This window comes from Carex rostrata, chromosome 3, assembly GCF_964058835.1.
Source record: "Carex rostrata chromosome 3, lpCarRost1.2, whole genome shotgun sequence".
In the NCBI taxonomy this organism is placed as follows: Eukaryota; Viridiplantae; Streptophyta; class Magnoliopsida; order Poales; family Cyperaceae; genus Carex; species Carex rostrata.
Window position 1 is genome coordinate 15,362,220 of NC_135920.1, and position 71,385 is coordinate 15,433,604.

General features: G+C 35.2%; 6 protein-coding genes and 2 long non-coding RNA genes across 10 annotated transcripts; 3 read left to right on the forward strand and 5 right to left on the reverse strand.

The window, feature by feature from the left end:
• Window positions 1–5,579: 5,579 nt before the first annotated feature.
• On the reverse strand, window positions 5,580–6,157 carry LOC144551652 (uncharacterized). Its single transcript, XR_013510852.1, has 3 exons — window positions 6,007–6,157; window positions 5,799–5,898; window positions 5,580–5,697 (listed from the first exon to the last, which is right to left on the reverse strand). It is a non-coding gene; the product is annotated as an uncharacterized LOC144551652 (long non-coding RNA).
• Window positions 6,158–6,707: 550 nt separating this feature from the next.
• LOC144551747 (CST complex subunit TEN1-like) lies at window positions 6,708–8,280 on the reverse strand. Its single transcript, XM_078299836.1, has 3 exons — window positions 7,799–8,280; window positions 7,188–7,382; window positions 6,708–7,094 (listed from the first exon to the last, which is right to left on the reverse strand). The coding sequence occupies exons 1-2, from the start codon at window positions 7,900–7,902 to the stop codon at window positions 7,220–7,222; spliced, it is 267 nt and encodes an 88-aa protein (XP_078155962.1). The 5' UTR covers window positions 7,903–8,280; the 3' UTR covers window positions 6,708–7,094; window positions 7,188–7,219.
• Window positions 8,281–8,415: 135 nt separating this feature from the next.
• NARA5 (pfkB-like carbohydrate kinase family protein) lies at window positions 8,416–13,065 on the reverse strand. Of its 2 annotated transcripts, XM_078299835.1 has the most exons (7): window positions 12,520–13,065; window positions 11,512–11,774; window positions 10,909–11,026; window positions 10,410–10,618; window positions 9,972–10,219; window positions 8,844–9,041; window positions 8,416–8,679 (listed from the first exon to the last, which is right to left on the reverse strand). In XM_078299835.1, the coding sequence occupies exons 1-6, from the start codon at window positions 12,841–12,843 to the stop codon at window positions 8,848–8,850; spliced, it is 1,356 nt and encodes a 451-aa protein (XP_078155961.1). In that variant the 5' UTR covers window positions 12,844–13,065; the 3' UTR covers window positions 8,416–8,679; window positions 8,844–8,847. The 2 variants fall into 2 exon arrangements, with proteins under 2 accessions (XP_078155961.1, XP_078155960.1); XM_078299834.1 differs by lacking the exon at window positions 8,416–8,679 and having other exon boundaries at window positions 8,694–9,041; window positions 12,520–12,976.
• On the forward strand, window positions 10,111–10,523 carry LOC144551748 (uncharacterized). The gene is made up of 2 exons (XR_013510865.1): window positions 10,111–10,252; window positions 10,337–10,523. It is a non-coding gene; the product is annotated as an uncharacterized LOC144551748 (long non-coding RNA).
• Window positions 13,066–21,627: 8,562 nt separating the features above from the next.
• LOC144551985 (protein TORNADO 2-like) lies at window positions 21,628–22,999 on the forward strand. Its single transcript, XM_078300096.1, has 2 exons — window positions 21,628–22,278; window positions 22,508–22,999. Exons 1-2 carry the CDS (start codon window positions 21,778–21,780, stop codon window positions 22,817–22,819), a joined length of 813 nt encoding a protein of 270 aa, XP_078156222.1. The 5' UTR covers window positions 21,628–21,777; the 3' UTR covers window positions 22,820–22,999.
• A 15,624-nt stretch (window positions 23,000–38,623) lies between these two features.
• LOC144551885 (uncharacterized) lies at window positions 38,624–41,212 on the forward strand. Its single transcript, XM_078299984.1, has 7 exons — window positions 38,624–38,730; window positions 39,058–39,212; window positions 39,289–39,447; window positions 39,617–39,793; window positions 39,858–40,219; window positions 40,315–40,843; window positions 41,142–41,212. The coding sequence occupies exons 1-7, from the start codon at window positions 38,624–38,626 to the stop codon at window positions 41,210–41,212; spliced, it is 1,560 nt and encodes a 519-aa protein (XP_078156110.1).
• Window positions 41,213–43,505: 2,293 nt separating this feature from the next.
• LOC144551766 (DNA-binding protein MNB1B-like) lies at window positions 43,506–45,460 on the reverse strand. Of its 2 annotated transcripts, none has more exons than XM_078299867.1 (8): window positions 45,235–45,460; window positions 45,098–45,146; window positions 44,882–44,995; window positions 44,693–44,750; window positions 44,555–44,599; window positions 44,364–44,444; window positions 44,168–44,275; window positions 43,506–43,825 (listed from the first exon to the last, which is right to left on the reverse strand). In XM_078299867.1, the coding sequence occupies exons 2-8, from the start codon at window positions 45,139–45,141 to the stop codon at window positions 43,805–43,807; spliced, it is 471 nt and encodes a 156-aa protein (XP_078155993.1). In that variant the 5' UTR covers window positions 45,142–45,146; window positions 45,235–45,460; the 3' UTR covers window positions 43,506–43,804. The 2 variants fall into 2 exon arrangements, with proteins under 2 accessions (XP_078155993.1, XP_078155992.1); XM_078299866.1 differs by having other exon boundaries at window positions 45,098–45,150; window positions 45,235–45,376.
• A 14,175-nt stretch (window positions 45,461–59,635) lies between these two features.
• On the reverse strand, window positions 59,636–62,136 carry LOC144551767 (protein RGF1 INDUCIBLE TRANSCRIPTION FACTOR 1-like). Its single transcript, XM_078299868.1, has 4 exons — window positions 61,887–62,136; window positions 61,616–61,798; window positions 60,977–61,192; window positions 59,636–60,322 (listed from the first exon to the last, which is right to left on the reverse strand). Exons 1-4 carry the CDS (start codon window positions 61,920–61,922, stop codon window positions 60,086–60,088), a joined length of 672 nt encoding a protein of 223 aa, XP_078155994.1. The 5' UTR covers window positions 61,923–62,136; the 3' UTR covers window positions 59,636–60,085.
• Between the last annotated feature and the right edge of the window lie 9,249 nt (window positions 62,137–71,385).

Below are 71,385 nucleotides of genomic sequence, written 5' to 3' on the forward strand. Positions count from 1 at the left end.
TACGTAATTTTAAAGTTTTGAGGGGTATGCTACAATTCCCCAAAAATAAAGAGGTGGAAATGTATATCGGACAGTTGGTGGACACTTAAATATTTAAAAAAAAAAATTGAAATGCAACAATTCCTTATCTTTTGGAGCATTTATGCTAATTTCTATGCGAACGTATCGGTTTTCGTTCTTTTTCAATGCGATTTCTTTTTTTTTCATATTTTCTATATTACAATGTGGTTTGCGGAGCAACATGTTAAGTTGGATCATAATTTATTTTCTTTTAGCGTGAAATAAAGAGTTAAAGTCTTAAACCTCATCTTCATAATGGATATCGAATTTTAAATCTACCTCTTACACAAAAATAATATATATATATATATATAGAGAGAGAGAGAGAGAGAGATGGGCTACGGTGAGTTGCGAAGTAAAGCGACTATTTTACTTCACGCTCATATTTTGCGATTTTTAAGTTCAAAACGTTAATCCGAACCGTTCATCTTGTTCTCCATATTGAAATGTGCTTGGAGACCAAATTTTATATTTTTTGGAATTTTTTTACTATTTATTAAGCAATTTTGAAAGTCGCTGATCTGATGGTCCAGAAAATTTTACTATTTTTTACTGTTCACAGCAAAACATCAATTTTCAAAAATGCTTAATAAATAGTAAAAAAAATTCCAAAAAATGTAAAATTTGGTCTCCAAGCACATTTCAATATGGATTAAACATCTAACAGTTCGGATCGGTCGTTTGGACTTTCAAAATAAAAATACGGTGTGAAGTAGAAATGCGTTTTACTTCGCAACTCACCGTAGCCCACGTCTATATATATATATATATATATATATATATTAACCACTACATTAGATATGATTCTCTAAATCATAATGTTTGTTAAATCATATTTGATTACAAGTGTGATTTGCCTTTTCTTAATAAGAGACATTCTAAAAATTAATAATTTCAACCGATGGATATAACGTTAAGGATGCATTTTTCCACCAACAAATTTGCATTCTTATCTCAAGCAAGTGTTTGTATATATAGTTGTAGCAAAGCAAGTGTTTGTATATATAGTTGTAGCAAGTACTTAGTATATATTAGTGGCGAAGTCACATGTAATGAACGGACTCAATTGATCCTCATTTATTTTTTATATTGTATAATTTTAAAAATATATTTTAGAGAAAAATGCAGAAAAAATATTATAGATTTGTAAATTGATTCCATTTTTTTTTTATGAACAACCTCTCAATCTTTATAATTCGAAAGTAGTCTACATCACAGTGGTAATGTCATTTGAAAGAGATATGGTGGCCTCAATATTTTGTCCTTATGCTCTAATCATACAAGAGGATTGATGGTCTAATATAATTTTCTAAAGGTTGCGTAAGCAGCTTAAAGGCTTTTCGTTCCTTTTTTTTTCTTTTTCTTTTTCTTTTTTCACTCCAATGAAAATTAAAGCTCAAAGATTTGCAAGTACATCATTTTATTTTAAGATTTGATGTAAACAGAAGATTTTTCAATACCTAAAAAAAGAGCTGTCAGATGTGACGTCAGCAGAAATACGACCTCAAGATTTGCTAAATTAAATTGCTACGATATATTCTGCCTCTTAGTATTGTAATACACTCCAATTTACCCTAAATTAATAGAAAATCATATATAAATACAAAAATTTGTAAAAAAATAATGGGAGTCAATTGATCCCATACTGTATGGGCCATACATACAACCTACGTACTCCTGTGATTGAAACGTAAAATGCATAATGTGTGGTAACTAAAATTTGAATTCAAGTCTATACAATTACAAACTAAAATCTTAACAACTAAGTTATACACACATTTAATATTTTACGAGAGAAATTGACTTAATAAAAAAGTTTAGTTGAATTTTAGTATACATAATTAAAATTATTAAAATTATAAAAATAATTAAGCACTTCTGACTTGACTGTAAACTCGATTCTTAAAGCATATGAAATTTTCTCTTCGAATATTGTCTCATACACAACTCAAAATTCGATATGTCTCTCAAAGATATGAATTAAAGAACTGACTTCAGATTAATTAGAGAACTAAATGAGTAATATAATGTTTACGGACTTGTACACTAAAAAAAATAAACAAAAATTTAAACGCACTTGGATACGTCAGAAAATCTTTCTAGAAAATAAGACTATATTTTCTAGGCCTGAATTTTAGGGTGTTAATCGATTTCTCTAATCGGAGGTCCGTGTCCAAACTAAAACTGTGAGTTACTTTAGACAATCGGAATTTATATTTTTTTTGGGGCAACAGTAGAAAGAATAAGAATAAAAATAAAAATAAAAGATTCGGAAGGTGCAAATCTCACGCGACTGGCGGTGGCGGGTGGCCTTGACCTATCATTTTTTTTTCTAAAATTATAAAAAGAAAAGAAAAAGATCTCTATTTGAGAAAGGAATATTCTAGTCGCACTGGCCACGGTTAGGTTTTTACTTTTATATATATATATATATTTACGGACGCTTTAGTCTTCTCTTTTTGGCCTTTTTGGTGTAGTGTTCACTTTTCAATTTTCAATTTTCATCGACGATGCCATCACCATCACTAGCTCCAGAAATATATGAACACTAGTCAGTAGGTAGGTCGGTATGGTAGGCATCAGGCATGGCAGACCCATTTTTAGCGCATGGATTCTCTACTTTCCTCAAGAGAATAGCAGATTATATGGACCGTTTGTCTGGATCACTGATCTAAAACAACGGTCTGGATTTGTTGAAGAGGACAGGACAGTTCCTTGCTTTAGCAGTATAGTACTAACTACTAATTACTAATTACTAATTAGTGACTGAAAGCAACCATTGAAGAAAAGTGCACGCTTCATTCTGCTTTCAACCAATCATCACACATCTCTCTGTGTATGAGATTTCAAGGTCCTTTCCATTTTTTAGTTTGACTCTACTTCTTTACTATTCACCTAATTCAATTGTATATCCATTTATTTCTTAAAACTGCATTTTTTTAAGGAGTCATATATATTAGTCAGGATTAGCAGCAAATTTAGCAGAAACTAAGTGTAATTGTCGTAATCTAGAGAAAGAGACGAGTGCCGTAATCACTCGATTATTCCTTTTTGCCTAAATTTTTCTTTTTTTAAGATTCGCCTAAAATCACCTTAAAAATCGCCTGGAGAGAGAGAGAAAGAGAGAGTATATGATCGTGACCATCAACTTATAACTAAACATGATATGGAAATCATGTTGAGCCGTTCGAAACAACTATTTGGATTTTGAAAATAAATTTAAGAATGTGAGTATGATTAGGACACGAAATTAATGAAGTATTTTAACCCTATTCATTGAAGGAAATAAATTTGCTGCAATTCTTTGGAATCACAGAGCAGGCCCGGCCCTGACCCAGGGTACCCAGGGCGATGGCCCTGGGCCCCAAAATACAACAGGGCCCCCAAATACAAAAAAAATGCTTGTACATGTTAAATTTGTCTGGGCCGAACTTTATTCAAACAAAAAAGCTATTCTTGGTTGATCTTTACAATTTTTTTTTTGTCTTGGCCCAAACAAAAAAGACATTTCTTTATTCTTTGTGACACGGTAAACTAGAAGAAACAGAAAAGGCGGCCGAACTATGTGAAATGACAAACGAGAAGAACAAAAAAAAGTAAAAAAACCTAGATCAGGGAATTCCGCCGTTTCTTCATTCTTTGTAAATCAATTTAAAGACAAACGAGGAATTGAGAGAAATTAAAAAACTTAGTTCTTTTCATGAGTCACGATCTCGTTCTGCGGCAGTGAGTGCGAGGTAAAGTCTTGACTGAGTGAGGCGGAGGCGACGTTTGGTTAGAGCAAGGTCGACACAACAATACATCGACACAGTATCTAGACTGGGTGAGGCATGGTGGCAATTGCAGCCTCTGGATTGGACTGTCGACGGCTCAACGATGCATCTGTCTCATTATCTAGGTTTTATCATTCTATTATTTTATTTTATTTTTAATTTAAAATAATATTTCCTAAAAAACATGCATCAAATAGCAAAAAAGAAACAAAAAAAGAGAGGGAGAAGAGAAAATAAAACTTCAAAAAGGTTATATTCAAAAGCTTTGGAAGAAAATCAAACCACAAAATGAGTCTTTGAAAAACCAATTTGAAAGTGAGGTACACGAAGAAACAAGAAATATATTTGAAAACCAAAATGAGGTAAATAAAAATGAGCTAAATCAAGAAACAATAGATGTGTATGAAAATGAAAATGGGGTAAATGAAGAAATAACAAATGTGCTTAAAAAATAAACTAGTGAAAATAATGAAGGAATTTATCATTTGTCTGAGTACTTAGATTCTTCGTTATCTATAAATATATATGATCCTAGAGTGTGGGATGACTTAGATTCAAAACTGAGAAATTTACTTGTTGAGAATAGTCATATTAGAGATTCTGATATTAATTTTTCTAAGGATAATTACAATAGGGAGTTCTCCACATATTATTTTAATCAAAAATTAAAAAATGGAGAACTTATTAATAGAAAATTGTTTGTTTACTCAAAAGATTTAAATAAAGTGTTTCATTTTTGTTGTAAGACGTGTTCATTCTAAAAGTCAAATAGCAACTAAAGTTGTAAGACATTTTCGTTTTAATAAAAAAAATTATATAAAGGGTCCAAATTTTTCTCCCGTCCTGGGCCTCAAAATCTTCAGGACCGGCCCTGTCACAGAGAGCGTGTTATTCCAAATCCACCCCTTTATTTACTTTGAGATTCGTGCATTTGGAATAACAGGTCCTGTTTCAAAGTATCACAACAGATTTATTTCCTTCATTGAATTAACTCACGTTTTCATTGATTTATGGAGGCAATAACTGTGCAAAGTTTCAGACTATTTCCAATTACTTGGCATGTCCATTTTTCATACAACGATTCAACGAACGAACATCTCTGTTTTCATTTGGAAAATAACTTGTTCAATATAGACATATAGTGCCTTCGGGTTTATACTAAAAATATAATTTTGAAATATAACTATACCTTCCTCACAAGTCACAAGACATGCCTTTTTTACGAAAGGTCCAACATAGTTCCTTCCTTGATATAAAAAGTTTTTTCGAGGTGCCAATGTTGATGATCTACATTAATGGTCTACAGTTACACAATCATCGACACAAATTGCAAAGGAGATTTGACATATATTTAAACTAGTAATCGTGCCCGTGCACAGCAACGGGAACAAATTATGTAGTAGAAAACCTAATTTACTAAAATTTTTTTTTCATAAAAAAATAGAGAAAATAAATATCGCTGAATGTAAACCAAAGATATTATTTCTGAATTGAATATAGAAATAAAAAAACATAACATTCTCTAATAAAAACCATAAACATACAAAGCTAAAACAAAACAAACAACCTAAAAGTACTAAAGTAAGTAATTTCAATACGCTGACATCTGGGGATTAAAATGGACAGTGGAAATATCCGTGACAAGCAAATGATTATCTGTAAAATATTCTTATTTATTTAGTTTAAATTTAGTTTTTAAAATTTCAAATAAACATAAAAGATATAAATTTGTTACATACATGGTGTATCAACAAGTACTTTCACCCGAGTGACGAAAATAATAGACTTTTGTTCAATAGCTTGGAGGACTCCCGGGTTGTTCTCGAAGGGTTTGCCTACCATCAACAATGGAATGACAGTTCCTCTAAACATTGAAAACATTGTAAGCAATTATGTGAACCTTTAATGTTTGATTTGAAATATTCAAATTATAATTAGTAAGTATTGTTTATTATTATTACTCACGTCGGATGAAATAGATATATCTTAACGGAAGGCACAAGTTCTCGACCTCTCCATTCGACGAAATTCACTTGGTGAGCATAACTCACTTGACCGAGAACATCTAAAACAAAGTCAATATATGTTGCCAATTATATAGTTTAGTAATGATAGTTAAGATTAAGATTAAGATTAAGATATTTAATTAAATAGGTAGTCACAAGTTAATTACCTGTGAGATATTTGCCGCGTGGTATCGCCTTAATTTGATCTATGGGTTATGGCGTTGGGTAAATTGCAAAATTTGGATGAATTTTTATGGCTCAGGGACTATGATGAACAGGTGGTTTTGTAACTGACAAATTTCAGGAACCAGCAGTTCTCTATTCTGACAGTCTGATTTGTGATTTTTTATGAGAGCAATTGGCTGGGCCAAATTTGGAGTTCTTTATATGAAAATGACCATCAATACTTGAACTTTATGCCTAATTAATTTCAGAATTTTTATGGCTCAGGGACTATGATGAACAGGTGGTTTTGTAACTGACAAATTTCAGGCTGGTAGCAATTTTCCTGAACCAGTCCCAATTTCAAAAGATGAACTTCTAAAATCGATTATAAATCACAGAAAATTCCAAATAGAGAAATTCCTTTTTCATTATATTCATATGAATGTCCTCTACATGTAGATGTAGCAGTTTGAACATATTTGAATTAGATCTATGTTTTTCTATTTGTTTTCTATTTAGTGGCTGTTTTGATCATATGCTACACCAGTATGTGTGGGGCTTGATTTCACTTACGTATGTGGCTGGTACAATCATTGATTTCAAAAGCCTGGTTTGTAGCAAGTATCAGTAGTTTTGCAACATATTGGTGTCATTTTATTTTTTTTCTGAAATTTCTAATTAGTAAATTTTCTGGTCTGTACAACGAAAATATTGATCCATAGTATGGACCAATCTGTGCTATGCATAGTTGTAAAAGATCAAAAGAGAAGTTACAAGGCAAAGTTAGGAAATACCCAACTGGTACCAAAATCCCCATAAAAGCATTAAAATCACACAGAACATAAAAAAAAAGAAAAAAAAAGGAATTGAAGTTGATCACCAGAATTTTCTGTCAACAAGCTAAAACTATGTTTTTGTACCAGCAAGCATACAAGCTCGTACCAGGAAGGATACAGGTAAACCAGACAAGAGGAGGCTCAACTTCGTTTTATTAAAATGTTTCATGATGGGATAACAATCGTACCTTCACATCGATCAGTGATGACAGGTGCAACAAATTCTTCACACAAATCCATTATGTTGATTTCCTCTATATTTGTAAGATTCTTATTTGTTAGTAAGAATAATACTCTAAATTAATAATTCTTGTAAAATAATGTTATGGAATGCTATAAACATATACCTTCAGTAATATTATCAAATTCATTTGTACTGTCATACATCTTGGGTATCAAAGTCAATAACCAGTTCACCAATGAACTGGTACAAAGAGCCAGCACAGAAAATGAGGTTGATCAAATGCTGGGTGACGATTTTCAAACTGACATTTCCATCGCTAATCTCAGCAATTCCAGTCTCAGCTTGATAAGATTCAAGCCTAGACAAAATAATAAAAAACAATTAACAGTATTATTACCTTAATATACCAATATTGGTGCATCAATGCCTCGGATCCCCGACAGTAATCCAAATTTTGAGTTTGAATCTGGGCCCCCATTTCACCAAGGACCGGATTTGCCCAAATTTCCAATCAGACTGAGGATGGAACAAAAGGAATCAAACGGTACCAATCAATACATAACTGTGATTCACTTTACAATATCAGTGATGGTGCAAGGTGGTATGTTAATAAAACAACTAATAGTATTATTACTATAATATATCAATACTGGTACATCAATGCCACATCCGCCCGGTCAGTATGGTACCAATGCTGGTACAAGGTGATATGTTGATACATGAAAAGGGAAATGAAATGAAGAAAGATTAAATGGGATGAGTGTTCTAACTCACCTTCCTGTAACTCTAAGGGATTGACCATGCTTGAAAATTGGAGATGAAGGTTCCAATTCTTGCAAAATTACAGGAAAACCAGGCTTGATTCCAGAAGCAGCCATGTGAAGCTATTGCTATGGTGTGAAAAGTAAGAAGAGATTTCGTTAATTTAGGGCAAATTTCACTGGAGTTGGTTTTTAAAATTGAAGTTGAATACTTCATCATGCTAAACAAATATCATATGTAAGTGCGATTCGAAATGAGGACACTAACCTTGTGATTGCAATTTTGCGAGTGCGAATGTAGAAAGAGAGAGAGGAGGAGGCGAAGTTGCGACAGAATACGAACTGTAGAGATCGCGAGAGAGAGAGAGAGAGAGAGAGAGAGAGAGAAGGGCGGAGTGGGGTGAAGAGACGGAGCGCCAGAATTATTTTTTAGCGGAGTGAAGAGATGGAGCGCCAGAATTGTTTTAGGTTTTTAGGGATCCTATGTGGCGCGAACAGTGGGGTCTTAAGTGTTGAAGAGTAAAATTTAGAAAATTCTGCTGTATGTGATCTGAAAATTGAATGGCTGATATTAATTCCGAAAATTTAACTTTTAATCACAACCCTTGCAGGATCTAGACATTAAGCTCCTTAATAAGGTAGGGAGATAATCCTAGACTTATTGTTTTCATTTACAATAAACAACATGCTATGAAACACAAGAAACTCCAATTCAAATTTAATTCAAAAAGCAATAAAATAAAATAAAATGATAAATGAAAAGCAATTGCTACCTATTCTCTGACAAATACTAAGGATGTGCTCCTCAATTGGAGTAATGACACCATGACGGTAAATGGAGAGGAGGGGAACAGATGTGAGAAAGAAGATATTCATCTTGCTCCTGAGATTAAACTGTAGGAGGTGAATGGAGGCAAATTGAGGGAATCCCTCCATTCATTTTTTCAACATTTTTGTTCCCTTCCAATTAGGACTGTAACAAATAAAAAAAAAAAAAGAAAAAACCTTTTCTTTCCTTTTCTTTCCAATTAGGAAACATACCCTAAAAATAACTCAACTGAATCACAAGCTAGATTTCTGATCACTGCCAAGCCTTGACCTCGCCAAATCCCACTCAAAGGACTCAGCCAATCTTGCTGCATCATTGACTCGCAAGCGGGTCCCCTGCTGACCTACCACAATGGCCGCCACACGGGATGCCAAAGCACCCATCCCTTTCAAATCCGGTGCACCTCTCAAAACCCCATACAAAACACCTATCAAACATTAAAAAGGGTAAAGGAAGAATAAGTAATTATCACCCCAAGGGGCAAAAGTGTGAAATTTCAGCAAAATGGATGGTTAGAACTTAGAAATTAGCTGTTTGATCTTTGCACTGACACCTCTATATCAGTACATGATAAATTAGCTGACAAAAGGGAGTAAATACAGTTTAAAAAACACTTAACTAGTATTATATTGTAAATAAAATTGCAACAGATAATTAGGTCCCAAATTACCTCCTTGAAACATGATAATATCAAATGGACGTAGGATAGTGGTTGTAAAATTACGACTTAATTCTTATACACCTGATTAGATTATAGATGTGTCAGAATTTAGGATAGTCGTCTGTTATATATTAAGGTTATTGTGATGAAGCATTGCAGGGTCAAATGATATTTAAATGCCTGAAGATTTGGACATGATCCAAATTCAAGATATATGTTTTTTTTTTTTTTTTTTTTGCCAGAGGACATTTGTTTTTGGTTGACTGTTGAATATTATATTGCTTGCCATGTAAAGTGATGTCTTTGTAATAACAATTAGTTTTAGCTTGGTGTCAGTTTTCTGGTATTATCTCCAGGTGCACTGGGCGCCCATACCGGTAGTGGAGAAGGCTGTTTAGTTCCTTTGAGCACTCTATAGTAACAATGATTGATGTGCTGGAAATATCGAGCCAGATCTCTCCACTAATTAGTGCCTCATGTTAGGGTATCTGTGCTGGGACAGGTACTAACAGCAGGATAGTATACACTCAAAAGGTCACCGAGACCTTATTTAGTGGTAAAAACTGACCTGAGACTAGAAACTCATGGGGAATTAGATGGAAGGGCTTTAGATTTTAGTAGTTTGTGTTTTGACGCAAACTGGTAGCAAACAACTATCATGTAACTTAATTATACACATTTATTTGGTAAAAGTACCTGAAGCATATGCATCACCAGCCCCACATGTATCCACCGGTCTACAAGGGTAAGGAGGGATATAAACTGCTTCGCCTTTTACACTGAGGTAGGAGCCATCTGCACCGTCAGTAACAGAGACTAGTGGAATCGCGTGGCTGAGTTGTCTTGCAATTGACATGGGTGCATCATTTTGGGGTAGATTACAAAATTCACGAGCCTCGTTGCTGTTCGCAAAGAGGATGTCTGTGTGGTTGTTAATAATATCCCTGTAAAAGAATAAATTTTCTTCTTTCAACCAGGTGCCCTTTCAAGTTTCTTATAATTACTGCACCAGCAATTTGTGATATAACACATCATATGTTTGAATTTTATTGGTATGGCAGTTATTAACAGTAGAAGACAAGCAGCCAGTACCATAATAAAGAAATATATCAGTGTGTTGTGCTGTTGACTTACCAGAAGTCATCATAGCATCTCTTGATGCATGACACATCAGATGCTGTGACTGCAACAAGGGCCCCGCTTGCACGTGCATCTTGACAAGCTCTCTTAATGGTTTCAATTGTATGAGGGAATTCAAAAAGGTAACCCTCTATAATTAGTATGTTTGTTTTTGACACTAAACTAGCCAAGTATGGATCGTAACTGACTGTAGATGATGTACCCTGCATAGATCAACCAAGAATAAGAATCCCTTATAACATCTGCATAGATATGTCTACGATATGGTACTGGATCTGATTGCCTTAAAACATTTTTCTTAAAAGACTCTATTAATATATCTCAAAAAGAAGTTAGTAAAAGGGGAACAGAACCTAAGAACTTGGGCCAGGTACCAGATAAGTATAATTGATGATGACCTGACCAGTACAGCATGGACCCACCTTCTTTGTCAAAAGGTAGAAGTAAAACCACAAAATTTCTTTGGGAAAAGTGATACAAACATTTAATTTACCTGATATGCCAGCATAGTACGCTGAGCATCAGGAGTGGTGAGAACAATGACTGTACCAGTTGTCCCATCTTTCACCGGCTCTGAAAGGAAATGCACATCGGCCCGGCGTAGCTTAGCTCTGTGCAAAGAAAAAATAAGTCAAAAGCTTTGAATTTTTTAATATGAAAATCATGTAGAGCAGTAAATTTCCTGGGGGAAATTTACTAGCCAAGGATTCACATTCCAGTTCCCACATGAAAAAAAAAAAGGATGACATTTCGGCTGTAGGTGGCATTGGGTCAGGTCCAGTACCTATTTACAGTCAGTTTTCTTCAAGCTTGCTTGTGATGTAATTCTTTAGTAAACTGAGTAATTTTGATTAAGTTGAAGCATAAGTGCAAAGGTGCAAGGTACCCTTTTGACAGAATTCAAGTCACTTAAGGCATGATTAATGGGTAATAGCACAGGTGAAGTTAGCTCGAGGCCAAATTAGTGCGTAATTGAATAGGCATGCTTCTTGAGCCTAAAGACACCCATTTTGGGCATAAAACTTTGGTGCCTCTGCCGCACAGTTAACCTGGTACCAGTAAAATATAAACAACATGCTAATTTTTTTACTTTTACCTGTAGAAACTGCCTAATGGGTCACTACCAACACTACCAGCCATGGCAATGTTCAATGGAGGTCCACCTAAAGAGCGGCTCCCGAGGCGGGCCAATGCAACCAGTGTGTTGGAAAGAGAGCCCCCTGCTGCAGCTTTGTAGGTACAGCCATCCATGGCACGTAGGATCCGCCCCCTTTCTTCATGGTGTACCATTTTTCTTGTGCCTTTCTCTAATCCCAATTTCTCCAAGAATTCAACCTCTACCATCCCTGAGAAATCCACCTATTGTAGATGTGTACCATTAAAAAATAGAGATTTCCTATGCAATGAAATGATAAGGGAGAGAGCTCAAGAACTCAACGATGAACTTTCTTTTCTCATACGGGACCTGAATCTTTTGAATTTTTGTTCAAATAAGGCATTTCCACCAGATAAAAAAAATTAAAAGAGGAGAATAGATAGCTCTCCTGCTAAGCTCCAAACTTTCGAAGAGTTTGACAAGCTACAGAAAGGAATGGTGTAAGAAAATCAAGGTAGGTTTTCCACAAAAACAATAAGAACTAAAATATATACTTTGTGAGGCTTCTACACTTAATTAGACAAGTCATTTGCTGAATTTAGAGCATAAACCATTTAATTATGTGAAAATTACAGATATCATAGCTTTATCCCACACAGTGAACAGTAAATAATGGTGAGAGGGATTGAGGGGACAATTTTGGAGTTGTGTTAAATTTTACAATTAACGAGCTACAACAGAATCAATATGCCTTCTCTACTATCCGAATTTTAAATAAATTATCATGTTTTTTGGATAATTTGAAATTTCTCAAGTGATGAACAGCTTGAAAACCCCATATATTAAAATTCTCACAGTATGCTTAATGCTTGTATGCAATCAACAGAGAGTGTAAAATTAGTGCCTTCCATGGAAACACAAAACTCGCCCCTCTTTTACCAATTACCACACAGCACAGGAATGGATAAAGGCAAATTCAATTCATTTGAATTAAAGCAGAAGTAATACCATGGCTTGACCGAGGCCAAGTACATCCCATCTCTCTGGTGAACTAGAAGCCCCCACCTCTTCTTCCCCTTTGTAATCTTTTATCTCTCCTTCCTCTTCTTCTACTTCTTCTTCGCTCTCATCGCCACCTTGCAATATTGCAAACACCTTAACGCTACTTCTATTGGACTCCGTTACTCTAATGGGTTTTGACCCTGCCCATCGACGTGGCACGAGAGAATTGGATTGGAGAGGGAGAGGGAGAGGGAGAGGGAGAGGAGAGAGGAGCTTGGGAAGGAGAGAAGGGAAGCGGGAAGAAGGGAGGAGATAAGAGAGGCACGCCATTGAAGAACAGAACACTTGATGTTCGTTTTTGGCCTTCTGTTTTGGAAGCTAAACAGAAGTTTCTAGGATTGATTACTCAGAGGATACCATCGTCGTCGTCGGAGGAAGAGGAAGAGGAAGAGCTACCGAGAAATAGAAAAGAGCGAGAGCGAGAGCGAGATTGAGAGCGCTTCGTGGATAATATACGACCTATCAAGTTTTCTGTGGAACGATAACGCAAGCGCTAACCGCCTAACCGGGTAATGATTTTAACAGACAAGTTTTCGCGTCATGCAGCGCACAAACGTATCCTCTGCGGAGGTTTTACATGCGGTGGTTTTGATCTGGCCGTTCGTTTCGGATCGGACGGACCACATCAGATCTTGCTCGAATTTTAAAAAAACTCAAAATTTGGTGAACCCTTAATCCAGTCCGTCCGATCCGAAACGAACGGACCAGATCAAAACCACCGCACAGCACCCAGGTAAAACCTCCGAGAGGATAGCGTTCCGCGCACAAACAGCATGAAGCATGAAGCATGAAGCCAAAACTGCTCTGTTAAAATCTTTACCCCGCTATTCGGCTCTCTTATTAATTAATGCCCATTTGTGGATGTACCCTCACAATTTATATTAATCTAATCCTTTCTTCTTGTTAATGAAAGAACGATTAAAAATAAAATTAGGTCATCTTTATTAATGAAGAAGATAAAAAATTTATATATAAGCAGAATACTTCAAGATTTATAAAATATATATATATATATATAGAGGTAGGCTAATATCAAATCGATTGTTCCTGAGCCATGGAGCAATCAAGTTTTAAACCGTCTGATCTGATTGAAGATTTGTGCATATCGGATTGATCTGATCTAACAAGTTTCGCTGGAACAATCAAATTTCGCTATCCAGTAACTGGACCCGTCCAGTGCAGTAACCCTCCCCCAAAACCCCGACCCCTTCTCTCTCACAGGCGATCTCTCTTCTCTCTTATACTCTCTCTCCCCGACCTGAAATTGGTACTAATATTACTATTATCGCACCAGTCCATCAAAACGCTACCTCAAAATTGGTATCTCCGTTCGAATGGAGAAATCAGAAATCGCACCAATCCGAAGTAGCAGGTTTAGGGTTTTTAGCGTAATCAAATTTTCTAAGTTTTTATCTTCGCACCAGTCTAGGATTATTGAATGACTTATTTCAATTTTTGAAGCACCTTATTTGCACCATGCATGAATTATAATTTTCTATTATCAAGGTGTCTATGCAGTGACAAAATATCTTTGATTTAATTTCTTAAGTAGTTTGTCTAATAGCAAAACCTAATTGATATATTGAAGGATTGATTGTATTGTGGATCTATATTTCAGGATAAAAGCAGATTGAAGAAATCAAAATCTGAGAAAAAGAAGTGTCGCAGCTCTTTTGATTCATCTGACAAATGGTAGGAAGAAAAACTTTTTTAAGTAAACTAGGAAACAAGTATAATTTCTCAATACTGCTCAACTTTTCATAATTATCATGTTTCTCCCTTAAAAATCATTACCCTTTGTTTCTGTTAATGCAACTTTTTTGTTAATGCATAATATTGGATTAAGTTCCTCATCTGGTATAATGACAGATTGCAGTATACCTTTGACTTTCTAAACTAATTTTTTTTTTTAATTGCAGGTTGTACTAAAGGAATGCTCACTCCAGATTGTGCATGAAGTATATGGACATTGTTAGATTAGTGATGCTTAATTTTTTTTAGATACTGATACTTAATTAATATATTACTTTTCTTATGGTGAGATTCAGATCTTATTGTTTAGCTTTTGTAAGCATAGGCTAAGTACAGTTACGATGAATACATATTCATTTTTTTACTGCTCTAGTGCTTGTTTTCTATTTATTTTGTATTAAAAACATTTTTGATACATGAATTAAATAGTTTCATTGAATTGCAGTTTAATTGCTGGAGTGAACAGTTGCAAAATAAACAAAATTAGTTCCACTGCACAATTAATAAAAACAGAAAGTACAAATGATGAATTTCCATTTTTTTCTAAAATACCCTTGACTGCAACTTGTACAACAAAATGCACTATATCAGAAAAAAAATGTACTAACAGAAAACCAACATTACTCTTAACAAAAGAAAACAAATAACAACAAAATACATCGTTCAGATTCATCATCTCCAACATCTTCATCTTCATCTTCATCTTCATCTTCATCATTGTCCTCACTATCGGAAGCTTTTTGGTTATCCTTTCCAAGGCCTTATGCTATCTGTTAATTGGATGAACAGATCAATACTTAGTAGAAATTATTAAAAAGAAGAAAAAAACAAATACTACAACCATATTACCCTTAATTGAATAACTGAAATTAGTTGTACTAGAACAGAAAAATTCCAGCAGTAACAAAAAGGAAAATTAGCAAATTACCCTTGATTGCATTAGCCGTACTAGTTTACTTAATGTTTACAACTGGTTTTCTTAATTCTGATTTACATTTACGTTTTGTTCTCATAGTAATGAACATCATCGAATTGTCACCAAGTACTGACATAGAGGTCACTATACTACTGAAAACTTATAATTTTTAACTTACACATCAAATTGTTACCAGTATCAGGTACCAGTAATTATAATTCTGATTTTATGGTCTGAAATTATTTAATCCATAGACCATGTATAAGGTACCAGTAATGCACTTGGTTGATACAGAATAGTAGCCCACTTTAGTAACAGAATCAAATTTATAAAAATGTTTAATCCACTTGGTTGATACAGCCTGTCTATGTACGCAGACCCTTACAAAATTTTAGAGAATGCATTTATAATAATTTAATTCATATGAGAGTTCTTTGTTCCCTTTAAGAGATCAATTCACACAATTCAAACTACAAATTTTATATACAGGCTCCGAACAAAGCTAAAAGCAGCAAGCAATACATAACACAAGTACTGCGACAGTTCGGTTCGTCTTTCACAATTTGAGAAATTCCCCAAAATCTGATTCAAGCTGTGTTAACAACCATAAGCAATTAACACACAAATCTCAGAAATTCATAGTTCAAGGGGCTCAGCCCACCATCAAGAGTAGCTCAACACAGAGCAAAGTAACAAAAAAGGTCAAGACGGTTTACCGAGAATGTGCTGAGAGAGAGAAAGGTTGTCGTTGGAGAAGTTAGGGCCAAGAGAGGAGAGAAGCAGGACAGAAGGGAGTCTCTGAGAGAAGGGAGATCGCGTGTGAGAGACTCTGAGAGATTTAGGTTTAGAGAGACTGAGAGACGGGAGATGGCGTGTGAGAGAGAGGGGCTCGGGGTTTGGGGGGCGATACTCCACTGGACGGGTCCAGTAACGTTCAGTTGCTGGATAACAAAATTTGATTGTTCCAGCGAAACTTCTTAGATCAGATCAATCCGATATGCACAAATCTTCAATCAGATCGGACGGTTTAAAACTTGATTGCTCCATGGCTCAGGAACAATCGATTTGATATTAGCCTATCTCTCTCTCTATATATATATATATATATATGAGGTGGGCTACGGTGAGTTGCGAAGTAAAGCGACTATTTTACTTCACGCTCATATTTTGCGATTTTAAAGTTCAAAATGTCGATCCGAACCGTTCATCTTGTTCTCCATATTGAAATGTACTTGGAGACCAAATTTTATATTTTTTGGAATTTTTTTACTATTTATTAAGCAATTTTGAAAGTCGCTGATCTGATGGTCCAGAAAATTTCACTGTTTGTTACTGTTCACAGCAAAACAACAATTTTCAAAAATGCTTAATAAATAGTAAAAAAATTCCAAAAAATATAAAATTTGGTCTCCAAGCACATTTCAATATGGATTAAACAGCTAATGGTTTGGATCGGTCGTTTGGACTTCCAAAATAAAAATACGGCGTGAAGTAGAAACGTGTTTTACTTCGCAACTCACCGTAGCCCACCTCTATATATATATATATATATATATATATATATAGTTAGATTGATTACGAAATTCTAGCATTATCAACGAATTGACGAGGTCAACAAACGACAAATGACCTTCTACATAGCAAACGCAATTTTGATGATCACAAATTTGAACTTCAATTTTGATTTGAACTACGTGGTTGATCATATATCTTTCTCATTTGAACTTCAATTTTGATGATCTCAAATTTCTTAAAAATATATATATATATATAGAGAGAGAGAGAGATGGGCTATGGTGCATTGCAATGCATAGGCCATGGTGTGCATTGGACCATAAATCACCAATTCAAAGTCCAAATGACCGATCCAAACCGTTCATCTTGTTCTCCATATTAATATGTGCTTGGAGACCAAATTTTACATTTTTTGGAATTTTTTTACTATTTATTAAGCCACTTTGAAAATCGCTGATCCAACGGTGACTGTTTGGAACAGTAAAATCAGAAGCCACTATTGGATCAGCGATTTTCAAAGTGGCTTAATAAATAGTAAAAAAATTCCAAAAAATGTAAAATTTGGTCTCCAAGCACATATTAATATGGAGAACAAGATGAACGGTTTGGATCGATCATTTGGACTTTGAATCGGTGATTTATGGTCCAATGCACACCATGGCCTATGCATTGCAATGCACCATAGCCCATCTCTCTCTCTCTCTCTCTCTCTATATATATATATATAGAGAGAGAGTTAGGCTGGGGTGCTATGGATAGCATAGTGGCCTCTATGCTACGGCTCAATATTCGAGTTTTCAAAATCCAAACGGTCGATCCGAACCGTTCATCTTGTTCTCCATATTAATATGTGTTCGGAGACCAAATTTTACATTTTTTGAAAATTTTTTACTATTTTTTTAGCTAGGCAGAAAATCACTTGATCTAAAAAATTCTGCACCATTAAGATATTTGATTTTCTACCTATCTAAAAAAATAGTAAAAAATTTTCAAAAAATGTAAAATTTGGTCTCCGAACACATATTAATATGGAGAACAAGATGAACGGTTCGGATCGACCGTTTGAATTTTGAAAACTTGAATATTAAGCCGTAGCACGGGAGGCCACTATGCTATCCATAGCACCCCAGCCTAACTCTATATATATATATATATAGGACTTGGCTACGGTGCTATGGGTAGCTAAGAGGCCTCCCGTGCTACGGCTCAATATTCGACTTTTCAAAATTCTAACGGTCGATCCGAACCGTTCATCTTGTTCTCCATATTAATATGTGCTTGGAGACCAAATTTTACATTTTTTGGAAATTTTTTACTATTTTTTTAGATTTATTGAAAATCGCTGTTTTTCAGACAAATCTGGACCATAAAAAACAGCGATATTCAATAAATCTAAAAAAATAGTAAAAAATTTCCAAAAAATGTAAAATTTGGTCTCCAAACACATATTAATATGGAGAACAAGATGAACGGTTCGGATCGACTGTTAGGATTTTGAAAAGTCAAATATTGAGCCGTAGCACGGGAGGCCTCTTAGCTACCCATAGCATATTAGCCAAATCCTATATATAGATAGAGAGAGAGAGAGATGGGCTATGGTGCATTGCAATGCATAGGCCATGGTGTGCATTGGACCATAAATCACCGATTCAAAGTCCAAATGATCGATCCAAACCGTTCATCTTGTTCTCCATATTAATATGTGCTTGGAGACCAAATTTTACATTTTTTGGAATTTTTTTACTATTTATTAAGCCACTTTGAAAATCGCTGATCCAACAGTGGCTTCTGATTTTACTGTTCCAAACAGTCACCGTTGGATCAGTGATTTTCAAAGTGGCTTAATAAATAGTAAAAAAATTCCAAAAAATGTAAAATTTGGTCTCCAAGCACATATTAATATGGAGAACAAGATGAACGGTTTGGATCGGTCATTTGGACTTTGAATCGGTGATTTATGGTCCAATGCACACCATGGCCTATGCATTGCAATGCACCATAGCCCATCTATATATATATATATTTATATATAGGAATATGCTAGCATGCTATGCATAGCATAAAGCCCCTCCATGCAACGTCTTGAATTTCGACTTTTCAAAATCCTAACGGTCGATCCGAACCGTTTATCCTGTTCTCCATATTAATATGTATTTGGGGACCAAATTTTACATTTTTTGTAATTTTTTTTACTATTTCTTTAGATTTATTGAAAATCGTTGTTTTCAGCAAATCTGGACCATAAAAAAATAGCGATTTTCAATAAATATAAAGAAATTGTAAAAAAATTCCAAAAAATATAAAATTTGTTTCCCCAAACACATATTAATATGGAGAACAAGATGAACGGTTCGGATCGACCGTTAGGATTTTGAAAAATCGAAATCCAAGGCGTTGCATGGAGGGGCTCTATGCTATGCATAGCATGCTAGCATATTCCTATATATATATATATATATAGGCTGTGGCTAATTTGCTGCCGGCAGCATTTCTGCCGGCGGTGCTGCTGCGTTTTATTTATTTTGTGATGTCCAAACAACAAATCCAAACCGTTAGATGTTTAATCTATACTATAATCTACTTGGAGACCAAATTTTACATTTTTTGGAATTTTTTTACTATTTATTAAGCTGGTTTGAAAACCGCTGATGTCAATGCTGCAGAAATTTACTGAAAACAGCGGTTTTCAAACTAGCTTAATAAATAGTAAAAAAAATCCAAAAAATATAAAATTTGGTCTCCAAGTAGATTATAATATAGATTAAACATGTAACGGTTTGGATTTGTTGTTTGGACATCACAAAATAAATAAAAAATAAAAACCCGGTAGCACCTCCGGCTAAAATGCTGCTGGCAGCAAATTAGCCGGACCCTATATATATATATGATTTGGCTAATATGCTATGGGTTGCATAGAGGCCTCCCGTGCTACGGCTCAATATTCGAGCTTTCAAAATCCTAACGGTTGATCCGAACTGTTCATCTTGTTCTCCATATTAATATGTGTTTGGTGACCAAATTTTACATTTTTTTGAAATTTTTTACTATTTTTTAATTGAATATCGCTGTTTTTTATGGTCCAGATTTGTCTGGAAAACAACTATTTTCAATAAATCTAAAAAAAATAGTAAAAAATTTCCAAAAAATGTAAAATTTGGTCTCCAAACACATATTAATATGGAGAACAAGATGAACGGTTCGGATCGACCGTTAGGATTTTGAAAACTCGAATATTGAGCCGTAACACGGGAGGCCTCTATGCAACCCATAGCACTGTAGCCAAGTCCTATATATATATATGATATTTTGAAGAGGAATTCTATTAGGTTCTAAGCCTAGCTAGTACACCGAACTCCAAATTATTATTATTTTTAAAAATTTTGAAAATGTAATGTATTTTCTCTCCAAATAAAAAATAAAAAAGAACTTTAAAAAAGAAGTCCTTAATTTTCGTACCAGTTGGAATTAACTTGGAAACCTGATAACATCCGATCCGATGAATAGCTGTTCAGAGTTCAGACCAGCCCCGCCACCACAACTTGCTTGTTTTCGATATTTTGTATTTGTCTTGGTGTATCTTAGTTACTGTGAATCAGATCGACCAAAACCCCAAATTTCATTTAATCTCCGTAGCGTAGTGTTACCGTTACTGTGTTAGCTAGTGTGTTACTTGCAACGATCCGCTACAACTTTTGCATCGATCCTCTGAGATATCTCATATTTTGCATCGATCCTCTGAGATATCTCATATTTTGCGTGACTTTTTGGAAAATCTAAACCGTTGAAATACGTTCTGCACGAATCTGGAAGCTAAAATAATACTGCCCCCCTGCGCTACCCCCGAATAGGCACCAGACACGTCGGTCACGCAAAAGTTGAGATATCTCAGAGGACACGCACTCACTCCCTAGACGGAACGAGAGAAATCCGGGTCAAGGTTACTCTACAGTTAACAGTCTACAGAGTACAGACTATTTCTGTTTAGATCCGGACTGCCCAATCAGAATTTGTGAATTAAGCAAACTATTGAATCAGATGATAGTCTTAGTCTACAAATGATTGTAGAGGAGAGGAGAGGACACAAGAAGACAGACTTCAGTTGCTCACAGTCATAGGCATAGGCGCATAGCCTCTCCCATCAGGCCTCAGGTTATAATTAACCAAGTTCACTAATCTCGTGAGGCGAGATCGATATGTGTAATTAATGTGTCAGATCATTATTCGTAATGTAATATTACATATATACTAGGGTAGGGACATGTACTAATAAACTTCGTTCACATATATTATATAAATTGCATGACATTAATTCTTTTACATACTAGCTAGGGACTGTTATTTCGGTATGTGTCAGATCATTATTCGTAATATTAATTTAAAAAGATTCACTAATTGGTAACTTTTAGAACACATGCATCATAAATTGAGATAAATCATGCATGTTCATAATTATTTTTCTAGAAAAGAAAAATAATTATTATAAACTAGGTATTGGGAATTTCCATCTCGTAAAGAAAATATAAAATGAACAGAGCGAGAAAAAGAAAAACCGGTGCCTCGCATCTTCTTTAATCTGGATTCTAACCATTAACGGGCCTTAATTGCCCTAACCTGTGAGGCTGTGATCATGTTTTCTGACAATTGGATCATACAAAGGTTGTATCAGAGGTTTCACGCAACAAATAGAAAATAGCCACAAAGTTGCTTTTACACTAACCTGTAAATTAAAGAGAATATAATCACGCTTTAAGCAAAGAATCAACCAGCAAAAAGATGCCTCAGGCCTCAGCTAAAGGTAAAGGTGACAAAGCAAATACCTAAAACACATATTCACACTTCCCAATTCCCTAATTAATTAATTCTTCCCCTGCCGTTTTCACAAGAGCACAAATATAAATTCTTCAGATATCTCACACAAATAATTACATTCTTTCTCTAAGCATCTAAGCAAACCTCACACAAAAAATAATTAAGACCATATATCCATCAAACAAACCAAACATCTTTACTTCTTTTTTTCAATGGTTCTAAACAATACTGTCATCGCCGCGATCAATTTCGTTGCAATTCTCCTTTCAATCCCTATAATTGCTGCCGGCATCTGGTTGTCAACACAGGTCGATAGCTCCTGCCTGAACTTGCTCCAATGGCCAATCATAATCCTCGGAGTCTTAGTACTTGCCGTGGCACTTGCAGGATTTATCGGTGCATTTTGGAGGCTCCCCGTGATTTTACTTTTCTACTTGGTGACAATGTTTCTTCTCATACTTGCGCTTGCTGGTCTAGTCGTGTTTATATTTGTCGTGACAAACTCAGTTGGACCCGGCCACCTTGCACCGAGTCGCCTGTTCTTGGAGTATGAATTAGACGATGATTCGGGCTGGTTGAAGCACAGAGTGGAGGGGTCATACCAGTGGAACAGGATCAAGGAGTGTCTTAGTTCAACTAGTGTTTGCACAGATCTGAACCAGACTTATAGCTCAGCTCAGAGTTTCTTCAATTCCATGCTTACCCCATTACAGGTGCTATTTTTTTTTCTGTTTCTTTTGTTATACCTCTTGATTTTCATTGTTAATATATATTATCCTTAATTTACAAACCTTTCGTCATATCACACTCCAACAAGATGAAAAGGAATAAAAATAAAAATAAAAAAATTGTTCCAAGCATTTTTTTTTTTTTTTTTTGGAGAAACAATTTGTTCGAGTAACAACTCTGTTTTCAATCCCTATTTATTTAAATTTTTAACAGTCAGGATGTTGCAAGCCTCCAACAAAATGCGGGTACACATACGTGAACCCAACCAACTGGATCAGCCCAATCAGCGTCACATCAGACGTAGATTGCATGCTTTGGAGCAATGGCCAGACACAATTGTGCTACTCATGCTCTTCATGCAAGGCTGGCTTACTTGCTAATGTCAAGAGAGAGTGGAGGCGGGCCGACCTTATTCTCGTGCTAACACTTGTAGCTCTAATTTGTGTATACATCATGGGGTGTTGTGCCTTTCGTGCTGCTAAAACTGATGAGATCTTCAGGCGTTATAGGCAGGGATATACATGATCATCAGGGGAAAAAATAGGTGTATATAATATTCAGATGTGGTTTGATTTTGATTTTTTTTTTTTTTTTTTGGGTTTTGTGGAACTAATACGTCAAGTTCATTGTGTACACTGTAAATTTATTCTTTTTCCCATTATGTATTGATCTTTAGAGGTTTAGTAATTGTTTCTCCCCTGTTAATCTGTGTCATTTCATGAGAGAAACATGTTCTTCATTTTAGAACAACAACAGTAAAATTAATATAAATGTTAATTAAATGCAAAACATGTTTGTAAGAAAGCTTAGAGAGAGAGGGAGCAATTCAATTTCTCGCTTTGACAGATGAAGCTCGGCCCCTGGAAATCGGGGGTGATCTGATGGGCATCTGATTAAATTCGGTTTGATATTTGGTCGAAGTCGTTTGATCCTCATCAAATTTTGTGTGAACAACTTCAACATTCATATCAAGTGTGCACAAATCTTAATACAGATCAAACGAATTCGACATCGGACCCATCGCCACCCACTCCAGGCCGCTGGTTTTAATGAAACAAAAGGCGATTATTTGAAAAGAGGAATTAAATTAAAGAAGAAGTAGATCTTTCAAGTTTGAAGTCAACGTACTAACAAAATTTCAAGTTTGCAAAAAAAAAAACGCAAGGTTGAAAAAAGCGGCCCATTTCAGAGATAGTTGGTTTGTAAGCCCAAGAGGCCAAGACCAATTCAACCTCCAATTTTAAACTTTTCATCAAAGCCCTGAATATGCCAATACTCAAGCTTTGTCTAGTCCACTACAAAGAGACTGACAAGATCTGTAAGGAAACAATTACAGAATGGACCTTATAAATTTTTTATTTTATATGATGATAAAACTAAATGTTTTATTATTGTATTAAGCATGAAATTTTTACCTCACACAAATATTAAATGTATTCAACTTTCTAAAATCACCAACATAGATCAATGTTAACTATTGACTAAAAATACTTTTCTTTTAACTAATTACTAGCAAAAACTTTATATAAAAGTACTTATCTATGGAATTAACTGTCACCGAGAATTTTTATCCTCCAAATCTAATTTTACTATATACTTTGAACAATTGACCATCAGATATGTTCTCTTTTTCACCGACTTCAATCTCTTACGAGTCGTTGTGTCTTCATTGCTCAAAACATTGTCATCTTAATTAGTATTAGAATTATTGTTACAACTGATAATCAATGAATAAAATGGATCAATATTGTTCGAATCTTTCTCCATGGCAAACAATTTTTGTAAGAGGAAGAAGAGAGGGTAAAATTGGATGGAAGGTAGAGGATGGCTTCTGACGGAGGAGGATCGCGAGGGATGGAGGAGGGTACCGTTGCGCAGGATAAAGGAGTACTGTGCGGGGGAAGAGGAGGGTTGCACGGGATGGAGGGGGTAGTGCGCTGGGAGAGGAAGGTTGAAAGAATTCACGTGAGAGATGAGTGGGAGATGCAAGTTTTAGCGAATAAAATGGCCTCTTAAATATTTTATTAATACTGATTTATATTTTTTAATAAAAATAATTGAAAATTGATATATTAATAAATAGGTTATGTTTTGATGGGTAGATAACTAATTTTTAATTTTGGATGGAGAAATATCTAATTACAGAAGTTATGATGGTTATATATCTAAATTTATCTGTATACTTTACAAAAATAATTGAATTTATGATTTTGTTTTTAGAAGTATAATTGAATTCAAGGACATTAACCGGTTCCTTGATAATTACAAAGTATCATCTAGTTTTGAAAACAAAGTTAAACTAGATGATATTTTTTTTTTAAATTAACACTTATTTTACCTATGGATGTTTCCTTTTTGCATCAGGCAAGCTCTATGATAATCAGCTCGGACTCCGATACTCCGGGAAGGGTACAGTCCGTTGTATTCTGAGGAAACAGACCCTTGTCTTGGTTTAGAAGGCCTAAATTTTTAAAAGTACCATTTTTTCAAAAATAATAAACCAAAACACCATTTTTCTGGAATTTTTAAAAATGCCATGGCCGCTTCTATGGAATGCAGCCACCCTGGCCACTTCTAGGGGCTGCGGCCACAACCCGGTTTTCTATATAACCCATTTTTTAAAGAGAGAGATTCATTTCACGTCGTTTTCACCGGAACTTCTTTTCAGCTGAACTGTAAGTTTTTTCTTTTCTTTCTTTTCCAATTTTTTTTCAGTATTTGTAATTAATTTAGTTAATTTGTAATTTTAGGTTTTCTTATATACTCAGACCAAAATGGTTGTTATGGTATCTGTTTACACTGGTGGTAAGGTTCTAACAACCCCTAATGGAGTTTATGTGATACCGGTAATGTCAGGTATTGATTTGTTAGTTCTGAAATCGATTATTTCTCAGAACCAGGGATTGAATCAGGATCGATATGACCTTGATATTCAGGCCAAAATTAGCATACCCAGTTGTTATGGAGAAATCTGGTTCCAACTATTTCCTGTTCAGAATGATGGTGTTACGTTACGGAACTTTAACAATTAAATTCCGAATTACTGGAAAGCAAGAATCAAAATTCGTGCTAACAAAATGGAAGTTTAAACCTTAATTAAGGTTCCTCTAAATAAGTAAGTTAAGTGTGAAATGAAACCGCGTCGAAATTTCAAAGTTCTGAACCTTTATAGGCTCAGTGCGTCCGCACTGATGGTGAGTGCGGGTGCCTAACCCGCACTGGCCTCTGTTTGCCTTGGATTGTTGTGTGGATTTCTCCTCAGTGCGTTCGCACTGGTGTGAGTGCGGATGGGTGACCCGCACTAATTCCAATTTCTCTTTTCCTCCAATTCTGACCAAGTTCTGAGTGCGGGTGACCGACCCGCACTGAAATTGAGTGCGTCCGCATTACGCTCAGACATTTTCCTTGTTCAGTGCTGTTTTCATGAAAATTTGACTAAGTACTGAGTGCGTCCGCACTGGGGTATTCTTTTATGTGTTTTCCAAGCTACCGAAATCCTACCAAGTGTTGAGTGCGGGTGATTGACCCGCACTGAAAATGAGTGCGTCCGCACTCGTGTATATTTATGTGTATTTTCAACTGCTGAAAATCTGTTCTAAGTGCTGAGTGTGGGTGGCCGACCCGCACTGAATTGAGTGCGTCCGCGCTCAGGGTATCTTTTCATAAAAGCCCAAAATTTCTTTCTTTCTCTCTCTTCCCCTACGCCCATTTCCCCATTTTTAGTGATTTTCACCCAAGAGAGAAGAAAAAGAGCGAGAGAGTTTCCTTTCCCTCTCAAGCCCCCGATTGTTGCGAGAAATCGAAGCTGGAACCGAGCAAGCGACCGTGGATCTCTCCTAGCTCTCCTATTCGATATTCTTTTCTCTTCCCGTTTCTCTCTAAAATCTCGGATTTCTCGATTTCTCGGGTTTTCATTTTAAACCCGAGATTTGTGTTCGAATTGCTTGTAGACTAGCTCCTTGAGCTTCTTTGACCATTTATTTGCCGATTCCTTCCCGATTTCAGCTCGATTTCGGATTTCGATTTTTAGGGTTTTTGTGCAAAAACTAAAATTGGGCCTAATCGTGAATTGATTTGTTTAATCCGATCGATTAGACTTGTAATCGGTAGGGTTACCTCTTGATCTTGGATTCCTAGAACGTTTAACGGTTAATTTGAGGTTTTGACCAAATTACGGTTTAACCAATCGGTAAATTGAATTGTTACGAGAACCAAAATAGTGAACTGATAAGTGAAGTGTTACCAAAGTGAGAGTTATACGGTCCCGAGGACCTAGATGAAATTGTGTGTGTGGTTTTAGAGGATTTTGGTAAGAAATAATGAATCAAACGAATTGGTACCAAAGGATAGGAGATTAGTTAAGGTATAAGCCCTAATACAACTCAAGTAAACTCCTCGATCATGAACCAAGGTTAAACCTAGTATACGTGTAATATAGATGTAGGCTCTGTTGGGGTTCACGGGGTGCTAACCGGAAACCGTTTAGGCTTAAGGTGCGGAATGACCGTAGAACAAAAATTTCTACGGCCAACTTAAGCTCAGGATTAAACGGGGTATGTCAGGAAACTTTCCAAGGCGGTCCACCTTCAGTATTCCTTTGGCATCAAAACCCAATTTAATCCTTTTACAGATCTACTCCATGATTGATTTCTAAAACTTTAATCTACTTACAAATTAAATAGATTAATATAACATATTTATACCTTGTTTCCAAATCACAGTTGGAATGCAGACCGAGTGAGTAGAGCCTCACCAGGGAAGGAATCGACTCGGAGTATCACACGTGTGATACCTCTATCGGTTATCCACCAGGACTAACCAGAGAGCGGTTTATTTCTTCTGCCAGAAATACCGTAAATCGCAGAATTCTGCAAAAACACTATTCACAGGAAAAAGACGAAAACCCGTAAACGCGAATTTTCGGTTGCTCAGTTTCATCAATATGCAAAACTGACATACCGCTAAATTCGGTAAAACACTATTCATCAATCCCGTAAATATACTCCACAACAACCCGCAAGATTATACGTCAAGTACGTATAACTTTCTTTTCTCAACCGAAACACTATTTTGGAGAGAAACCGAGAAAGAGATAAAATACCGATCCGTTTCGACACGAAACCGGTACGAATCAATTAGTTATTTAATCCTTTCATGCACCCCTCTATTTATAGCCTCTAAAATGGTGTGAAAAGACCAAAATACCCCTATGACAAGGCATGCCACCTAGGGGGTGAGGTGTCATGTGGATAAGATCGATGACGTGTCATCTGGATAGGATCGATGACATGTCATGCGGATAAGTACGAATCTGAAAAGACCCGAATGCCCTCGGCCCGAATACAAATAATATTCGTATAATTATTCTGAACAATTATATATATTTTTCTTCGGTAGTTTGTTTCGGTATCGATGACGTGTCATCTGGATAGGATCGATGACGTGTCATGCGGATAAGGACGAATCTGAAAAGACCCGAATGCCCTCGGCCCGAACACAAATAATATTCGTATAATTATTCTGAACAATTATATATATTTTTCTTCGGTAGTTTGTTTCGGTATCGATGACGTGTCATCTGGATAGGATCGATGACGTGTCATGCGGATAAGGACGAATCTGAAAAGACCCGAATGCCCTCGGCCCGAACACAAATAATATTCGTATAATTATTCTAAACAATTATATATATTTTTCTTGCGGTTGTTGTTTCGATAATTTATACAATGTGTCATGCACATTTATAAATTAACCGGTTAACTTTTATACAACGTGTCACACACGTTTATAAATTAACCAATGTTTTTGCTTGTTATTTTTACATAACATTTATAATTTAATTATAACACGTATAATTAATTATAACCATCTTATCATTGATCATAATCAATTTATAATCAATCAAAATAAGATTCTCCGATTAACTCCTATATGGTGTGACCCAATAGGATCTGTGTTATGTTGGTAAACAGAGTTAAAACTGTTTTAACTTCTGTTAGTCATGGGTGGCATCTGGCAACACATCATGACCATCCAATTACACAGATGATGCTGTACTGTACAATATCACGATCCAGTAAACAATTTACTTGTGTCTGTTCTTCTGTCTCATAGCTATCAGATTAGTTTCAAGGTAGATGTGTGTCATCCTTGCTAACTGAATCTTTTCTTGATCTTGAGCAGATTATCAAATATAATTACTCTTGTAATTATACCGCTAGCAGATAGTCTTACTCTATCAAGGGGCCCAGTGATGCTATAGCTCGTATAGAGATACGAGGGACAAATAGTATTCTTGGTAAACTATCACTTCCTCAGCTAAGCTATACATATGGAAAAACTACCGTTATGACTGCTTTTTACGGACAGCGGTAGATAGCAATCACACATACATATTTCTTAGTGGGAACGATAAATACCTCATACTTTAGAACGTGACACTGAATGAAAAACATTAATGACACGAACACAATTCTATTTAATGTTTCATTCGGGGTCTGTCAAATACCATGTTCCTAGAACATGTATCTATGTGATTAAAATGACATCTCGTGTCAGGTGGTTTGTAAAACTTAACCATCTTTTAATCCACATACTAACCTTATAGCGGTAATTAGTGTTCCTGCTAATTACCTTGGTCAGTGACATTTTAAGAGTATATATCATCTATATTATGGAGTTTCACAATTTCAGTCATGAACTCGAAATGATCCATAAATTCAATAATACTCAAGGCAACAAAATGATATTAATCATCCAATTCATGAACAAAGCTTTATGATAAATTATCGTATTATTGACTTCTAGATTATTACACTAACAATCTCCCACTTAAGCTAGGAGCCAATCATCATAGGCCCTACTTATATACAAAACTCTATATTCTCTAAGATCTCGTAGATCCTAAGAAAATCTCACAGCCAATCTTCTATGTGTTCCAGACCCATAAAAGCATTAAGCATCTCGTGCTTGGCTTGAGGAAGAGATTTTGTGAGTGGATCAGCTGTGTTGCTGATTGTGTCAACTCTACTTATCTTTACATGACATTTATATTAATTATATCTTTTATAATTAATTATAAGCATCTTATGATGTTTACGATCTCTCGTATTAGGTGATAATGTTGTAGACGAGAAACATATCCTTAGTTCTCCTCAAGAACTTAAGGATATTCTTTACAGCATTCCAGTGCCTTATGCCTGGATTAGCCTAATATCTACTTGTCATACTCAAAGCATACGAGACATCTGGGCGAGTGCACAACATGGCGCATATGATAGAGCCAATAGCCGAAGCGTATGGTACTCTACTCATAGTGCTTTGCTCATCAGTTGTCGAAAGACACTGAGTCTTGCTAAGCTGTGTACCATGATTCATTGGCAGGAATCCTCTCTTAGAATCCTGCATGCTGAACCGATTCAGCACTTTGTCAATGTACGTGCTTTGACTTAATCCTATAAGTCTCTTTGATCTACCTGATCTACCTCGGTAGATCTTTATGCCTAGTATATAGACATCCTCGCCCAAGTCTTTCATCGAGAAAACTTTTCTTTAATGAAGACTTGGCTAATTGCAAATAGAGGAATATCGTTTCCTATTAAGAGTATGTTATCTACATATAAGATTAAGAAAGGCGATGGCACTCCCACTAGTTTTTCTGTACACATAAGATTCTTCTTCGCATCTGACGAAGTCAAGCTTTTTGACTTTTTTGCTAAATCGAAGATTCCAACTCCGTGATGCATGCTTCAATCCATAAATGGATTCAAGAAGCTTGCATACCTTCCCAGCATTCTGTGGATCTTCAAAACCCGTAGGCTGTGTCATGTACACATCCTCTTCTTAAATTTTCATTTAAGAAGGCGGTTTTGACATCCATTTGCCATATTTCATCATCATGAAATGCGGCAATTGCTAGGAGTATCCGAATTGACTTAAACATAGCCACGGGTGAAAAAGTTTCATCAATTCCCAGAATTTGTTTGAAACCTTTTCGCTACTAGCCGTGCTTTGTAAATAGTCATATTGTCATCCATGTCTGTTTTCCTTTGAAAACCCACTTGTTAGCTATGGGCTTCACCCCATCAAGTGGTACAACTAGGTTCCAGACCGTGTTGTCATACATGGACTGTATTTCGGATCTCATGGCCTTTAGCCATTTATCAGAGTCGGGTCTATCCATTGCTTCCGCATAGGTCAAAGGATCTTCAGTATCATAGACTGAGATCTCGTGTAGTTCCAAGTACCTCTCGGGTGCATGGACTGTTCTTGTTGACCTACGTAGCACTTGTTCTTCTGGCTGTCGAACTTCATCCACAACAGTGTGCGGATTTAGTTCTTCTTCAACTTGCGTTGAAGCACTTGAGCTCGGGACTAGAACCTCTTCCACAGCTACTTGTGGATTTGGTTCTTCCAGATGCTCATCAGCCGAAGTATCAAGTGGTGGGTATATCTGATCTAGTTCAGATGTATTATTGTGTGATGTATCTTGAATTTCTTCAAGTATTACATTACTCCCACTACTTTCTTTTGCAAGAAACTCGTTCTCCAAAAGTATACCATGACGAGCAACAACTAATTTGTTCTCGGACTGGTAATAGAAGTAATATCCTTTTGTTTCCTTAGGATATTCTACGAAAAAGCACTTGTCAGATTTGGGATCAAGTTTGTCAGACGTCTAGCGTTTGACAAATACTTCGCAACCCCATTTTTAAGATAAGACATATTTGGGATTTCCCAAACCATAACTCGTATGGAGTTTTTTCAACTGACTTGGATGGAACCATATTTATCGTTAGTGCGACAGTATCTAGTGCGTGTCCCCAAAATGATTTTGGGAAGGGTGGCGCTACTCATCATGGAACGAATCATGTCCAGCACGGTTTGTTTCATTTTCTTGGCAACACTGTAACATTGCGGTGTTCCTAGAGGTGTGAGTTGTGAGACTATCTCACATTCCTTTAAGTACGTTTTGAAAACCATAACTCAAGTATTTGCCTCCACGGTCCTACCGTAATGCCTTAATACTTTTATTCAATTGATTTTCTACTTTAGTCTTAAATTCCTTGAACTCGTCAAAGGATTCAGACTTATGTCTCATGTAAGTCAATACTTTCATGAAACGTTTTGAGTCTTTTGTTATTGATGTTAAACACGGTGTTTTCCATTTCTAGCATATAAAGATCATTTAACAAGTAAGATGATCCATAATATGTCTCATTTTTATAAATAGAACATCTATTGTCCTTTATAACAAACGAGAAACCATTCATCTCTAAACACGAGATTGATATGATATTTCTAGAAATGGTAGGAACAAAATAGACATTTTCTAGTTCCAGAATAAACCCGCTAGGCAAGTACAATTCTATCCTACCGACTGTAACGGCTGCAACTTGTGCTCCGTTTCCAACTCGGAGTTGTACTTCCTTATTGCGTAACTTCCTCTTAGTGCGTGCATATTTGTGCAAATATGAGCACATGATCCGGTATCCAGTACCCAATCATTAAGAGAGGTCGCAACATTAATTTCAATAACATAAATACTTGAGACTGAGACTTTTGAGACATTCTCAAACTTCATATCTCCAAGATACTCCGGGCAGTTTCTCTTCCAGTGACCTTTGCTATTGCTAAAATAGCAGTCAGAGTTAGCAGAAACATTTATCTTGGGAGAGTTCGTTCCTGGAACCAACTTCCCTTTGCCTTTGTACTTAATCGCCATTTTTCCCTTTTGCTTTCTTGATCTTACTCCCACCTTCTTGGATCATGAGGACATGAGAGCTATTCTCGATGTCTTTATCAGTGATCCTCAGCATCCCTTGGAGCTCCTGCAAGCTTTTATCCAACCCTTGCTTTATGGGAGTTCACAATGAACTCCGAATAGCTGGGAGGAAATAAGTTCAGGATAACTTCCGTGGCCAACTCGTGGCTCAACGGACAGTTAAGCTTTTACAGTTTCTCATCATCGCTTGTCATACGAAGCGTGTGAATACTGACAGAGCTGCTCTCTACTATTTCAGCAGGGATCGGTGTATTTAGGATATATTCATTTTTCTCACGTATGTCTACCTTTTCGAGTAGGGAGCGTAAAGAGAAAGATGTTTCTTTAGCCATATTTGTACAACATTTAAAGTAAAGATTTTAGCTTTGTTCATGTAATGTTTTATTCCAATAATAAAACTCCCACTGCAAATTTGTTCTATTCCCGTTTGCAGTAGGACCAAGATCCATATTTTCACTAATAACCAAGGCAGTGTATGCATATCATGGCTATCAGTTATCTTAGGTAAGCAAACTTGCTAATCACATCTCTTTGTGATTCTTGGTTTCGTTAAAACATCACGTGTATTTAACGAAGACTTTGCCCCGAGCCCAAAACTGTTTTGGAAATCATCGGTAAGTAACCTCACTCTATTTGGTTTGATATGTCGGACATAACCCTCGACCACCAAAGGTAAAAGGCGATGTCTACTGAGTAGTTTAATCATCAACCAATGAACAATGGTTTGAGGAGGATAGAGTGGGAAGGGCATACTACTTAATATTTAATGGGTTGGTGTTTATGCTTAACAGTGCCAGCAATCTCCAAAGGGGTATGTGAGAAAGAACGACTAATGTGATTCTATTCGTATCTTTATAGCGACTTCTTTCATATGCTTCATTAAGCAATTATGGAAAGGAAGTCTTGAATACTGAATGTGATCTCCATTTCTTTTCTTATCTTATGTCAGAAAGAACGATTAATGTGATTCTATTCGTATCTTTATAGCGACCTCTTTCATATGCTTCATTAAGCAGTCGTGGAAAGGAAGTCTAAAATATCGAATGTGATCCCCATTACTTTCTTTTCTCAGCATATGTAAGAATGACTAAATGTGATTCTATTCGTATCTTTATAACGACCTTTCATATGCTTCATTAAGCAGTCGTGGAAAGGAAGTCTTGAATACGAAATGTGATCTCCATTAGTTTATGTTCTCATCAGTACCTCTTTGATACGCTTAGTTTTGTTAAGCAGTCAGTTCTTGTAACTGACTTTGGACACGTGAAAGTCGTCTGCCAGAAAGACAACGGTGAGTTCTTTCACAAATCTTTCTTTGACATCACGTTCTTTCACGGTTCCTTTGAAAGCAATAAATCTAATTTATTCAATTCATATCAAAGCAGTAAATCTAATTTACTTATATACGGGAGCAAGTCAGGTATATTATTTATCAGTTCCTAATTCTTTATTTTGCAGCTATGCTCAGTTCTTATTTATACCATTTAAAGCACATAAACAATTTATATGTTTTAAAATCATATATTCTTTTCGGTCCATAAAGCAATTTGGTAATGTGACAAAGTTCCTTTTGGGCCAGCCATTAGGACACGTGAAAGGGGCTCCCAGGAAAGATCGGGGTCACAAGGACCGCTTAGACTCAATCTTTCCTAGACAGAACCATCTCTTTCTTGTGTGGAAATGACAGCTCTTACTCAGGTACTTTATTGCTTCATCACATTCTTCGATGAACTTTACTTATCCGAAGGTTTTCGAAAAGGCGAAAAACTTACACTAAATTTTGCCATTTCAAAAGCGTTAAAGCAATTTGGTAACGTGACAAAGTCCCCTTTGGGCCAGCTATCAGGACACGTAAAAGAGGGTTAGACGAAAAGCCGAGACTTTTCTTGTCATTAACCTTGTCTTTTACGGGTGGAGATTAACAGCTCTTACTCAGGTACTTTATTGCTTCATCACATTCTTAGATGAACTTTAACGCAATCAAAAGTTTTGAAAACGAAAACATAAAGAAAGCATAAAATCCTATTTTATCTTTCTCGGTCGGAAAACCGATCCAAGAAATGTAAAAGTTTACATTTCATAAGAAAGCATAAAGAAAGCTTAAATCTAATTTAACTTTCTTAGTCGGTAGAACCGATCCAAGAAAATCTCATTTCTAATCGGTTTTGGACTTAAACTGCAAATGTAAGAATTAAACTGATATGCGGTATATGCACCTAATTTGCATAAGTTATAACTTTTAGAAAATCAATCAGCGGGAGAGCCTTGTGCTCTGATACCACTGTTGGGGTTCACGGGGTGCTAACCGGAAACCGTTTAGGCTTAAGGTGCGGAATGACCGTAGAACAAAAATTTCTACGGCCAACTTAAGCTCAGGATTAAACGGGGTATGTCAGGAAACTTTCCAAGGCGGTCCACCTTCAGTATTCCTTTGGCATCAAAACCCAATTTAATCCTTTTACAGATCTACTCCATGATTGATTTCTAAAACTTTAATCTACTTACAAATTAAATAGATTAATATAACATATTTATACCTTGTTTCCAAATCACAGTTGGAATGCAGACCGAGTGAGTAGAGCCTCACCAGGGAAGGAATCGACTCGGAGTATCACACGTGTGATACCTCTATCGGTTATCCACCAGGACTAACTAGAGAGCGGTTTATTTCTTCTGCCAGAAATACCGTAAATCGCAGAATTCTGCAAAAACACTATTCACAGGAAAAAGACGAAAACCCGTAAACGCGAATTTTCGGTTGCTCAGTTTCATCAATATGCAAAACTGACATACCGCTAAATTCGGTAAAACACTATTCATCAATCCCGTAAATATACTCCACAACAACCCGCAAGATTATACGTCAAGTACGTATAACTTTCTTTTCTCAACCGAAACACTATTTGGGAGAGAAACCGAGAAAGAGATAAAATACCGATCCGTTTCGACACGAAACCGGTACGAATCAATTAGTTATTTAATCCTTTCATGCACCCCTCTATTTATAGCCTCTAAAATGGTGTGAAAAGACCAAAATACCCCTATGACAAGGCATGCCACCTAGGGGGTGAGGTGTCATGTGGATAAGATCGATGACGTGTCATCTGGATAGGATCGATGACATGTCATGCGGATAAGTACGAATCTGAAAAGACCCGAATGCCCTCGGCCCGAATACAAATAATATTCGTATAATTATTCTGAACAATTATATATATTTTTCTTCGGTAGTTTGTTTCGGTATCGATGACGTGTCATCTGGATAGGATCGATGACGTGTCATGCGGATAAGGACGAATCTGAAAAGACCCGAATGCCCTCGGCCCGAACACAAATAATATTCGTATAATTATTCTGAACAATTATATATATTTTTCTTCGGTAGTTTGTTTCGGTATCGATGACGTGTCATCTGGATAGGATCGATGACGTGTCATGCGGATAAGGACGAATCTGAAAAGACCCGAATGCCCTCGGCCCGAACACAAATAATATTCGTATAATTATTCTAAACAATTATATATATTTTTCTTGCGGTTGTTGTTTCGATAATTTATACAATGTGTCATGCACATTTATAAATTAACCGGTTAACTTTTATACAACGTGTCACACACGTTTATAAATTAACCAATGTTTTTGCTTGTTATTTTTACATAACATTTATAATTTAATTATAACACGTATAATTAATTATAACCATCTTATCATTGATCATAATCAATTTATAATCAATCAAAATAAGATTCTCCGATTAACTCCTATATGGTGTGACCCAATAGGATCTGTGTTATGTTGGTAAACAGAGTTAAAACTGTTTTAACTTCTGTTAGTCATGGGTGGCATCTGGCAACACATCATGACCATCCAATTACACAGATGATGCTGTACTGTACAATATCACGATCCAGTAAACAATTTACTTGTGTCTGTTCTTCTGTCTCATAGCTATCAGATTAGTTTCAAGGTAGATGTGTGTCATCCTTGCTAACTGAATCTTTTCTTGATCTTGAGCAGATTATCAAATATAATTACTCTTGTAATTATACCGCTAGCAGATAGTCTTACTCTATCAAGGGGCCCAGTGATGCTATAGCTCGTATAGAGATACGAGGGACAAATAGTATTCTTGGTAAACTATCACTTCCTCAGCTAAGCTATACATATGGAAAAACTACCGTTATGACTGCTTTTTACGGACAGCGGTAGATAGCAATCACACATACATATTTCTTAGTGGGAACGATAAATACCTCATACTTTAGAACGTGACACTGAATGAAAAACATTAATGACACGAACACAATTCTATTTAATGTTTCATTCGGGGTCTGTCAAATACCATGTTCCTAGAACATGTATCTATGTGATTAAAATGACATCTCGTGTCAGGTGGTTTGTAAAACTTAACCATCTTTTAATCCACATACTAACCTTATAGCGGTAATTAGTGTTCCTGCTAATTACCTTGGTCAGTGACATTTTAAGAGTATATATCATCTATATTATGGAGTTTCACAATTTCAGTCATGAACTCGAAATGATCCATAAATTCAATAATACTCAAGGCAACAAAATGATATTAATCATCCAATTCATGAACAAAGCTTTATGATAAATTATCGTATTATTGACTTCTAGATTATTACACTAACAGGCTCGGACGAGCAAGACTTCGCGGGGCAATTCAAGACGTCCGATCCTTAATTAAGCGGTGAGCTCGTCGTAATCAGGTGTGGGATTCTTGGACTTGTTTGATACTTTATTTTCAGGAATTAAACTGTATATTCGTTTGTCATGTTGAATATCATTGATTGCATCATTGAATTGTGTAAAGCATTTGCATAGCCCAATCAAATTAAACTCGAATTTATTTGACTTGAGTGATTTGCATGTTGGTATGGTTGTTGGTTGTGTCGATCTATTATGATCTGATTTTGATTGAAAGTCACCACGAACTATGTATGTGAATGGATTTACGAAGTTAAGCACTTGGATCCAATGAATTTGCAAAGTCGGGCTGTATGTTGACTTTGATTCCCAGGATCCTAATGGCCTTAGGTGAACGGCCCTCAATGTTTTCCAGTACCGGTTGGGACGAGGGAGGGTGATTATGTTATGATGTGTGAATTGGAATCATGGGTGACTAGTGTGTAACGTCTGTGGCTCGGTGGCATTCTCCTACGTGTTAATGCATTTGGACGGTCAATTGAATATTGCGAATATTGGGAACGATTCTAAAGAGAATTTTCTTTATGTGACTTGAACCAGACCTTAATAACTGTTAAGCCAAGCAATTGCAAATGGGTGTCAGATAAAGGGTCCAGCTCGGTGGAACGTCTGTAGGTGTCAGTAACCCTACGGACGAGGGTTTGATAAAGGGTCCAGCTCGAAAGAATATCTGTAGTTGCTACAAGCCCTAATGAGTCGAGTTAAGCCAAATATGTGTTGTGTTTGAAATTCATCTTGGAAATTCCGTAAACTGTGATTCAGTTTGATTAATTGTTGTCGAGCATTGGCATTCTTTTATTTATGAATATGTATCGGTTTGAATTGTTTTGGTTTGGGTTTCATTTCTGAATATGGAGTCTAATTGCAAGTCCAATAGTCTAAATTGTGGCAAATTCGCACTGAGAATTTTATTCTCACCCTCACCCTTCGGGTTATTTTACAAGTACGGGTGCGACTGATTCCGGAGAGGCACGCGAGTAGTAGGCCTTAGTAGTTGACCATCACAGGACCCTAGATATGTTTTGTTGTGTAGTTTTAGGGTAGGCCTCATGGTGGGTATCCGGATGAGATACTTTTGTTGTATTATATTCTGACCAGACTGTGTACTATGATTTTATTTAGAAACTTGTTTTATATTGCTTGTTGTTTGGATTAAATTGTTAATTGCCTTGTAAGCGTACACGGCGTTGTATGCTTACGGCGGGGGACTGTTACGACCTGTGGCCATGGGGTGTGACAGATGGAGTATAGCAGGTACTGTACAACCAGCCCATTAGTTTTCCCGGGGGTGGATACAAGGTAATTGACCTCTTTGTGGAGATTAACCGAGTCCAGCGTCCAAACCCCCTTGCGAGGTTAATCCGTGCTACTCGGGGTAATGCGTCAACCTCGTCAAGTCCAGTGTCTCCCCCCCACCTTTCCAGATTGGTATGCCTGAAAGTAGTCATGCCCCAGTTCAGGAGGGTCGACGATCTACTAGTTAGCCCTCCCGTCGGTCCCGAACCCCTTTGCAGATTAACATGCCTGAGAGTACTCAAGCCCCAGTTCAGAGGCCCGACCGTCTAGTAGTTGGCCTTCCCGTCAGTCCCAACCCCAGCCTGACCATATTGCTAGTAGTAGTCGGATCGCTCATTGGGGTCAGCCTTGTGATCCGGATGAAACCGAGGAGATGGTGGATCCGAAAATACAAGAGACAGAGGATAATTAGGGGGATGTTGATTCTAATTGCATGAGCGATCAAAGTGACCAAGAAGATACCGGGCCTGTGCTCGGGCAGGGGAAAAAAATTCAAGGTTGATAAAGGGTTTCGGATAATGGGTCACGGGGTTGAGCACCCGATTGCAGCTTTCAATGAGCTATTAGAATTTCAGGAAGCAAATGTGGGGTTGTTTGGTAGACATGCAGAATTTGAGAATGAATTGTTAGAGGGACAAACCTATGATTCAAAGGAGGAAATGAAACATGCAATTTATAAGTTTCACATTGTTTGTAATAAATAGATTGAAAATACGCACGGCGAGAAACAACGCATTAGGTTCAAGTGCAGGGACCCCAAATGTGCTTGGTACATATTAGCAAGGGCCACTGGTTTTGGTACACAATGAAAAGTATACAGGTGCCCAAAAAAATATGTTTGTCATGCGGATGCCACAAAAATAGATCATGGACAGTTGACAGCTGTTATGGTTGTCGATTGCATCATTGCGCATATGAGAAATGACATGAATTTGAGTATCAATTATGTCAGAATCGCAGTTGCACAAACATACAACGGTCAGGTACCGGCGTACAACAAATTATGGCGTGGAAGGGAGTTGGCAATTGTCCGCCAATTTGGTAGTCGAGAGGGGTCATACGCACTTATAGTCCCCTTGTTGGAGGCAATTAAGCGAAAAAACTCAGGTATCATATTATTTGTAATATTTCAACAACATTGACAGCAAAAAATGTGAAACTAAATAATTTGTTTTATTGACAGGTACATTGTTTGATGTGACCTCATATCCAACTAGTGAGCCTGGACCTTACAGGTACTTTTACAGGGCGGCTTGGGCATTTGGACCATGCATAGAGGCTTTCCAACACCTGAGATCTGTCATCACTGTTGATGCATGTTTCTTATTAGGCCGGTACAAAGGTAATAAAAATAGAAATTGATATGTCATTTCATTTATTCAAATGTAGTCGAAATTGATATGTCATTTTTTTTATTCACATTTTTTTGATGGTTTAATACATGTAAAATGTTGATTGCAACCGGATACGATGTAGAAAATTAGCTTCTCCCATTGGTTTTTCTTTGGTAGATACAGAGAATTTTGAAAATTGTGCATGGTTCATGCAATGGTTGAGGCGCAATGTAATTCGCTCCAGGTTTGTGTGTGTCATCACTGATAGGGGCAATGGCATAAAAAAAGTGTTTAGACAAGATGATCTGGGATGGAATGAGGAAGACGAGAATGAGTGCGTTCACCGTCTTTGTGGTACTCACCTAGCAGAAAACATGAAGGAGAACCATTGCAATGACGAGGCAATCAACTACTTCAGGATATGTGTGGCGAAGAGGAAGATGGAGGAGATATGAGCAAGGAATGCAAGCAATGGGGGATGTATGTGACCGTGCTCTGAATTGGTTGGACGGTGTGGATAAGTATCTGGATCAAGATGAGAACGAGTGTCCAAAACAATGGAAGATATTCCAAGCTCTGGATGGGGGTTACCGTTGGGGAATTATGACTACAAACGGATCCGAATCGCTTAATAATGTCTTCAGGTCATCTCGTAGGTTGTCGGTAGCAGCAATAATTGAGGACACATTTTACAAATGTCAGCAATGGTTTGCTCAAAGGAGGGCAAAAACAGAATTTGAAGCAAGCCAGGGTCAACAGTTCTCATGTCGTGTGCACAAGGTATTTTATTTTTATTAAATTATTTTATTTTTTAAATTTAAAATTATTCTATTTTCATTCAATTATTTTAAAACATTATCATCAATTTTTTGTAGTTGATTAACAAACGGTGTGTGAGGTCACAATCTATGACAATGCTCGGTGGATTTGGCAACTGGAACGAGTTTGAGATAACATCCACACAAGAGAGAGTTAATGCATACATGTCTGACGCTTCTGGCCAGTTTACCAAGGCGAATTACAAATACACGGTGGTAATCACGGATGAGAACACTGTTACATGCACATGCCAGAAGCTGCAATTAGACATAATATCGTGTTCTCATGTTCTGGCAGTGTGCCGTCTCCGAGGCATCGACCCTGGCAGGTTCGTACATTACTCCTACCACATCCAGACACTGATCAACACATGGATGGGTGAATGGCATGTGTATGACAATCAGTCTGATTGGCCGAAAAATGAAGGCCCAACCCATGTTCCAAATGACAAAAATATTACTTTGGGTCGAAGGCGAGTCAATAGGATTCTGATGTGGCTTGATGTACTGCATAATAGAAGGAGAGGACATCAGGCTGGTCGAGATACACAGGAACAACAAAACAGAGCTGCTCGAGATGCACGAGGTAAACTCATATTTTTAAATTAAATTCCAACTTTAAAAAAAAATAATACTAACAATCCATTTTTGTTTGTTAATTTTCAGGTTGAGAAGCAAGCAATGTATTTTTATCTAGTAGTCAATTTTATGTTGTGATTATCAGCTTGTTTGTTGTAATATTTTGAACAATTATTATTTAGGGGTACACCTAGTGTGCAGAGTGCAGACTTGGGCAAGAATATTGAAGAGCACGGACCGGATTGGTCCAAATCTAAACTCAAAATTTGACTTATTTCAGAGGATCCGGACTGAAAACTTTCCAGGCATCCAGCACCGTAGAGGGTCGGTAGTTGATGGTGATTTGAAGCATCTTTTCACATGGCTAACAAAATGACATGCTTCCGTATGTCTTGTTTTGTTTACAAAACAAATATGATCGTACTACTGCCCCATCAAACCGTTTTATTTGTTTCTGTTCATTCATTTTAGTGATTAGTAAAGGGACAATTTTTATGATGAGAAGAGCGAGAGAGACACAGAGTTAATTCTTTGTCTGTTAGTTGTTACTACGCAATAATTGTCAACAGTAGCTTCCTTCATCTACTCTTTGTCAATGCTGCGGTAATTATAATCACGTATCCTATAAAACAAAACCTATATAACTTTTATATTTAAAATAGGGACCCTGATAATTATACCTCAAACAAAACTCTCAAGCGCGTCCCTTAAATAGTTTAACAGAAAAAACTTTCATTTTCAGCGCTAATATTCAAATATTTAAAGTTTTGTTTATAATATTTTACAATGTTACTCGTAAGCATTTAAACCTCTATATGCAAATATTAAAATTCTAAATTTGTATAGTTTTAATTCCTAACTACTTTTGTTCTCAAGCCAAAAATACAAAGATTCATTTTACTCACTTTTTTTTATTTTTTTCTCTAATCATTCTCATCCATTTTCTTGACGATCCGTGATAAATTTTGCAAATATAAAAATATGAACGTTTTTTACCTTATTTTCTCTTTCAAATGAGATTCATGAAGAATAACTTTCGAGTTATATTTGTGTCATAATTTTTTTTATCATTTTAAATCTCTGTAACTTTCAGTTTTTTTTTTATTTTGCTTTCAAATAATTTAAATCTTTGTTTACAAGCATATAAACCTCATTAATAACACTTTAAATATATAGAATAAAACATATAAACCTCATGTACAAAGAATTTAAACCTCAACAATAATACTTGAAAGCATATAAACCTCAATAATAACACTGCATCTACAAAGCTCATGTACAAAGCATATAAACCTCGTATACAAAGCCTTGAAAATTTTAATGGTTGTAGACTGAGATTTAAAAACTTGAAAATTGAAAGTGCTCATGAGTTTTACTTAAAAAAAAAACAAATGACTTTAAAATTACTCAAAACTATTTATTCATGGATTTTATTTGAAAGATAAATCGAATAAAAAACGTTCATATTTTTAGATTCGTAAAATTTATCACAAATCATCGGAAAAAAATAAATTAGAATGATTAGAGAAAAAATAAAAAAAATAGTGAGTGAAAAGAATCTTTCATTTTTTGGCTTGAAAACAAAAATAGTTGAGAGTTAAAACTATCTAGAAATGTTTTCAGACATAGGTTTATATACTTGCGAATAACATTTTAAAATGTTATAAACATAGTATTAAATGTTTTGTTGTAATTTTTTTTCTTACCACCCCATTAAATCAGAATTAAATGAATACCACCCGTTTATTCAGAATTGAGATTTCGCCACGAACTCGGATCCAATCCGCGCACAGATCCCAAATCCGAACTCACACTGGATATGCGAACCGATCCGAACTTGAACCCAGTGTGAGTTCGGATTTCAAACTGCTATATCTTAAATATTATAAAACATAGTCTTAAATGTTTTGATATTAGTGCTGAAAATAAAAGTTAGATAATATTAAAAAAAAAATTTTATTAAACTACTTGAAAGACACGTTCAGATATAAAGGCTCGAGGACTAGAACATTTCTCTTAAAATAATTAGAAAGACATTGTCAGAATCATCATGTCAATCATTCTCCAGTAACTACCCAGGCGGCCAGGCCCAGGGTACATAAACTTTGAAAGGTACAATTTACAATTTTTAATTTGTAACAAAGGTTGTACGCAACAATAACATTCATCCAATCGATCAGACGGAACCGTACAGTAACAAACAAGGGTAAAAAACAACCTGACAGAATATTCTTTTACTGATTAGTCATGATCGAACCAATAATATAAGTTGACCAAACTTAGCCATGTCAGATCCGTTTTAATAACCAAATCGAATGTCAACGTTCCGAGTAAGGATCCTATGACCATTTTACTTGTATTATTCATAAAATTAGAAAAGAAAGGCAACTAGCAAATACCACTTGTAATTTTGTATTAGATACTCGAGTGGTCCAGTACCACAGAAATTGAATATTATGGCATCAAAAGGGCCAAATATATTTTTACTGCCATGTAGCTTTAATGAAGACTATTATGGAAGAGCAAAATCTAGGCCGAAGGGATAACATAAAATTGTGTTATGGCTTAAGTTGATATACCAGTCTTTTCAAATGGTAACGTCCCAAATTACTCAAATTATCTTAACCATAATTCAGCAAAATAATTTGCAAATAAAAACAACCAAAAGCTGAATCACAAGGACCAAGAGACATTTGAACTGAAAAATCTGCAGTTAGAAATTGGAAGCAGAAACTGAACCTAGATACAAAGAGAGAGATACAGACAGAACAATATAACAACCAACTTTTATGAAACAACACCTGCCAGCAACTCTCACAGTAGCCATCCATTTTATAGCTCTAATGAATTTCACCCATTTCTTTTCCGGACAGACAAAATCAAAAAGAGAAAAGGAAAACTACAATACTAGAGGAAGCTACCAACTTCTTAATTGCCCCCACCGCACTGTCATACTTCATCACATCATTTAATCATCATCTTCCTCCTCCTGCCATAAAGAAACAGTTTAAACAAATTTACTTCCATCAAACTGAAGCAACATATTATAACCATGTTCTAACAATATTCCAGAATCAAAATGACATAATTACCATTTTGGAAACACCAGACACTATACTATGAATTTAAGTTCATATTCACAGCTATGCCAATTCAAAATTTTAGAATATGTTCAAGTACTTGAATGGGTAGTTCAAACTTGTTCAATAAAAATATATATTGTTGCCTTAATTGGTAAGCCAGAACAAGTGAATCACCAGCAGAGTCATATCCATCTGGATTAAAAGTATACTCTTAATGGTAATAAAAAACGCAAGGGATGAATCATTACTTCATCGTCCTCATCGTCATCTTCATCATCATCATGTACCTCAGATTTTGATTTGTCAGATTCCTCCTCGTCATCATCAGCAGCAGCAGGCTTCTTGTGGGGTTCAGCCTTTTTATTCAATTAAACAAGAAATAAGAAATGATATTTACATTTATGTTGTTCCAAAATAGTTCATATTCCAATCATTTATAATAACCTGCTTCTTGTTGTAGGCGTTCATCTTGTTGTTGTACTCTGACTTGAGTTTGTTAGCTTTGGCAACATAAGGAGCTTTCTCCTGTTTCCAATAAATAACAATTACAGGTATTAATTTACCAAAATAAGAAAGAACGTGGTGTAATATTCAAATAAAAGAGAAGCTTCATTAGATTGGAAATTTAATAGTACCGCTTCAGACAATGTTTTCCACTTCTCACCACCAGCTTTTCCAACCTAAATTCAATTATTAAAGCAAAACAAATTAAATTTTAATAACAGATCGATCTGTTATTAAAATAGAGGTTCAGATTGGTGAATAACACTTACAACAGATACTGATCTGTTGTTAGGATTCTTCTCTTTGAAAGTCTTCCTGAATTCCTCCCTGAAATTGAAATTGAAATTAAAATTAACGAGAAAAAAGCAGATCCTGTCAAAACCGGAACCTATACATATCTCAATTAGAACGTGGTAAAAAATAGTAGACGTATAGCATAACTGATCTAAAAAAGTTACATGAAGACGAAGAAGGCGCTAGGAGGCCTTTTAGGCTTGTTCGGGTCCTTGGCAACCTTGCTGCCCCTCTTGACAGGCTTAGGCTTCTCAGCTGCCTTCTTCTTCACCGATAATCTTCACGAATAGAAAACAATTGGAAAATCAATTCAAACCGTATCAGATCAGATCCATATGAAACGAAACAAATCGAACAATAAGAAAAATCATTAAACTCACTTGGCATCGGCTTTCTTCCCCTTCTCAGCACGCGTTCCCTTCATCGCGACTGACTTCAAAAACAAGATCAGATCGGTCAGAAACGACGCAAAACACAAAAATTGAGGTAAGAAAATTGGGGGATAAGTAACCCTGACCTTTAGTTAGTGAGGGTTTTGGTCGTCGCTTTTAGAGAGTGGAAGAGGAGAGAAAGGGGAAGAAATACGAAGCAATAGAGAGGAGAGAGAGGCGGATTTGAAATTTGGGGACAGGTAGTAAAACGAAAACGAAACGATAGGAGGCGGGATTCGTCGAAAAATATAGCCACGTCATCGATCCGTGTGATCGTATCCCATTGGCTCCTAGGATTCGCTCTCTCTGCCCTATGGGTCTCCCTTTCTCTGCATGCGCAAACCTATTCCTGGAACAAATGCTGGACAAGAGAGATCTCTCTATGACAGGTGGGGTCTAATTAATTCCTGTCCAGTGGGGTCCGCAGGTCAGAGAGAGTGTATGTATTGAATGAGTTTGTACCGAGAAGAGGTAGTGAATTGAAAGAAGAACAGGGATTGAGGGGGTGTGTTTTCCTCTTGTGCTTTTTTCGCGCGGATAGCTAACAATAACATCTGCTGTATTGCGTTATAGTTTATAAAACCCTTGCGTCCGCAGATATTTTTGTCCAGAGAGTTTCAACTTTGAACAGCTCAAATCTTAAAACCAAGGGACTTTCGCACGTGCTGCTCATGGACCCAGCCACATGTGATTGTGAACACCTCAGGTTACCTGACTGAGTAGAATTCAATCGGACGATCCGAAAATCGATTGGCACGCATCTCGAAGCACAAATCATCTATCATCCCGAATCCCGACCGGCTGAGACTAAATCTTAGCCGTTCCTTTCAACTGTGTTGAGTCATTTCTGACCGAAAATGCCTCCCCCACTAGAGAATATTTGCATACAACTGGTCCAGGGCTTATCGCTTGCAAATGCCACTGCAATGAGCATATTTTTCAACATTAACAATGGTGAATCTACATTGCTTGAATGGGCTCAATTGACCCCGTTTAATTTCATTTTTTTGTATTTATATTTTATTTTTAATATATTTTAAAGGAAAATACTATGGATTGTATAAAATGGACCCCATTCATAGTAGAAAAATTATATATACTTGATCTTCATTCACGTTTGACCCCTATGCTATTAAACTTTAAAAATGAACTCCGACTAATTAATATGGTGTCAGTAGGCTGAAAATAGATTCGGTTTAATCCGATTGGATTCGCTCTAAATTCAAACAAGATTCAAATACGGATAATTAGATCGAATAATTTGCCGAATACAAATCTGAATATTTACTGATATTCAATAAACCATTCGGAGACGAATTCGGATTCAGTTTTTCAAACTAAAACGAAGCGAATATCCGGGTATTATCCAGACCCAATACCGCATATGCTACCTCGTTTCTTTCTTATCTTTTTCCTCACTCTTGTGCTCTTCCGCAACAAAATACTTATATATTATTCACGGAAGGTTACAATTATCCTTATGGGACCAACTCTAACAACATATCCGAACCGAACTTTTTTTTTTTTTTTATTACATTCTAATATAACCAAACTTCATATGCTCAATGTAAAAGTTTTCCTAGACTATAGAGACAACTTCTAAAAAACTCCAAGGCTTAGAATCTACAGTGTATACTAATATGTTGGGACTGTTTTTTTTTGTGAAAATTGTATGGAGACATTTCTACTTATCTAAAACGGTTGTGATGAAGAACATTTGATAAATTTTCTTATAGTTGTTAATGAACCTCATCCATTTTAAAAATATTTGATTAAAAATCAAACGGTGCTCTATTTATTAATGAAGACTTTTTTTAGTCTGAAATTGTATATGATATTATTTTTAGAGTTAATATTTGCTTCGTATCTATATTTGAATATGTATTTGTGGATTATCCATTCCATATCCGTATTCATTTAAGGTGAATTTAGTTTTAAATTTTGACATCTGTATACTAGTCGTATATGTATTCTTATTTGTTAGCGAAAAACAAATTCAGATTTAATATTAGCATTATCTGCTTTGAATTTGCTTCGTTTTCAATTCCAGATTTATGTGCTCAAAAGATAAGGCATGGAGAAAAAGATGCATTATTAGTTTCAATCTAGTCGTGGTGCAAGAATTAAATGAAGCACTAGGTCCATATCTAGAGAATTTATTTTTTATTAGTGGCATGTAGGTCATTCTCCAACTAAAACACCATGCTTTATTCTCTTTCATTCGTTTAATATTTCAAATATTATTCGTTTATTTTGTGCTTTCCTCCAAAGAAAAAGGTAAACAGTAAAACCCAATTATATCAGTTATATCATAACAGTTTCCAATAATTGGGGTCCAAATTATTTTTTGCTATTTATTGTTATTAGAGATACATTTTTTTGACCAAAGTCAACGGCAGTTGGAAATTTGTTAAAAAGATGGCTTATGTATGGCTGATTGGCTTCACCACAGTCAAAGATAATTAGAAAGATTTGTGTGTGTTTTCTTACTACTACATGTAAAAAAAAAACTAACTGGAAATAAATGAATTTAATTGGATCCTTTTGGATTGCCCTCGGGCTTTGAATTTGAAGAAAGAAAAATAAAAACTGAAAATTGGACTTGGGCTCAGTTTCAACTTTGAAGTCATGAAAAATAGTAAAATAGGCCTTCGGACTGGGCCTCTTGATAAAAACTGAAAAATTAATTAGCAAGTGGCTAAGTAAATAATTAATTAAATAAAGATGCAATCGATTTAAAATGAATGACGATGTAATCTGAATTCCTGATTCGGAATATATATATATATGTGACAATAGAATAGAATAGAATGGTTATTTACGAGACAAAAACATTTGATTTGATTTGATTTGATTTGATTTGATTTATGAACATGAGCCGATCGACTAATTCCGCTAGAATGATCGTTTGCAAGCCCTAGCTGGCTAGCTAGCTAGTCAGAGCTAGTCAGTCCGTCTCACACTCTCGCACTCTCACTTCTCTTCGATCTGTTCCCTCCAGAAAACACATCATTATATTAAATTACTTTCCAAACTAATTTTAATAAGTCCTGTGCTTCGTGCAACTTAATTTGCACGTTCAAAAAGTGCAACGTACATTTTTTACTAAAATTACATATCCTTTTTTTTTTTCCCCCCTACTTTTTCATTTGATGATCGAGTTGTTTAATGTCAAAAGGTAAATTAATGTTCAAACTTCCGGCACTTTTAATTTAGACCCCGACTACGCACTTCATATTATATTAAAGAGTGTTAATTACTTCCTATTTTTAACTTATTTTGACGAAGCAACAACCGAATCCATACTTCCCCGAGGTAATAAAATATTTATGTTTATATCTAGCTAGCTAGACTGTCTCACCAGAATCTGATCGAGTTAATCCGGTCTGTTCCACACTGCGGCTAATTTTATTAATATCCTTAAAAAAAAAGAAATTTTAAAAATAATCTTTTTTTTTTTATTTATGCCCTGACCGCCTGGACTTGGGGCGGCCCAAAATTTCCAGTGAGGCGTCAGCCCCACGGGCGCCCCATATGCCAGTTGATTTAAGCCTTCTGTTTTCTCTTTCCTGCCATTCGCGATTTGAGAACTTCTCTCCAGGCGAGGAGCTGAGTGGATAGGTTTTTTTTTTAATTATAATAATTAGTTATTACTGTTGCAAATTTACTGTAACCGTTGCACGTACTGTAGCGCACTGTAATTTACTGTAGCCGTAATTATGTCATATAATAATTAGTCATTACTGTTGAAAATTTACTGTAATTGTTGCACGTACCGTAGAGCACTGTACATTTACTGTATCAGTTTACTATAATTGTTGCAATCACTATACACTTACTGTAGCAAAATTGTAATTTTTTTTTATTTCTTTTTAAAAATTTTCCAATTAGCCATATATTACTGTACCCGTAATTATGTCATGTAATACTCATAAAATTATTTTTTAAATGTAGTTTGTTAAAGAAAATATGTTAGTTGCACTGTACACAGGCGGTAAGCTACAAAAAGGTGCAGACGACGTGCAGTACACGAAAGAAGCCGCATTTGGCTTCGAGGTTAATGAAAATACCACATTTCAAGAACTTAAGCAGCTAATATATGAAAAGACTGCTGTAAACCCCAACAGGTATGAAATAGAATTGGTTACACGGATTGACAACTCACATAGGGGGGTAGACCTTATTTTGTTAGGTTTCCAATAACAGATGCGAATTTGTGGAGAGTTGTGTACACTCAATTTGTGGCTAGTGGGGTCCCGGTAATGGACATATATTCGAAGAGGATTCCCCAGACTAGGGCTGGACCTTCAAGTTCGGCTGGGGCTGGACCTTCAGGTTATGACAACCAGGGGTACCATCAACACTCCCCTTATGACAACTAAGGGTACCACCAGCACTCTCCTTATGACAACCAGGAATACCACCAGCACTCTCCTTATGACAACCAGGAGTACCATCAACACTCCCCTTGTGACAACCAGGGGTACCACTAGCACTCTCCTTATGACAACCAGAGGTACCACAGCCCCGATTATGACAACCAGGGGTACCACAACTACCCAGAAAATACTGAAGAGTTACCACCACCACCGAGACAGACACCCATAATCCCTAGATTTTCAACTATGCCAGAGTCAGGACTGGTACCCGTTAATCGAAATGATATTGATATTGATGTTGATGTTATTGATGCCATACCAGAAAGGAAAATGGAAACGGGGGATGAATACCAAGGGGTTTGGGAAGCTGATGACTTATCAGATGGTGATGCAAATGTACCAGGGTTGACCAGGGCAGAAAAGTTCCTGATTAGAGGTCGGGGGAATAAGCATCTGATTGCCACATTCAATGACACCACAGCTTTCGAAGAGGCAGACATTAGTTTCTTTGGTCCTCGTGTTGAATACAATAAAGAACTTGCCGCAGGGCAACTTTATAGCAACATAGACGAAATTATAAAGAAAATAAATGAGACTCATGTTCACGGCAACTGGGAATGTATAATACACAAAAGGGACCGAACAAGGTTAGTTGTGCTATGTAAAACTCACCCGCGCTGCGAGTTCTGCCTTTTTGCAACCCCTGCGGGTTCAGGGGAAGCATGGATGATTAAGAAGTGTGAACCACCTCAGACATGCAAGTCTGCGCCCACAAGGACAGACCATGCACAGCTGACAACATCATTAATTGCCGATGCAATTGAGGAGGACATTAAGTTGGATCCATCGATGAGCATCAAGGCGGTGGTTATGACCGTCAGATACAAATGCAAATATGTAATCCCAAAATACAACAGGCTGTGGAGAGGTCGTGAACTTGCGGTTTGCAAAATATTCGGTAGTTGGAAGAATTCATATGGCTATCTGGCACCATTGCTTCAGGCCATGGCAAGTACAAATGTCGGCACCGTATATGAGCGATGACATGACCCTTTTTTGATAAAGACAGAGTACTAATAGAGGGATCTCAACAATTCAAGGGCATAGCATGGGCTTTTGGTGCTTGTATCCAAGCTCTGCCATACATCAAACCCGTTATCAGCATTGATGCATGCTTCATGTCTGGCCGTTACGATGGGAGGCTACTGATAGCATGTGCATATAATGCTGAGAACCAGTTGTTGCCTTTGGCGTTTGCAATTGTTCAGAAAGATGATGGTGAGAATTGGGGATTCTTTATGCAGTTTTTAAGAAGACGGGTGATTGGGGAAGGGAAGTTTTTCTGTGTGATATCAGACCAGCACAGAGGAATAAAATATGTTTTTGATCGTGAAGATTACGGTTGGTCAACACGTACTGGCCAGTGTGTGCACAGGTTGTGTATGCAACACGTTGCGGAGAACCTTTCCAAGGCAACCGGGGGCGACAAGTGGGTTACTGATACATTTAGATGGAATTGCAGAAAGAAAAAGCCGAGAAGGGTGGTAGAGATGACTAGCAGTTTTGCAAAGGTACATGTATTTCAATTGTTTACATATATTATTGTATTTTAAGAAAACGATTTTTTTAGTACAATTGTTTACTTACATTATTTTATTTCCTTATTTTTTATGTAGTACATGTCAAAGGCAAATCTCTACTTAATGAAGGTGGGCAAAAATAATCCCAGAGATGTCAACGAAGATCCAGCATACGAGAAAATATATCAATCCCGTGATGGAGGTTGGCGTTGGAGAATTATGACCACCAACGGGTCCGAGTCGCTGAATGCAGTATTCAAGTAGAGCCGGATGTTGCCTGTGGCTGCAGTTGTAGAGGACACATTCTACAAGTTAAATGCTTGGTTTCAGGAACGGCGTGCCAAGGCCGCAGAATTAATAAGGAGGAATCAGTCATTTTCAACAAGGGTGGAGGAGAAACTAAGACAACACGGGGACAAAGGTGCAACTATGACCGTGATCCCTATGGGTAATGATGGTACTGAATTTGAAGTGCAAAATCCGAATGAGTACGTTCCTACCAGCCGTAGATCAGATGGCACTATGGAGTTTGTGAAGAGACCTTGCAAGTGCGTGGTTAAATTTGGAGATGCCAGGGCGGTAAACTGTACATGCCAAGGACCCCAACTAAGTCACATACCCTGTAGTCACGTGATGGCGGTATGCCGAGTGAGGAACTACTGCGAGGATCACTATGTCGCTGACATGTACCGTACTGATTACCTTGCTTCCACTTGGGGTGGATCTTTCCATTCTTATCCTGATCAGCATGAGTGGCCTGCATATGTTGGTGATAGAATACTCCCTTCAGAAGGATGGATAAGAAAGGGAAGGAGGAGACACAAGCGTATTGTAATGACCATGGACGAGATGGGTGGTAGGCGACCGTCGAGAAATCAGACTCGTCATTCTGTTTCCGACAGGCGCAGGGCATGTATGTAGCATTGTACGAAATTTATTTATGCTTTTATTATATTTCTAACTGAATTGCGTTGTTATATTCAGATGCCATAAACGAACACAATGAGAGAGAAAATGCTAGAGTTGTTGCTGAAGCAACTGGTAGAACACAACCCCCTGCTCCTGTAAGTCAATCATCTAGTAGCCAAGCCTTTACAAGTAATGCCGCACCTGCCACTAATACCAGAAGAACTAGTCGTTTGTTAGGTTTATTCAGACGTAGTGGCAGATAAACTTGCTATTTTGCTTATGCGAACTGATTTATTTGGTTTGAACTATGTTATGATCTTTAATTGCGCTTTTGATTGTATTGTTGAACTATGTTAGACTATTTTAGAACTATACTTATTTCTAGCATATTCAAAAATAATGCAACCTATGTTCAACATAAATACTACAACAAAAAATTCATAAAATCCAGATACATTACTAAATAATACAGTACCGTTGAGTCCATAAAATAAAGTAACATAAAATTCATACAGCAACAACCAGTTCAAACATAGCAATTATACAAACCGTTACAATTCAAACATAAAATACTACAACAACATACAATTGGGGTCTAAGCCTTACGAGTTGAGGAGCTTGCTCCCTTCTTTTCCTCAGCCCGACGGACGCACGCAGGACACTCCCACGTAGTGAGATGAGCGTCATTCAGCGGATCTGCATACAGGTCCATGCAATTGGGGTGAACAGCTTTGCCACATTTATAACAGAAGAACCTATCCACCATATCTCCCTTCAGCTCACATAAGCAGCACTGTCCCCATCCAGGTGGAGGAATCCTGTCTACCCAGCCTTCTATTAGCATTTTTCTAATTGATGGATCAAGAGTACTCATAAATTCTTCATTATTTTTGGATGAAAACAATCTTTCCAAATTTCTCATCGCGTAGGCTTCCGCCGTCCAAAAATTATTAATAAGTGTTCTTTTTTCTTCGCGTTCGGTTTCAGTTCTTCCTCTATTTTTTCCAACTTTGGGTGCCATTGTAACTAGGGTTTCAAATGACAGTAATTGATTAGGAAAGCTAATTATCTTAATTAAAGACTAATTGTACAGTAATCAGCGGCTAATTAGAAATTAATTAGAAAATTAAAAAAATATTAAATTTTTTAAAAATATAATTAAAAAAATATTTAAATTACCTGTAGCTGTAGTCGCCCAGAAAATCGCCCGAGATCGCCTTCAGTTCTTTCTCCCTTCTCTCTGCCTTTGAGATGGGAGGTAGACTGATGTTGGAGTGAGAAGAGAGAGAAAAAACGAATAAATAGTCATCCGCAGTGGACCGCCCGTGGCCCAGGCGGTCAGGACCCTAGTAGACCACCCCTGTCACAGGCGGTCTGCTGGGAGTGTGGGTCGCAAATAAAAATTACGGTTTCAATATAATGACTTGAAGTGTACTGTTGCGCTTTTAACAAACTGTAATTTTTATTTGCGACCCGCACTCCCATTTAAAAAACTAACATCTTTTTTTTTTTTAACAAACTACATTTAAAAAATAATTTTATGAGTATTACATAATAACGGGTACAGTTAAATGACTAATTGAAAATAATTAAAAAAATTAAAAAAATATATATAACGTGTATTTTGTTTATAAACGTTGTTTTTTTTATAAACTCATTTTTTTTATAATATATGTATATATGTAAATGAGTTTTATAAAATAAAAAAAATTTGAAAAATCCCATTTCCGGAATTTTTTTTTCCAATTTTGGAACTAAAAACCGAAATTTTTTTTTTCAGAATTGGATACTGGAATTTTTTTTTCCGGTTTTAGATATCAATTTTCGGGATTTTTTTCCGGTAATTGATGCTAAAACTGGAATTTTTTTTTTCCGGTTTGGGTAGTTTTGAAAATACACGCGACGTTTGGTTATTTTTTAAAATTTTATATTATTTTTGGATATAAATAAAAAAATCGGTACCGACTGACTCAGATCATTGCGTGTATTATTATAAAATATAATGCAATTAATGCTTACATGGTACCATGCCTTATTATTGTGTGGGGTTCATTTAGTTTAATGTATAATTTAATTTTTTTTTTTTGGGTATATATTTTTGTGTAGGGACTAATTCCAATAAATGACGTAGTTTATGTTGTAAAAATTGAAGAGCCCGGTTACAATAGTGCATAAATAAATATCCAGATAGTTTTTTTGATGAAAATACATGACATAGATTGACTGCTGAGTAGCCAAGTAGCCAGCCATCACTGAGTCATGAGTCATGAGTCAGTTAAAATAATTAAGAATCCCCTTTGTAGTTTGTACGTGTTCAGCCCCCTTAATTTCTAGGAACTTGCATGTTACCATTAGTCCATTACATTTACATGGAATCTCTCTCTGATTTCATATTTTCATTTCTAACATATATGGACTCAACTCAAGACTTTATTAATTATTGAAAAAGGTACAATTAAAACAATTAATAGAAGGCGTTAAATTTGCTATTCCTAGTCAGCAGTCAGCAGTCAGCAGTCTATAGTCATACATACTTTGTGCTTTACTATCTTATTTCTACCTTTTTTCTTTTTATTAAAGATGCTATAGCCTATATAAATATATATTATTATATTATATTATATTATATTATATTATATTATATTATATAGGTCAGTAAAAGCACAATTAATCCACGCCTCACTAGTGACTACTGTCACTGAGTCTGAGGTGTATTGCCTATTGCGGCACCTAATTAATATATACTACACACTATCTCTCTCTATCTACTATGGTGAATGGTGAATGGTGAATGGTGATGTTCTTATACTCATATTTTAAATGACAAGTAATTAGTAGGAGAAAATGATCTAAAACTAACTTAATTGACCGTTCCAGGCTTCCAGCAAGCATGCTCATCAGAAAATTAAAACAACACATTCAATATTTTCGACCAATAAAATTGTGCCTTTGATATATATGCCATATCCTTGACTTCCATTTTTTTCCCCCTCATTGCAATTGTATCTTTTTTTTTCTCTCTCTTGTTCTTACACTGTTCCAAACTATTCCTTAGTTAATTTGGTCTTCTTCTTTTTTTAAGAAAATAGGTCTACGTGTACTTTAATTAGTTTGGTCTTCTGTGTTGCTTTTCGTGTGGCTATAGTTGTTTTCACTAAAATAGTATATATTCATTTTGGGTGGCTATATTTATTCTTTCTGATGCTACAAAAGAAGGCTTAATTACAACATTAAACAATAAAAAAGTGGGGAAATACAATTAAAAAGGAAAGGAAAAGAAGTAAATAAGAGAAAAAAAATACAAGCAAATAATAAGTTCTTCAAAAAGAAATTATGATGGAGGTAGCTTTCAATATATGATGATCACTTCGTCTGTAATTAAATCTTCAAATACAAAAAGTAATTTGGTTATGAATTGATAAAACTTTCATCAGACTAATATATACTTTGTTGGTCAAATTTTATATTTACGAAATATCAATATCTCCTCTGTATATCATGCTATTTTCTCCTAAATTATTTGATGTATTAATGTTAGATTAATATGGTCACTTCCACAGCCAATAACATATATATATATATATATATATGTTAATTATCAACATCTTATTTTTGTTAATTGCTATGCCATGATCCTATCCTATCTTAATTTATCCCGTTCCACAACGAATAAAATTAATGTTGTAGTGAACTCTTCACTTTTATGTTGAAATAAGAAAGTGATTCACCACACTAAATGCTATATATGCTATAAACACTATATATTTAAGATCATATATATATATATGATTCCCCAATAAGTGCTTATCTGCCTAACTCCCTAACCAACCATCTTAATCGGCAATGAATAAAGGAGAAATTAAATGCGTATGTTCTCATGATAACACACACCATAACCATAATATATATTAATATTATATATACAAGCTCATGCATATATGCCTTATTGCCTTTGAAGTTTCAATAAAGGTAAGTCATATATATATATATATATATGGTCCATTTTTTGTTTTCTTTATTTTGGAAGTCATTGTACATGTTTCTGCCTTTATCTTATATATAATATAATATAACCAGCTATCAGAATCAGACTCCTTAATTAATTTCCTTGTGTTTTCTGATCTCAAACTTGTACGTAAAGATAAGCTCTGTCAACATCTTCATCCCATCAGCCAGAAATTAATTAATAAAAAATTAATAAATCTGAATTTGCCCATGTAAAAAGCAAATAAAAGGAAAGGTTTGCTATACAATTATCTATATATATATTTAACCAGATAAGCTCGATCGCTTAGAAAACATTGAAACCTTTGATTAATTAGGAAGCATTAAAGAATAGAATCTAGCTCCATGGCCTACCACCTTGTAAAGTTAGAACAAGTACAATGGACCCTAATTAAGCCTTAATTTCATTGTCTCATTTACATTTAATATATAATATAATATAATATAATATAATATAATATAATATAATATTTATTTTTGAAAGCTTGTGCTTTTTAATTTGGTTATGGGTCTAAAATTATAAATCCAAATCCGTGACCCATATCAATATCATGCCTTAAATGTTTCCATTCCTCTTGGCTCTTGATGAATATTTCCCCGCGAAAATAAATATAATTACTTAAAAAGTCGGTTCCAACTTGCAAGAAATAATTAGTAAAAAATTAAAGAAAAATGGAAATTAATTAAATATCAGCCTAGCTCATTACCTCATCTCATCTGGTCCTATATATATATGTCAAGAACTTGCTTTTAATTAAATGCGTTTGTTAGATTGTTTTTTAATATCACATTCATCTTTTTCTTCAACTTGTTCATATATTCCCTATCTTCTTCCCACTAATTTCTCTCTCTTTCTTAATTAATTGTCATCATCAAATTTTAATTCCATCTTATAAAATTTCTTAGATCATCCAACCAGAGATCGAATGCACGGGGCACCTTTAAAATTCGTGCGAAAAACTATGTGAGGGTGAGGGAGAGTTAGTTTAATTAGGTTGTATTAATTGGTAGGTGTTGGCGTAAGCGGCTTGTAGTGATATATATATATATATATATACTTGGTGGCAGAAAAAGCCAGATTTGATGGTGGCTAAGGCTAAATGGCTAATGCACATATATATATATATATCTTTAATGGTGTGATTTGTGGAAGATTAGATAATTAGACTATGATAGAAAATGACATCACGGCTTAATCAGGGTTAACCCTGAAATGGATGGATGGATGGGTCATGGGTCAATGGGTAATGGGCGGTTCAGGTAGGGGCCCACAGAGCATCGGCCCAGTTATGTTATGTTATGTTATGTTATGTTATGTTATGGCCTACTTACAGCCTATTGGTCAACTGACGGGCAATGAATGATATGATGCCTTCTTTTTCTTTCAACGAAATTTCCTTTCAATAATCAAGCAAAAAACAAAAACAAAATTAAATTACTTTGACAATACATAATTAATGTCAAGGAATCAAATATTATAAATTGCTTACACTAATACAACACATAACGTCTTTGACGAACGGTCTCATATTAAGCAAAATGACATATATTGATAGTGACCAATATAATATAATATAATATAATATAATATAATATAATATAATAATGAACGCTAAGTTGTACATACAGAACTAACTTCATTTTAATTCAATCGTTGGTCGTCATCCTTTACAACAGCAATTTATAAAAAAAAAAACAAGATTAGATAATAGTAAAGGGATATAATTGAATAAAACACCAAAAACGTTTGTTGTAAGAACTAAGAAGAAACTAATAGTTAATGTCTTCAATAAGATTAATCAATAATTCTTCAAAAATAAACCTGTTATATAAAATCAGCTATTTTATTTTACTATAAAAGTTTAGACATCTTCGATCGCTATTGGGACACAAAATTGTAATTTACCTAGCTAGGGTTATGCATTGAATCAAATTTGATCCCAATTAAAATAATATTGAACAAATTTTAAAACACGGTTTGGTTTGTACAAAAAAAAAAAAAAAAAAAAAAAAAAGGATATTTTTAACTTAAATTAAGTAGACCAAGCCCTGTTTCGCCACATCAGGTCAAATCGATTTGTTTATGGATAAAAGAAACGAAAGAGATAATTTCACTTCACGCAGCGCACGATGAACAGAGACAAATGAAAAAAATATATAAATGATGAGCTGCATGAAATTAGAAAAGCTCTGTCAATATCATTGTCCTTTTGTTTGTCCGTGCAAGTGCAACCATAGCTTTGGCATGTGTCGAGCTCCTATTGGGAAAGATATTTTTCCACTGGACACGGCGACGACCATTCCCGAATCCCGATCAGACTTCTCTTGCTCTAAGTCTAAATTAATACAGCCGAATAGCCGATACCGTATGAAGAAATTTCACACCGTCACGTGTACGTGTACATCTCTTGCTCTAATAAATAGCCTGCTCTGTGTTCGGATTCCAGTATCGGATGCTTGGGAGGAGTTGCGTGTAAGATCGTTCGAGATAACCAAATCGAATCCGTCAATATTTGATCAGACGGTTAATAGAGGAGAGAGATGCATCAATGGGGAAAAGTCTAAGCGCTGACACAAGCCAAGCCGCTTTCCAAGAAAGAGTCAATAAAGGAAGGCGGCGCGAAACTACCCACCTATGCAAATGGCTAGGACTTACCTCTCCATTTTTAGGTAAATGGAGATCTCCTTTATTAGAAACAGAATCCATCAACATTGATTTCAAATAGGAGGATAAAATTATTATATTTACCGGTCTTATAACTAATTCATAACTTACATTCTCTATAGAATGAATTGAGATTATATAATTTTCAAACAAGGAATTTATATAGATAATTATACAAATGGTCGTTGATTTTGACTTGGTAGAAAGGTGCCAGCCACAATAGTTGTGAACGGAGGGAGTACGCAGAGCAGAACAGAACAAAGGAGCACAAACCGACCTACTTTGGCATCCAATCAGAGGCAGGCACGTAGTCGATTTAAGGACCTTCACACGTGTTATTGCATTGACGGAGACCGCAGAGACCCGTGGTGTTTGTGGACCCACAGGTGATGGTGACCCCAGTAAATAGCTTAAGTTATGAGACACCACAAAATTTGCTCCAACTTGAGAGACGAAAATGCTGCCTCCCCACTAGACTAGAGAATATTTTCATGCAACGGGTCCAGGACTTAATGCCAATGCCAATGCCAATGCCAATGCCCGTGCGTTGAGAATATTTTTCCACATAAATGCATATATGCTGTTAAATTTTAAATGGACCCGGACTAATTAATATGGTGTCAGTCACGGTCACCGTGTCAGTGCCCAAACAATTGCGCCATTGAGAAAAAGAACCAGTATTAATTAGTTGCAATCTAGTCATAGTGCAAGAATTAAATGATATCCTTGGTCCATATCTATGATTTATTTTCTACTAGCCTAGCAGTGTATAGTGTATACTATAGGGACATCCACCATTTTCTCTTAGGTCATTCTCCAACTAAAACACCCTGCTTTATTCTCTTTCATTCCTTTCATATTTCAAATACCATTCGTTTCTATTTTGTGCTTTTCTCCAAAGAAAAAAGCAAACAGTAAACACACACAATTAAAAAAAAAACAAATATCATAATTAATTAATAACTATTTTTTGTATTAGACATATTCTTATTGGACATACCTGTCCTGTCCTATCCTATCCTATCCATCAAACATTGATGTCATTTCTTTGTTTCTTCTCCCAAACTTATTATCTCTTTATATATTTACAACTCTAATTAACAATGGCTAAACCTGCCCCCAAAACTTAATTATCTAGTGAGCACTAGTCACTAACTAGAACATTACATTAATTTTTTTTTCTTAAATTTATAAACTAGCTAGTCTGTCTCTTACTTCAAACGCTATATAACCCTAAGCTAACTGAAGCATTGGCCTCCAACCCAAAGAGGCGCATTATGCTTTGTCATTATTGTTTATTTTTATATATATATATATATAACATTCTCCTATAATATACATATACAACATATAGATACATACAACGATTCCGGTTTCCGGTTTCCGGTTTTGGTCGAACTCAAAACTCAAGCATGAGACTGCCGAATGGGGACCGTTGGGGAATGCCCTTGCGACGTTTAGCTGGAGACCTGAACCCTGACATGGTTGGAGGTGGTGTGGATGGAGTAAAGCTATGTGTGGTGATATTACTCTTGTCACTTCCTGTAGTTGTGTATGACTCCTCAGAGTCTGAAGAGTTCATGAATTTGTTCTTTCTTTTTTTTCTCTCTCTGTGGTCGACTGAGCTGCCTCCAATCTACATACACATTTAATTCAAACAGTTAGCAGTACATTGGTATGAAGAAAGAAAATAATTTGGTCATTTTCTGAAAATGACATCAATTTTTTGGATAAATAAAACATGCATCCAAATCTCAGTTATCAGAAAATGAGAAACAAGCCTTGTCAAATTTCTACAAAATTGAAGGCATATATGATATTGTTTCTGATAGCTTGGACTAAAACAAAAAGAGAACAGAACCAAAAAAAAAGAAAAAAAAGAGAGAGAGAAATAAAGAGCAACTTGCTTCTATTATTGAAGAAAAAGGAAGCACCAAATTGATGACTAAAGGAAATAGAGAGGAAAACTTCATTTTCACCTTTGTCAAAATTGAAAAAGTAGTTCTCCATGACTAATTACTAAAACATCCTTCTTTCAATAAGTTACACTATTCACACTTTTACATTTTTATAAACTATAACCTAATTTTCCATTGCTGTTACAAAACCGGCCCCTTGCTCATATCCTAATCACATTCTTACCCAAATATTGGCTCTGGATTCCAATTTATAACCTAATTAATTAATTTTGTGTTCATTTCTTCATGGTAACCAACAACATTGCAACAAAGCAGAGGGAACAACAAAATATCAAACAAAAAGAATAAATTTGGATACAATAAAAACAAACCTTGCAACCAAGTGAACAAAACCGAAACGAGTCGAGCAGACTCCGAGAGCAGACCTCGCATGTGTTGGTGACACCCTTCCCCGGCCTAGGCTGTGGCCGTTCATTCAAGAAAACCACACGTGCACTATTTATTATGTATGTTTGCACGCCGGTTATATCCAACACCTTTTGTATCTCATTCACACGTATCACGTCGTGGTACGACGACCTCCTGATCTACATTCACATTAATTGATTAACATAATCAGAAAATGTGCATTTTTGTAATTTGGTCCTAAAGAGGTACCGGTCTTGTTGTATTTCAAAAATATATATACGATTTAGTCGTATTAATGAAGAATTTTTTTGATCAGAAATGCAATAACCAGAGCAGCAATTGTTTATCACAAAAGTACGGATTGGCAATTAATGAATCAATAAAGAATAAAGGAAAATAATAAATTGGATAAAACAGAAGAAAGCTTGCAATCAAGTGCAATAAAGTTGTTAATGAATGGGGTATCTCATTATTAATCATTTCACTTCATTAACAAAAGGAGGTGCATTTTATAGTGCAATTGCAATTATTAATAATTCTCAGAAATAATTCTATATATTAATAAAGCAAAGAAGAAACAGAAACAAATAATAAGTGAATACCTGAATGGCACGATGATCACGGTGGTTAGAGAGGCAGAGAGAGCAGAGAGCACCATTGGCGCAATCCAAGCAATACATGTTGCACTCGCTCTTGTGCGAGTCGGCGTGCTGCTTACATTGCACGAAGAAGTGAGTAGCTAATAGCGGCTTCAGCCATCGAGGCCACTTACCACCTTCTTCTTCCTAGAATTAATTTAAATCCACAACATTAGACCAAATGCTTGAAAGAAAAAAACAGAGCAGTAGTGGATGTTATGATGTATGTATGTACCATTGTTGTTCTCCTGTTCTTGGTTTTGCAGTCCATGAATGGGGATGATTGGTGGTCGATCGCCAGATTGTTTTATTTATTGAATCTGTTTGATTGGTAGTAGGTTTGGGAGAGAAGAGAAGAGAAGAGAAGAGAAGAGAAGGAGGGTTGGAGAAAATGAGAGGAGAAATGGAGACCAAGGCAGTTAAATGGGGAGATTGATTGGGTTAGCGGGTCCGTTCTTATCCGTTCGTAAAAACAAAACTTTCTATTATATAAATAAATTATATTATCTGTCGCCTGTCGGAGCCTCGGAGAGACGGAGATCTTTTAAAAATAAATAAATGTATAAATGTATAAATGTATAAATGTCGGAGAGGGCTGATATTTGTCTCAAGTCTCAACCTCTGTAATAATACTAGTAACAATACATTTTTATACGACCAACGTGAACGTGCGTCTATTGAAAGGAGCCCTGTTTTTCTCTGTTCTGTTCTGTTCTGTTCTGTTCTGTTGTATTCTATGTGATTAGTCTTTTCCTTTCTATTGCAAAGATATGTTCCAATCTATTGTTTAATTTCAATTTGTTTTTCGCATGATTTGCCTTCCCATCTGCTCCATATATAATTTCAATATCAATTGCTTTCGCAATCGCAAGCAGGGAGGGGGAGCACCAAATACCAATGGTACCCCCTGGAATAATTAGTGTTATATGGTTACAAATCACTTTTGCTTTTTGTAATCAACAGTGCTTTCCACACCAACACAGATTCCTGGAAATGGATTTGCTTGAATTTTATGTGCTTTATACTCAGTATCACAGCAACAAACGTAACTATAGCATGCGTTGTAAGCCCTTCCATTTCAATAATCACATATATTTTTTAGAACAAATATTGACAGTGTTGTTTTGATTTCATGCAATACATATATAAAAGAATCAAAATGAGAAGATGAGGGTACAAATACCTTCACTTTTTGTGTTTCCATCAAGCTCATCTCCATTATCTAAATATTAATATCTTAAATTTTATAACTCAAATATCAAACTAAAAACGTTAAATTTATTATATATAATTTTCTCCATGTACACATAAGAGATTACAATATTTCGATTTTATTTTGATTGGTACGTTAATTTTTCAACTTATTAATTTATATAGAAACAAAATCGAAGAATGACAAATTTTTTATGCATATGTAGAGAAAATAATATATATCACATATAACGGTTTTATATTGATATATAAGTTTGTAATTTTTTGTCATTAGAAAATTAAAATTACAAGTATGATTGAGGCACAAAAAAAATAAAGATATTTGAACCCTCCTCAAATAATATAAAATAAAATGCATGCACTACACGAAGCCAAAACAGTGTTATTAATATTTATCGCTTCTCATTAATTTACTATATATCATCACAGTTGTTCCAACAAATTTCAACAGGTCTGACACAATTAATTTAAGGACGCTGATAACAATCCCCGCAGCCTCCACTCCGCATTTATCTCCGCAGATACTGTAAAAAAAAAACATGGGGGAACTGCTCAATCATTAATGAGCGTTTAAAAAACTGCGGGTATTTAACTTGAAGCATCAAAGTATTTACCTTGAATTTGTCAGGTATTAAACCATCTGCAATGATATCTATTTATGAAAGAATAAATCAATCCATTAATTGTCCCGCACAAAATTTCATTTTTTTTGAATCATCCCCGCACAACTGGGGACCATTAAACATGGGGGGACCGCTCAATCATTAATGAGCGTTTAAAAAACTGCGGGTATTTAACTTGAAGCATCAAAGTATTTACCTTGAATTTGTCAGGTATTAAACCATCTGCAATGATATCTATTTATGAAAGAATAAATCAATCCATTAATTGTCCCGCACAAAATTTCATTTTTTTTGAATCATCCCCGCACAACTGGGGACCATTAAACATGGGGGGACCGCTCAATCATTAATGAGCGTTTAAAAAACTGCGGGTATTTAACTTGAAGCATCAAAGTATTTAACTTGAATTTGTCAGGTATTAAACCCTATGCAATGATCTCTATTTATGAAAGAATAAATCAATCCATTAATTGTTCCCGCACAAAATTTCCTTTTTTTTTGAATCGTGCCCGCACAACTGAAGACCATTAAATAAACAATCCCCTCACCCAATGATAAATACTCTGAGACATAATGATAAATACTTTATGTTACATAGATAAATACTTTACATTATATGGATAAATACTTTATATTACATGGATAAATACTTCTCAGGCATACTTGCAACTTTCAGTAAAACATCAATGATAAATACTCTCAGACATAATGATAAATACTCTATGTTACAAGGGTAAATACTTCTCAGAAATAATGATAAATATTTTTTGGAACATCAATTAACAGATAAACATTTATTAACGGGGATTGTTATTAGATAACAGTATAATTAATGCGGAGATTGTTTTTAAAGGAATAATTAATGCAGGAATTGTTATTAGAGGAATGCATAATTAATGCGGAGATTGATATTAAATAACAGTCTAATTTAATGCGGGGATAAAATGAAACTTTTAATGAAATTAGTGGGGAGATATATGGCAGTTAAGGAAGAGAGAGAGTACGGAAAAAATGGGGGGATGGGAGTGGGGGGTTTCATATAATTATTCTTAATTTAATATGTTTCGTGATAAAATGTTTGACACAATAAATTTTTGAAATTCTGTACTGTATACTGTGACCATGTTCGATTGTAGTTTATGAAAGTGGTGCCATTTAGGAAAGCCTTCTCCATCAAGCAATCAATAATTTGGAAAGTATCATGCAAATCAAAGAGAATCATCAAGAGAGATTTAGAAGGATTTTTCAAGAATATTTAAGATGCTTTGCTTTTTTTTTTTTATGGTTGTTTTCTTTCTTAATTTGTTAGTAATTTTGTAACTTAACTTTTAAAAAAAAAATTAACATACCACATTATCTACGTATATTATGGGAGACATAAAAATTGATATAAACAATTTATTTTAATTTGTGCATCATGGATGTCCTTAATATCATTGTGGCAGATGATCAATGAAATTATAAATTGACTCAATTTCGATACACACTATCCATAAATAATAGAGAATATATCTATAATTTTACTCTTTTTTTTAATTTGAATAATATTTTTGTAATTCCAACGTACATGCAACTTTATCCATCCATTTAATATTTTGAAAAGTATTGCACAAATTTGAAAACTAAAACTTATAAATGTGTTATTTATTTCTTAAACAGCGATTGCATTTGGATCGATTTGAAATATATTTAATCTTCCATCAATTAATTTATATTTTTTAACGATGAAATTTTAATAATTTTATAACGAATAACCATGAAATTTAAAATTAAGTGATATTTGATACACGCACTATCTATATCTATAAATTTATTTATTATAATTCAGACAATTTTTTTGGAGCTATTGAATAAATGTACTATAAAAGTTGGATGTACGTTAGAAGTATTTTTAAATATCAAATATATGTACCATAAAATTTTGATACACGCTAAAATTATTCTTTTAAAATATTAATTGAACTTATCATAAAATTTAGATGTATATTAGAATTACCCAAATTCTTATCAAGATATATAATTTGTGTATGTTTCATTAATTCGAGGGCTAAGCTTTTTTTTTTTCCTCTTCGAGTGATAGCTAATTAGAAGCTTTTAATTTACTATATATTTAGAACTTGTATAGATTAAGATGTAATTGCGTATAAGAAAGGATATCACAACTAACTAGTTCAATTCCGGGAACAACATCAAGCCCCGCTAATTGATTTAATATATATATATATATATATAAATCCCTCTGAATTCACATGTTATTCTCCATAAGAGTACCCATGAAATGCTTGGGGAATATGAGGGTAAATATATACTATTTAAGAATAAAGATACAGTAAATTAAGGCACTTGGAAGACCAAATTGAATTATTCAATTCTCTAGTTATAGGTTCTAACTAGGTTCCTTGAAATTTGAAAGGGACTCCAACAGAAAAAAGTTTGAAAACTTCAGAGATAATAAATATCTCTTACTAAGGAATAATATGGATTTCATATATACAAGTTACAACAATGCTGACAAATTTGAATTTGATCGTTACTTTGAATATATGTCTCATTTTAATTATTTTATCTTTTCATTTTATATCAAGCTCCCTTCTATTTTTTTATTACGTACATTTTACATCAAGCTCCCTTCTAATTTTTTATTACGTACAAGGAAGAGACATGCAAAACAATTGCAGATGCTCAGAACTAAGTAAAAAAAAAATGAGAATGAGAACAAGAAAAATAACAGAGGGAGAGAGAAAAAAAAATCAATTTGGAGATTTACCATGCACTTGTTGTTATAAACAATTAATACTCTAATGCTTTATTTGACTAATTTGTAAAATATATAATTATTGAATTTAACAATTTTTTGAGATAAGATATTTGCAGATTCATAAGACAAATTGGACCGTTGAGACTTTTCTATTATCGCAAGCTTTTTAAAAAGTGGTCATTTATTGAAATCAGATACTCGAATGCCGAGCTATTCCCGTTTGAAGATATGTAATTAGAAATATGTAAAGTTGGTTAAGTAAGTTCGAGATTGAGGTAATTGACATAACATGTTACAATGCTTATCAACCCGTTACAACATAACAATTCATTTTTTTGAAATTCACTGATGTAATTGATTTATCTCGTTACAACGGTCAATCAGCCGTTGCAACAGAACAATTCATTTCAGAGATCCAAATCTTGAAAAACTTCCAGAGAGTTCCATTGTGACACCCGTTACAACGACTAATTAGGTGTTACAACGGTTGATGTTAGTTACCATATTTTTTTTCTTGCTCTCTATATAGAAACAAAATATAGGTTTTAGAATCAGAGTAAAACTAGGGTGTTCTTAAGCTCACCAAGGTGTTTGGTGAGCTTAACTCCAAAATATATTATACCGGTTTCAAATGACAAATTTAAGCCGTTGAAATCCATCTACTTCACAAGTGATGAATTTAAATGCAAAGATTTTAAGTTTTCGAATTATTTTATTATAAAGTCAAGCGGTCAAAATTAGAAGGTTTATAAATTAATTTTAGTGCATTCATTTTTGGCTAATGAGCATCTGGAAGAACCAAATCCACAAGTAGCTGTGAAAGAAGTTCTAGTCCCGAGCTCAAGTACTTCAACTCAAGTTGAAGAAGAACTAAATCCGCACACTGTTGTGGATGAAGTTCGACAGCCCGAAGAACAAGTGCTACGTAGGTCATCAAGAACAATCCATGCACCCGAGAGGTAATTAAGACTGCACAAGGTCTCAGTTTTTGATGTTGAAGATCCTCTGACCTATGCAGAAGCAATGGATAGACCTGACTCTGATAAATGGCTGCAGGCCATGAGATCCGAAATACAGTCCATTTATGACAACACGGTCTAGAACCTAGTTATATCACTTGATGGGGGTAAAACTCATAGCTAATAAGTGGGTTTTCAAAAGAAAAACAGACATGAATGGTAATATGACTGTATACAAAGCACGGCTTGTAGCGAAAGGTTTCAAACATATTCTCGGCGTAGATTATAATGAAACTTTTTCTCCCGTAGCTATGTTTAAGTCAATTCGGATACTCCTAACAATTGTCGCATTTCATGATTATGAAATATGGTAAATGGATGTCAAAATCGCATTCTTAAATGAAAATTTAGAAGATGATGTGTACATGACACAACCTATGGGTTTTGAAGATCCAAAGGATGCTGGGAAGGTGTGCAAGCTTCTTAAGTTCATTTATGGACTGAAACAAGCATCATGGAGTTAGAATCTTTGATTTGACGAAGTAGTAAAAAAACTTGACTTCGTCAGATGCGAAGAAGAACCTTGTATGTACAAAAAAACTAGTGGGAGTGTCATTGCCTTTCTAATCTTATATGTAGATTACATACTCCTAATGGGAAACGATATTCCACTTTTGCAACAAGCCAAGTCTTCATTAAAGAAAGTTTTCTCAATGAAGGACTTGGGCGAGACTGTCTATATATTAGGCATAAAGATCTACCGAGATAGATCAAAGATACTTATAGGATTAAGTCAAAGCACGTACATTGACAAAGTGCTGAATAGATTCAGCATGCAGGATTCTAAAAGAGGATTCTTGCCAATGTCTCATGGTGTTCAACTAAGCAAGACTTAGTGTCCTTCGACAACTGATGAGCAAAGCATAATGAATGGTAAACCATATGCTTCGGCTATTGGCTTCATCATGTACGCCATGTTGTGCACTCGCCCTGATGTCTCGTACACCTTGAGTATAACGAGTAGATATCAGACTAATCCAGGCATGAAGCACTGGAATGCTGCAAAGAATATCCTTAAGCACTTGAGAAGAACTAAGGATATGTTTCTCGTCTACGGTGGTGACTCCGAACTCGTGATAAACGGTTACACTGATGCCAGTTTCCAAACTGACCAAGATGACTCGAGACTCGAGATACAGTGCAGGTACTGATATCAGCTTCCTAAATATATACCATTTTGTATGAATCTTTTTTATTTTTTATAATATGTCATGCTGAAACACAAGCACAATATTAGTAATTGTATAATTATTTTAAACAAAAATATATTTTTATAATTTTTTCTGAAAAAATATGACAAAAAAAAAACATATTTTAAAGAAATTTTATATTCTTATCCCTATATTAATGTGTCTTCGCCACTAATCTCAACCTAACCAAACACATCCTGCCTTTTAGATCGTGACATTTTAATGAATATATTAAATTTTGAAGACAATTTTTGAAGTGCACTGGTTGGAAAAAATATGTTCTCTCTCTTTTATGCAAATAGTTAGTTGAAAATACTAGATGGTAGATACTGTGTTTGACTTTTAGCACTTCATTCATAGATTATTTTGATAGAGAGAATTACTAAAATATACAAGTTGATTAATAATTCTATTATAGACCCAACAACATTACTAATGATTAATGAAGGCGAAGTTATAAAGGACATTCATGACGCCATGAACAGGCCAGTTCAAAATGTTTAATTGCTAGTGGCACACTAAGTAAACCTAAATAAGCACAATCTATATATTGGAAACTATATAAGCTCCAGACTCCAGAGAGCGATTATTAAAATAAAGGAAGTAATAATTAAAGGATAGAAACGGCAAGATCAGATTTATTCACATCCTCCAAAAAGGGGAAAATTGGAAATAAACATAATTAAGCAGGGAAGAGAAAGGGAGAATATGTGAAGTTGATGTACAAACTTAATAATTTTTAACGATTTGAAAATCAGTCTTTGATATAATAGCTAGTGACAAAGTCAATACTTTCTATGTGAAAGATATTATATATGTGTTTGAAATTCGGATGAAGAATTTTTTATGAATATTAAATCAGTTGAGCAGCTTAATCTCCAACTTTATTAAAAAAGAAAATTTTAACGACTATTTTTATTCCAAATCAAAATGGAAAGAGAGTAAACTTTTATGATGATATATTTTTTTTCTTCTCTACAGTTAATTCTGAATTAAGTCGAAGATATAATCGAGAAAATAGTACTAACACTCAAGTGTAACTAACTAAAGTAAATTATTGAAAGATCTATGTATCTATTGATATATGGTGCATGCATCATGCATGCTAATAAACATGAACAATAATTGGACCTTTACCTCTCTTTTGAAAGGAAAATAACCACCGACAAGTAAACAAAAATCACTTCTTCTTTTTTTTTCTTTTTTTTTTTTTTTGATAATCTGTAGACTAATGCATGTAACATATTCTCATTTTCTTTCATTTATAGAAAATTGAGATATGAAAAGAGGAGACATTAAGTTCCTAATTTTCAGGAATAACGGAGATCTTTTTAGTAAATATTGAAAGTCGAAGTCATCTAGGCCATGTTTAGTTGTGGAGTAAAGTTAATCTGGATTAATTTTTTTACTCCGAGTTAAGGTAGATAAAAATAATCATGTTTGGTTGGAGTTTGATTGGAATTTAGTGGAGTAAGCTTATAAAAAGAGAAAAAAATTATAACATAGTATTACTCTAACTGCGGGACCCATAAATGGAGTAAGTTAATCCGAATTAATTCAAATATTACTCCATCTCATTCCAAATTTACTTCTCATTTGACTCCTTAAAGATAAAGTAGAGAATTTACTCTACCACTTACTCCACAATCAAACATAACTCTAACTATTTAAATCTACGAAAGATCTCTCGAGGTTCTTGTACGAAATAGACTGAGATATTTATTTAGATGAGCGTTTATACATTTTTCATATTCTCGTATGAAATATGTTTTATAGAATTAGCGACTTTTAAGGTGGGTGAAAGATTAATTAAATATCAAGTATACTATTATATACAATAGAGAGAAGTTTACAAAAAGTTTATAGAAACATAAATATAATAAATTTAAGTTCAGATTAACAAAATTTTAACCACTTTTTTTTTTTTTTTTTCCTACTTTGCTCTCAATTGCCTCATCTACTATCATCAAAATGAATGTATCTAGACTTGTTGAAGGTCGACGGTCTATTTGTTTCCCTTTATACTGTAAAAGTATTTGTGATCCAAATTGAATCACATTTCTATTTATCCTCTGGGATTAAGTGTTGTGTATTGTGCCATCATGCTTTTTGGACGCCTTCATGACTCATGAGAGAGAACAATCAATATGTTGAGTAGTTGAGGAAAAATAAAAAATAAAAAATAAAAAAATAAAATTGGTATGATAACATTCTTAAAATTAATGATAAGTGGGTATATTTTAATTCCTTTGCGATTAATTTTTCTTGTTGATTATTATATATTATTATTAAATAAGTTTGTTCGGTTAGTCAATGAAAATATTAAAAAATATATAAAAAGGTATTAAAAGGTATATAATATTAGTATGTATTAAATAATGCGATTGATGGATTCTGATTCTGTTGGACTGTTGCTCGGTACAAAAAGCAAAGCAACTGGTCCAATTTTTGTTGACTACTTACTTGGCTTGGTCATTATGGGCTCATACCAGCCGCACATCTGCCTTCATTTCTGTAATATAAGATATTTGCAAGCTAATTAAATCGTGTATCATTTGATTTCTCTACTATATGATATCAAAGAGATTGATAGCAGCTATCAATCGGCACATGAAAAAAATAAAAATAAAAATAAAAATAAAAATAAAAATAAAAATGTAATCCATAACCCTGCTTCTTGGCACACCTTATGTACCACTAACTGCACTCTTGGTCGTGGATCCTTATCTGTGAACACTCCTCTCCAAATGTCTATATGGATTCATTGCATATATATCTTGCTATGTTTTGTGTTAATTCATGTTTAAAATAGTTGCTTCATGTATATTGCAATGATTGAGAAATTAATAAACTGCCCACCGACAGTTGCTCCCTGTTTTGTATAATTTCAAATGTTAATTTTCTTTATGTATTATAAATTAAATAATAAAAA

What these genes read in the sequence shown, in the direction of transcription:
- LOC144551885 (XM_078299984.1), top strand. Translation starts at nt 38,624, where the DNA reads ATGGGTCACGGGGTTGAGCACCCGATTGCAGCTTTCAATGAGCTATTA. An exon ending in GCAGAATTTGAGAATGAATT is followed by an intron (nt 38,731 to 39,057) that starts GTTAGAGGGACA and finishes CAATTATGTCAG; the next exon opens with AATCGCAGTTGCACAAACAT. An exon ending in GTGCGTTCACCGTCTTTGTG is followed by an intron (nt 39,794 to 39,857) that starts GTACTCACCTAG and finishes CAACTACTTCAG; the next exon opens with GATATGTGTGGCGAAGAGGA.
- LOC144551766 (XM_078299867.1), bottom strand. Translation starts at nt 45,141, where the DNA reads ATGAAGGGAACGCGTGCTGAGAAGGGGAAGAAAGCCGATGCCAA. An exon ending in GGGAAGAAAGCCGATGCCAA is followed by an intron (nt 44,996 to 45,097) that starts GTGAGTTTAATG and finishes CTATTCGTGAAG; the next exon opens with ATTATCGGTGAAGAAGAAGG. An exon ending in ACAACAGATCAGTATCTGTT is followed by an intron (nt 44,600 to 44,692) that starts GTAAGTGTTATT and finishes AATTGAATTTAG; the next exon opens with GTTGGAAAAGCTGGTGGTGA.
- LOC144551767 (XM_078299868.1), bottom strand. Translation starts at nt 61,922, where the DNA reads ATGGACTGCAAAACCAAGAACAGGAGAACAACAATG. An exon ending in GTGATCATCGTGCCATTCAG is followed by an intron (nt 61,193 to 61,615) that starts GTATTCACTTAT and finishes ATGTGAATGTAG; the next exon opens with ATCAGGAGGTCGTCGTACCA. An exon ending in TTTGTTCACTTGGTTGCAAG is followed by an intron (nt 60,323 to 60,976) that starts GTTTGTTTTTAT and finishes ATGTGTATGTAG; the next exon opens with ATTGGAGGCAGCTCAGTCGA.
- LOC144551747 (XM_078299836.1), bottom strand. Translation starts at nt 7,902, where the DNA reads ATGGCTGCTTCTGGAATCAAGCCTGGTTTTCCTGTAATTTTGCAAGAA. An exon ending in TCCCTTAGAGTTACAGGAAG is followed by an intron (nt 7,383 to 7,798) that starts GTGAGTTAGAAC and finishes TATTTTGTCTAG; the next exon opens with GCTTGAATCTTATCAAGCTG.
- LOC144551985 (XM_078300096.1), top strand. Translation starts at nt 21,778, where the DNA reads ATGGTTCTAAACAATACTGTCATCGCCGCGATCAATTTCGTTGCAATT. An exon ending in CCATGCTTACCCCATTACAG is followed by an intron (nt 22,279 to 22,507) that starts GTGCTATTTTTT and finishes AATTTTTAACAG; the next exon opens with TCAGGATGTTGCAAGCCTCC.
- NARA5 (XM_078299835.1), bottom strand. Translation starts at nt 12,843, where the DNA reads ATGGCGTGCCTCTCTTATCTCCTCCCTTCTTCCCGCTTCCCTTCTCTC. An exon ending in TTGGCCTCGGTCAAGCCATG is followed by an intron (nt 11,775 to 12,519) that starts GTATTACTTCTG and finishes CATCTACAATAG; the next exon opens with GTGGATTTCTCAGGGATGGT. An exon ending in TGGTGATGCATATGCTTCAG is followed by an intron (nt 9,042 to 9,971) that starts GTACTTTTACCA and finishes AATGTTTGATAG; the next exon opens with GTGTTTTGTATGGGGTTTTG.